Source organism: Chiroxiphia lanceolata, chromosome Z (genome assembly GCF_009829145.1).
Source record: "Chiroxiphia lanceolata isolate bChiLan1 chromosome Z, bChiLan1.pri, whole genome shotgun sequence".
NCBI classification, from domain to species: domain Eukaryota; kingdom Metazoa; phylum Chordata; class Aves; order Passeriformes; family Pipridae; genus Chiroxiphia; species Chiroxiphia lanceolata.
In genome coordinates this window covers 40,908,180-40,971,552 of record NC_045671.1, presented here as the reverse complement: position 1 = coordinate 40,971,552, position 63,373 = coordinate 40,908,180, and the positions used below count along the sequence as shown (strand labels likewise).

Below are 63,373 nucleotides of genomic sequence, written 5' to 3'. Positions count from 1 at the left end.
AGAGCTCCCAGGGCCATTCCAGCAGCACCTCCTCACACGGAAATCCCGCTGCAGTTGCTGTGGGGGAAGGGCTTCTAAAACAGTGGTCATCCTGTAAGATGTGTGGGGCTGCCTGCAGACAGGACTCACCCCACAGGAGCCTGGGTGGCAAGAACATGCTCCCAGGAGGAGGCTACCTCACCTGGTGGCCTTCTATGAGGGACTGGCCTTATCCCAGTAGACAAGGGAAGGGTTGCAAGTGCCACTGATCTGGAATTCTGTGAGGCCTTTGACGCAGTTCCTACAACATCCTTCCCTTCAATGGCAGAGAGATAGATTAGGATAAAGGATTAAAACCGAGTGTGGGTCAGCAGACGTATAAGCATAAATCCTGCTTAAAATAAGGAATCAAAATGTATCCTGAAAAGCAGGACCAGCGCCACGATGAGCCATCTCTCCCCAGCCTGCTAATCATGGAGACATGGACAGAGAAAAGGACTTGGAAGGGTTGCCAGAGGCCAGCAGCCAGGCAGGGACAGCTGCCAGCACCCTGGAAACAGCTTTAGATATATCAATGTCTTCAGGTTTTTTGGGGTTTCTTTGTTTGGTGGGTTGGTTATTTGGTTTTGTGTTGACTGGTTCATTCCAGATGATCTTCATTTTCATTAGGGCTCATTAGCTGCTGATACACTGCTTCAGATAAGTCTAGAATAAACATTTTCATGTATATTTTCCTCAGAACAATCATTTTTATCTTCCTTCTGACAAGAATGTTTAAACATTCTTTTAAAAACATTTAATCTCTCAACTGCTGTGGGAGAGAGCAGGGTTTTTTCTGCCTTAGAAAACAGTTGCTTAAACAGTACTAGGTGACTCATTTCCAAGTTTTATATACACTCACAGCAGAGAAGCCTGTTAGGGTAACCAGTTCTTCGACTTTGTCGTGTTTAAATCCTAAGGTTTTTATTCCAGCATCTTTAAAATTCGCAGTGAATGTGACTGGAGAGCATCTTTTGGCCTTTGTCCTATCATTACATGCCATATTAAAAAGATTAGTAACCTTACTCTTTTGTTGGTTTTTTTTTTCCTTTTGCTGTTGTTTTTTTTTTTCCTTTTGCTGTTGTTTTCTTTGCCTTTGCTTGCAGGACTCTCCAGATGAGATTCCACATAGTCTTTCTACTGGAATCTCATTGCAGCTATACACTCATAATTTCAGGGGGGTCAGTAGCACTTTATCATATTTTTTCTAGTTCATGAACTTCATTAATTGTGACCTCTCTCATTAGTTTTCACACATTTTTATTTTGATTCATAATGATTGTCTTTGTTGTGGTATTTATCTACTCCCCTAATCCAATTCAGTTAATACCACATTCACTTTGCGAAGTGATCAAGCGTTTGAAATCTGCATTCATATTCCGCACACAGAATCACATTGCGTAGTTTATGCTTTACGTTCAATTCAGAGGTAGAAAGGTTGCATGGAAAAAAGAAAAGGCAAGCAAAAACTCTAGGTACCTGAAGAATATTCTTATCATTATTATAGATAGTCAGAAATTGAAAGGAAGAACGCAAATTTAATTCTCAGTGCAGTATCTATGACCAACTGGTAACTATAATCCCCAAGATTTAGTGAAGTGCGTAAATGTGAGCTAAATGTTGATGGACGGGAAGATACTGTTACTGTAAAATGCTAAAAAGTTGCTGTCACTTCATTAAAAAACCACAGAAACAAACAAACGCCCACACTTTTTTTTTTTTTAAATCTTATCTATGGTAATGTACTTTGATTTTTTCTCAATGCCTTCTACCCAGCCAGTGTCCACCACATCCCCACCATGCTATATCTAATCAACTGTAGCAATCAAAGATAAAAGAGTGGACAAGTCTGTCACAAAACTGAGCCTTCGGAAAGAATGATTTCTGTTAGAGACTCCATCAGCTCTTTCTGATTAAATCTCTTTCCTCCATTAATTCCCAGTTCTCATAAATGCTACACAAATTCATCCTTAATTAAGGGCCTTTTGTCATGGTGAATGTGTTTCTTTATACTCTGCTTGACTGAGTTGATTCTGAATTTGGCCTATTCTTTTGTTCTACTTTTTTTCTTAATTTTCTTAGGGGCTGAGGACTCAGGCTGAAGAGTCAAAAGCCATAATAAAAATGAAGGAACAGTCAGCAGAAAATGCTTTTGGTTCCTTAGGAGTTCATTAGGATCCATTGTGGAAAACAGTGTTTTTCACTAAATACATGCTTGGTTTTATATCTGAAAAACAGCGTAAAAAGCAAGATTACTACAAAATCTGTTGTCAAAAACATGGATACTTGTATAAATAAATAGACGACATGAAAGCTGTTGTTCCTTTTATTTCAAAAAATGCTACTACAAATTTATTCCAATTTTATATTAACCCTTGTTGAGTAGAAAATTAAATAAAAGAAATACATGTATGAGTTATATATATAAACAAGACAGAGATCCAATGGCTAGATCTAAAAGGATGAAGTATAAAAATTCTACAGTAACATCTCAATTGCACATTATCATGAAGCAAAGTAATCAGTATTTCAGGAAAGCAGTAAAGAAAGCAGTGATTAGACTTCGGGCAAACAAACATTTGTGCTAATACACAGATATACTACAGGAAAAATTTACAGATGGCAGAAGTCTGCATTATTTAAACACTTAAATCCACTTTGTTTTCCCAGCTCATAGGTTCACGTCCATAGCCTCCCAAAAATTCCTGAAAACACTGAAAGCAACAGAGTTCAGCTGAACTCTGCGTGGAGAGAACCTGTCATTAAGGACTGACCCAACACACAACTCAAAATTATTTCTTATTTAATTTTGTTTATTCAGTCAGCTACTTCTCTAATAGATTTTTTTTTAACTGATCCGGATTCCATTTGCAAACAATTTTTGCGCTCCTCAAACTGTATTGGTTGATCAGTAACGCTGTTATTCTACTGAAAAGGTAAATTTGAAAAAAAAAAAAAAAGTAAAATACTTTAACTAACTTACCATTTAAATTAAAACATTATATGTGCAAGTTTAAAATCTGAAAAGTAAAAAGGACCAGACCCATCCCAGGGACCACCGCCGGCCGAGTCCCTCCCTCAGGGACGAGAAGCCGCCGCCCGGGTCCGGCCGCGCCGAGCAGCGGCCTCAGCCCGGGTCCCGGCGGGGTGAAGGGACTTGCGAGCCGCTGAAGGGACGGTGAGGCTGAGAAGGCCCGGGGCGGCTACGAAGCCGGTGGGGCTGTGAGGGCTGAGAGCGAGCGGCGAGGCTGAGAGAACTGAGGAAGACTAAGGGAGACTGAGCGATGGCGGGAGGTGGTGGAGACTGAGCGGACTGGGGGACTGAGGGGGCTGCGGGCAATGGCGGCACTGCGGGCGCTGAGGGCGATGGGGGCACTGGAGAGCTAAGGGCTGTGGTGGTCGTTCTGGGGGTCTGAGTGCGATAGCTTTGGGGGGGTCTGTGGGCAATGGCTCTGGGGGTCCAAGGGTGATGGCTCTGGGGGTCTGAGGGCAGTGGGGGCCTGGGGGCCTGAGGGTGGTTCTGGGAGTCTGAGGGCAATGGGGCTCTGTGGGCCTGAGGGCAATGAGGGGCACTGGGGGTATGAGGGCAATGGTGGTGATAGGGGCTGACAGCAGTGGCTCTGGGGGTCTGGGCCGATGGGGGTTCTGGGGGTCTGAGGGCAATGGCAGCACGGGCACACTGGTGGCTGGTGGCGACCATGGTGCTGGTGGAGCCCTTGCTGCCATGAGCCTGAGATTAGCAGCTGTTGAAGTTGTGTTTCAGGTATTTGAGTTTGAGGAGATGCTTTCATCATCCTGCTCTGAAATGGCTGCCTTTTTGGAGGTAACTCTACTCCATAGCAATGCTGGGGTCTGGACTGAGAGTTTTTTAGTGCTGTTGCATGCCTGAGAAGTAAAGGCTTCCTTAGTTAAGCTTTTAATGGACAGTGAAGCATTTGCTTGGTAAAGCAAGATTTTGAAAAGAAGAGGGAATCAAAAATATCCCACATTAATGAGCGTGAGACATGTTAGCCTGTATTGGCCAAGTTTTTAGGTGTTCATTTTCATGGGGAAAATACATAGTGCAAGTGTATTTGTGGGGATGAAGTGGAAGCCTTTTAGGTTATAACTTAACCAAATCCGGGCTCTACTTCTTTTGGGTTTGAACACAAAGTAAGAGCTGGACTGCACTTGCTGCTGCTGTGTAAGACCTGCCTTACCTATAGGCACTAACAAAAAGCCATGTTTGTGTATGTGCTGGAGCTGCAGTTTTATTGTCCTCTCAGTATCTCAATGCCTTCAGTAAAGTTTCTAGCTGGGAAATCCTCAGGTGGTGCAAACCAGCCCGTATTGCTCTCAGTGTTCCGAAGATTAGTTCATGTTCCTCTTGGGTATCTCCCTAGAAAGAGATGTGTACTCTGATCAAGTCCCTGCAAAGCTCCAGCCTGGATAAGATTGTTTTGCTCAGGGCAGTGTGGGGAGGAGCAGGTCACTGTGCCAGCACAACAGGGAGTTGGCAGGACTCCTTCCTTAGTGCCCTCTCAGTGTATTGTCTCCTGCTCATTAAACATTGTCAGCTGTGACAGCTTTTGAAGTGCATTTGGGAAGTTTATCTTTTCTATTGTTGAAGGCCCAGACTTTAGGGCCCAGACTTCCTTCTTAGGAATGAGGGATTAAGTGTGTGTCGTGGAGTTGGGATGCAGGTGTTTGAGGCCTCTTGACCTGTGTGATTGGTGAGAAGGCAGATGTTGATCATGGATGTGAAGTGGTTAAAGACCTCGGTTTTATTTTGTGCTGAAGATTAATTCAGGGACTATTAGGCCTTTTGTTTGACAGATTCCCTCTTTTGATTAGAAGTCCCCTTTCTCTTAACTCTTGCCTCTTCCCAGACCTCCCCAGAGTGTTCAGTTCCTGTATTGGCACAGGAGTTTCTTTGCATATTTTTATACAACTTTGCCAAAGTTTCTGTATTTCTATATTTCTGTTTATATGCAGTCCCACTGCCTGCTGTGTATTTATCACTGAGTAAGGGCAGACTCAAGGTGGGGAGTGGGATTTTTTGGAACTACCCATATCTTATTACCAAGTGTGATGCCCTTTTATCTCCTATAAAAGCACACATACCACTTTTCAAAAGCTTCTCTTTTCTTACCTGAAGGAAATGTTACAGGCTCTGAACAGTCATTCTTCTTTATCATACTGATGGCTATTCACAGAAGAGATGAATATTCTAGAACAAGTGATAGTGAGAATATCTTTCTGTCTAAAGGTAATTTCCAGGTGCTTAATTTGGGCCCAGACTTCCTCAGTGGAATAGAAACAAAACATGGTTGTCCAGCTTTTGGGATTTTTTTACCCAACAGATTTTTGCCATGTGATCCTGGAAATACACCAGTTAGGTAGGTAGATGTTTGCCTGCAAAATACATATGGAGGGGCAGCAGAGGACTCCAAAGAGCAAGCAATACATTAGGATTTAATATCTTAACAAGTGGATGGGGTGAGGTAAGATTCCCAGCCAGAAATCTGTGGTTTGTGTGCAGTTTTGCCCTGTGCAGTGGTTTGAGTGAGGTCTATCTTTCTTGACACACATTTTGGTAACAAGGAGGGCACCTGCATTTCTGCTGGCTGGTTTCTTACAGCTCATGTGATAAGCAAGGGCAAAGTTCAGACTGTGAGGACACACAGCCTCATTTGGTATATTCGGTTTTTCTGATTTCATGTTTTGCTTAATAGGTCTTTTTGTAAGAACCTGAGTTTCAGTTTCGCAACCTTAATTCTGAGTTTAAAACACTTGTCATGTAAACCATCTGGGTGATGTTGACCTCGTGTTACACATCCTTTTGGAGTGGAGAAGAAAAGTTATTATTTTGTCCCTAAAGTGATTACAAGAAAATACTGAGTGATCTTTAATTTTGGCTTTTTGTTCTGTTTTTCTTTTAAGGAGAATATTAGTATCTTCTCTGAGTCTTCAGGAAGGGAGTCTGGGAACAAGGCTGCAGCAGAGAGAGCTTCACCTGGCAATGTGAGCTGTGGGAACAGTCCCCCAGAAGCAGAGGACACTGGTAAGAAGACAGTCCTGTTTTTCAGAGATCTCTGAGCCTGACTGTGACAGAAAGGAGAGATCAGAGCAGTTTAGTTACCGTTCACAGTGTCAGTGCGTCCTTGTGCCTTCAGTTCAAATACTGAACTTGTACAGCCTCACAGAGCACTCACCAACACACTTCTCTATATGTGCTTACACTCAGTGCTCTTCTGTGCAAAAGGGTGTGAATTAGAGCAGTGAATAAAACCTGACAGTCTGGGATTTGTCACCAACCCAGATGTCACCACTTTGAGCTGATGTCCATCAATGTTTGCTGCAGAGTGACAGTGCTACAGAGGCAACACTGAGTAATGACATGAGTGCTGGAGCAACGGGGAAAAACCCCACCAAACTGATGAAGTCAGTGCAGAAGTCCAAACTTTCTGTCCCAAATCACTAACTAAATTTAGTACCAGTCTGCTGATACTTATTCTAAGACACATGAGAAAAGAAAGCAGCAGAACACCCGAGGCCAAACAATTCACAAATCCAGTGAGTGGCCAACTAGAGGAAAAACCTAAATGTCCACAAATTAGCAAGCACTTTGGATCCAGTCTAGAGAAAAGCTGGTGCAGCTTGCAGTCCTTGTAAGGAGCTCTTTCCCTCCCAGCTGTTCACCCAAGAGCTGATGGTAGAGTTGGAGAAGTTGTTGCTCACTTCAAATTGCCAAGTGAGAGCCTGCCTTCTGGGCTGTGTTTTATAGTCCCTGATGGAAGTACAACTGCTCCATGTGCTGCCAAGACCCATGTGGACTCAGTATTTCTTTTTTTGCTTCCCAGATATCCACCTGCTGTACCTCTCCAAAAGGGCCGCTCTGCGTGGGAGGAAGCGCCTGAAGCCCAAGTCTGGGCCGGCCCTGTCAGGTGGTGATGGCTGCGGCTCTGTGAGGCCGGGGCACCTTCCTCAGAGCCCCGAGCTCCCTGTGGACACCAAGAGGCTGAAAGAAGCCAACAAGGAGAACCTCGAGGCCGACCTGAAGGTGCCCGAGCACAGCTGCTCCCAGCAGTGCTTGGACACACCCCCGAGCAGGGACCCGCCCTTGGCCAACAGGAACGGTGAGACAGGGCCGTTGGGGGGGGGGGCGGGTCTGACAGGCACGTGGAATTTGGAAACCTTAGAGAGGATGGGTCGGGCATGTGCAGGGACAGCTGGAGCACCCCGTGGGTTGTGTGCAGAGGGGAAAAGATCTGGCAGTGAGGTTTCTGGCAGTGAGGTTTCTGGCAGTTGACTCCTGCCACAGAACTGTGAGTGAGGCAGTTTTTCAAAAGGATTGAATGGACAAGTTATTTGTTGCTGGAAAGCCCCAGAACTTGGGGTTGTTTTTCTTTCTAAGCCTGCTTGAGAGGATCAGAGATTTTAGAGTCCCTGACAGAAGTATAATTGCTGCCAAGGGAATTGTACACATGACCGATATTTACTGAATACTCCTTTTTCTGGATCTGCCTCCAGATGCTTCCAGGACAAGTGAAGCTTCTCTTGGGTTGCTTCCAGGGCATGAGGCTTCCCCAGCTCTTCCAGAGAAAGTAGTTGCCACTCCAAGAATTTAGAGGCTTTCAACTAAGGTCACAGTCCCATCCATGTCCGCAGTCCTGGTTGAAACTTATATATTGTCAGGACTGTTGTAACAATCCGTAATAAGTATTTAAACTGAAATTGATATTTGTGTGTATTAGCAGCACAGTTGTAGCCCTTTGCAATAAAATTTTTAAATTGAACTAGGTGTTGATTTGTGTTATTCACAACAATTAGCAGATGTAAACATTACAATGTTGGAGGATTTGCGGAATGAGTGAGGGGGACTGGGGGAAAATATCCAGGAATGTCCAGCAGATCTCCCAGTTCCAGTAAAGCTGGGGAGTGAAATCACAGATTTTGATAGGCAGCCCAATCCACTGTGTAAGTAATCCTGAAATGCAACGAAAGCTCTCTATGGGAGAGGTAAAAAAGGAAATAACTCCAGAGAAATACTGGCAAATAGATTTCTCTGAGTAACCTAAATACGGGTGTTTGGGTATCTGCTGGTATTAGTGGATACATTTTCAGGACACCGGTTGTGCAAACAGGTCTACACAGAACCTTATGTACTTCTGTAACACCAACAGGGGTGCAAACCTGGTATAAAATCCTCCACACATCACACATATTGAGACTGACAAAAACTTACACTGTTATAGCATGGAACTTCCTTTACCTGCTACTTCAAATCCCCCTGCATTACCCAAACTGAAAGACATTTCCTCAGTGGAAGTGAAATTCATGCCTTACCATCTAGATGTGGTGGTGTTTTACACTTATCCTGCCAGATAAAGGAGTAGCAAATTTGTTCATATTCAACCTTGCAGTTTGACACCAAAAGGAGACAGATTGCACATATATAGATAAGACAAAAAAACTCAGCAGGATATAGAACTGATGTAAAGCTAATTAGAAAGAAACACTTTAAGAGTGAAGGTTGCAGATCACAGGAAAATAGGTTTCTGGTGGGGGAACACTGGCTTTAAAGAGAAGAGAAGCTCTTGGGGTTTGATTTGTTCACTCTTTCAGAGTTGCAAAGAAGATCTGGTGTTCCAGAGCAGAATCTGGAGCCAGAAGTTTGAGAATAGGGTGCGATAAGAGCACCAGAGAATTATCTCCGTTTATAAGAAGCAGCCCTGCAGAGCTTTCTTTGGCTTAAACTGAAAGTGGAAGTCCTGTTTTACTAAAGAGAACTTTGATCTACTGGTGTTTTGGAGGAAGAAAAAATAACAAAGCACCTGATGTCTGTATTGAGATCAAGTGTATCACAGAAAGCTAACAGTGCACCAAGGCAAGAGACCTTCACATAATTTAGGCTGTTATTTTCCTAATAGCAATAATTTCCCAGTACATATTGATTGAAACAACCACCGTCACAGTAAGTCAGATCTTTCCTTGCTCTGGCCTTTCACATATCACTAAGGAAAGGTTAGGCCAATTTATTCCCAACAAGATTTTGAATTCTTCAGAAGTCAAAACTGAATTAAGTCAGTTTATAAATACTGTAATGTCCAGACTTCTAAAACCTTGTATTCTCTTCTATTTGACTGGAGTCCACCTTGTTCCTCTGTCAGAAGAAAAGGGTAGATATGGGACTAATCCTTTCTTTGATATGAAACAGTTTTTAACAATAAAGTGGAAAAAAGGCCTTTGAAAAAAGGTTTACTTACAAAAATGATACTGCTGCAACAAACACCAGGACAAAAAAGCATGGACTGTATTATTATCTGTGTTATTAAGTGTGAAGTAGTCCTATTGAGCCTGTGTTTTCCATACTATGAAAACCCGCAGTACCTTGAGAATCCCTGACTGAATATTGTTATTTAACCTCCTTAACGGTGCAAATTATGGTGGGTTCTAAGAACTCAGTTTAATTACTGCTATGCTTTGATCACTCCTGTGCACATACAACATTCAAAACCCATTAAACAACAGTATTTGGGTTTTTTTGTAGATATTTGGTTTTGAAGGAAAACTTTCTACTAATTTTTTCTCTTTCTGTTAAAACTCACTGTTGTTGGTTGGTATCAAGACCTAGAAAGCTAAAGAATGTTGGAAAGGGTTGCAAAGGTATTTGCCACCCTTTTATCCAACATCAACAACAGAGTGTGGTTTAAATACAGACTTGTAAAACAGCACTGCTGCTGTAATCAAATTACTGTTGATTAGTTAAGTTAGATATACTCTGGAGAAGGTGATTATCTTTAGCCAATGTAGAAAAGGGGGTTTAGTTGGTTTGTTTGTTTGTTTGTTTTCAATAAAACTCAAGAAGGTGAGAAGACCACAGTCTTTCACCCTGCCAAAACTCGTATTTCCTTGGACTTATTCTTTTTAGCAGCTTAGTGAGAAAATTATGAGAATATTTAATATGCTGCTGGATCTCTTAGCGTGTTCCTGCAGGTGCTTGATTGGATTTACCTAAATCTTCCAGTGCATAATTATGGCAATTGTGATGGGATAACCGAGTTGAAAAAGTGAACAATAAACAGAATTTTGTCACTTTATAATAAGAGTGTTTTGGGATGAGGGCACGGGGCTTGTTTTTTTATGGCAAATATGAGAAAGTTTGTAGGTTCTCTATGATCCACAGTAAAAGAGCTATAAGCACAAGGTGGTATCTTGAAATCCAGATAAAGAAAGCTGGTTAGAAAGAGCTCATAACATTCCCCTCCTTTAGCTGACTACTCACAGACACCTTGGACTGTGAGCAGTAGCATCTGTCTACTCACAGAGGCTTTGCTGAAAGCCTCCTCCTGCTGTAATACAAAACAGATATCAAAGAAAGGTGCCTTGATAAAAGAGGCATTTCACTGTTTGCCTTGAACTGACTAAGAAAAGGTGTGAGCTCTTTTGGCTTTTTTTACAGAGATAAAAAAACCAAACCAAAAACTGTTTGTTGAATTCTCTGGAAAATCTGACTTATTGGAGGAAGTAAAATTTTGTGATACTTGTGCTATCAGAATGTGCAAATTTTCTGCTTATCGTTCATTCAGACGCTTGTTAAGCCAATAATGGTCTTATTAATGTCTTAACACAGCTGAGTGAAATAAAATTACTCGGCATTTTGGCTTCAATCTTCAGTGACGTTTTGAATATGAGAATATTCATTTGGAGGAAGAACAGAACGTATTTTCACAGATCCGTTATGTTTTATTGTTCCAACACTCAGATCCTCTCATTTCCTGGGACTGCCAGGAGAGGTGGACGGTGATGTACCGGCTTCCTCCTCCACTCTGGAGCCTGCAGGTCAGCTGCTGGACCTAGAGCTGCTGGAGCTGGAGCTGCTGGACCTGAATCTAGAACTGGCCACAGGGCCATTGTTCACATCCCTAGCAGCAGCAGAGCCCAGCAGTCTCTGTGCCTCCTCACTGCACCGGCCCACGATGACACTGCTGATGCTGTGGATCAGTGGTGCCGCATGCTCATTGAGCAGAGGCTCCATGATCTCCACCAAGACCTCTATATTCGGTCCGTAGAGGCAGAGGCTGTACAGGATGATGCTCTGTACATCCTCCACCAGCCACCACTGGTCCCAGTATATTCCCTCCAGCCTCTGGTGCAGGCAGGGCCACACGCGGTCCAGGAGATGCTGTTGTCGACGGAACAGTCCTGCCCACACCTCGGGCAGGATGCTGTCCGTGGGCTGTGGCCCTGCGGTCCCCTGCCCAGCTGGGGACAGTGTTCCGGGTGGGGGAGGTGGAGTGGGCACAACAGGGCGATGGGGGCTGTTTTCGGGCAGGTGGGAGGGAGCTCTCCCTGCCCAACTGTTGGTCTCCAGTGACTCCTCAGGGGCTCTGATGGCCCTTCCTTCTCGTTCCCTCCCAGCCATGGTGCTGTGGGGGATGAGCAGGCACCGCTGGGCGGGCACCTCAGGCCACTTTTGCGGGGGAGCCGGGGGGAGCCTTTTGTGACACCAGAGCGTTCTGAGTCACCATCACCAGCGAGGTCACAGTGGCTGCACCCGATGATGCTTGAGCTGTCAGCCTTGGTGCTGTGACCACTGCCCCGGTGAGCCTGTTCAGTGCCCGACCGCCCTCTGGGGGAAGAACTTTTTCCTAATATCCAACCTACACCTCTCCTGACACAATTTCAGGCCGTTCCTTCCGGTTTGAGTCCTGTCTCTGGTTCCTACAGAGCAGAGATAAGTGCCTGCCCCTTCTACCGCTTAAAGTGAAGAGTTTGCATTAACGAGAGAGGACAGAAAACAGCCCTGAAGTATTTCAATTTCCTACACTATTTTTAATTCAAATATGCACAACTCCATAGTCAAAGTACTGTGTCTTCAGTATCTACTGATAAGTTTATTTCAATGTAAAAACCTTAGTCCTGAAGAAAGGAAAAGACAAGAAAAAAGCAGCTTCAAATACGATATAAGCAACAGGAACAACAAAAGTAGTTAACAATACTGAAACCTAATGCACAAGTTTGATATGCTACAGTTCAGTAATGACATACATAATCTTAACTTTCAGATAAATAAACTATAGTTCCTTGACGTGTCCTGGCTGACACAGCTGGTGCCAGAACTCCACCTGCTGTTTGTCAAATCCGGTATTAGTCTCTTAATGTGAGGCATCTTATTGTGCAGATACTGGCATCTGTTCTTCAGAGTAGCTGGGGCTAGACTGCAAAGGAAAAATAAGAAAATCTGGGCATGCAAACATGTCCTTTTCTTTAAAACAGCCTTGAGCCAGGCTTAGTGGTTACCACCTCCTACAGACTGTTTTTTTCTTCTCATACTCTGTTAAGACCTTTCTTAAGAAGCATCTTCAAGGAAAGAATAAACAAGCATAAAGCCAATATGAAGAACATTTCACTATTAACAGAAAATGCAAACAGATGTACACCATTAAAAATATGCCGTTTGACTCAAAATTCTGTGAGCCACCACTCTCCTGCTTTGCAAAAATAACCATCAAGCCCCCATATCACCCAAGATCTGCAAGTAAACCTGTCAACTAGCAACAGAATCAGTACCTGCTCCAATACTCCCTTTGGCACATGCCTCACGCTGCCATGCATCCACGAACGGCTCAGACAAGTGCAGTCTGAGGGCTCGACAACTTTTTTTGGCTGGGTTTTGCAAAAAAATCAGTGCCAGCCCACACAGCACCTCAGCAAGTATGCCAGTCACTTAAGAGACTTTACAATAATACTCCTTCACAAAATACACGAGTTCTGATATTGAAGATGTGGAATTTGCGTGCCCATATCAGAACCGTCCGTGCTGAACACCCAACGCACATCAGGGCATCTCTCTGAGGCCATTGTGACCTCGCTGATGACAGGGGCTCTGCAAAGTTCTGGCGTCACAAAGGGGGTCCCCGGCTCCCCAATAAAAGCGGGTGAGCCGCACGCCCCGCACACCACCATGGCCCGCTACCGCCGGCGCTCCCGCAGGAGCCGCAGCCGGAGCCGCAGCCGCCGCCGTTCCCGCCGCCGGGGCGCGCGGAGGAGGCGGCGGGCTGGATCCCGCCGCTCCAGGTACCGCCGGCGCCGCCGGGGCGGCAGGAGGCGCAGACGCCGCTGAGCGGGCACCGCGGACCAGGCCCCGTACGGACACACGGCGGGCCTGACAATAAATTAGCACGGCAAAGGTCACATGGGTGTGCTTGTCTCTGCTTCGCCCCCCTCACAGCGCCTCACGCCTCAGGGCTCCCCTGTGGGTCGCGCTGCTCGGAACCCGCGCCCGCATTCCACGTGTTCCATCTGCTGCTGCTCCTGTGTTTCCTGCTCCGCTGTTCGACAACAGCGCTCCCAAACTCTGTCCCTCCCCGTTTTTCTGTGCCCTGTTCATGTCCATCCCAAAGCTGAATCAAGAAGGAATGTGAATTGCAAGACCCTTTTCAGAGGTCCCCTGCCTGATATTCGTGCTCTATAGGAATATATTTACATCAGTTAATCAAATTAATTTACATCAAATGGTGAATTTTTTTACATAACTATTCCTTATTTGCACAAATTCATCAAGTGATGAATTTCTTACATAAATGATGCTCCTTATTTACATAAATTCATCTTCACAGCTGGCAAAGCTTCAGTCTGTCACCAGCAATTTTCTGCCGTGGACATGATCCTGGGGCTCCCGGGCCGTGGCTGTATCCCCCAGCACGTGGGCCGGTGAGGCGGCCTTTGCTGGGCGGAGGGCAATCCTGCGGGCTGGGGACCCTCCTCTGGGGGGGTGCTGGGACGCCCCGGGCAAGCGGTTCCTGCCCCGTCTGAGAGTGGAGGGGCCGCAGCTGCTGCCCTGGGCAGAGGGACCTGCCCCCTCTGCCTGCTGCTCCTGCTCTGCGGAGTCAGGCACAGCTCGGGGGCAGCTGGGACTGCCAGGAGGGGTAGCCGCCGATGTATCGGCTTCCTCCACCTTGGAGCCTGCGGCGCTGCTGGTGGGAGTCCCCTCCTGGGAGCTGCTGGACTTGAGGCTGCTGGAGCCTCTGGTGCTGCTGGACCTGCATCTAGAGCCGGCCACAGGGCCGTTGTTCTCGTCCCTGGCAGCAGCAGAGCCCAGCAACCCCTGTGCCTCCTCGCTGCACCGGCCCACGATGACACTGCTGACGCTGTGGATCAGTGGCCAACCACCACTGGTCCCAGTATATTCCCTCCAGCCTCTGGTGCAGGCAGGGCCACACGCGGTCCAGGAGATGCTGTTGTCGACGGAATAGTCCTGCCCACACCTCGGGCAGGATGTCGTCCATGGGCTGTGGCCCTGCGGTCCCCTGCCCAGCTGGGGACAGTGTTCCGGGTGGGGGAGGTGGAGTGGGCACAACAGGGCGATGGGGGCTGTTTTCGGGCAGGTGGGAGGGAGCTCTCCCTGCTCAACTCCTGGTCTCCGGTAACTCCTCGGGGGCTCTGATGGCCATCTCTATATAATCATGTCCTTCATGGCCAGGAAACCTGGCAGTCTTTACTGTCCTGCTGCAGAGTGGGCACGCTGGATTTCTCCTTGTCCACCGCGGGATGCAAACCCTGCAGAACTCGTGGTGACAGGGAAGAGCGGCAGCCACGTCATTTTGATGTCCTGGCACATGGGGCAGCCCCACTGTGTCTCCATGGCCATTCTGTGCTCTGCGTGGGGCTGGAGAGAGCTGAGGACCAGGAGCTGCTCCCGCTTGCCGGCACGCTCGGCAGGTGTCAAGGCTTGGACCAGCCTGGCCCAGGCTCTGCTGGTGCCCAAATATGAGCAGCAAGGGACGTGGCATCGCAATTTGACCAGCGATGTCAAAATGGGAGGTTCCCCCCTGCAGGTGCTGGAGCTGGAGCTGCTGGAGCTGGAGCTGGCTCTGGCCACAAGGCCGTTGTTCTCATCCCTGACTGCACCAGAGCTCAGCAGCCTCTGGGCCTCCTCACTGCACTGGCCAACAATGATGTGGGGTTTTTTTCCCACTTGATTTCCAGTAAGCTGACAGTTGACTGAAACTCTGCATTTTCCACCAAAAGTTTTAAAGTCTGCCTGCTGGAGATAAAACCCTGTCAGGCACTTCTTGCAGACTAGTTTACTGAAACACATGGATCCAGCATCAATGATTTCGTTGTGGTTCATCAAACTCTGCCTTTCCATGGAAAGTCTAAAAGCTACATAACCTGGCCTCTGGTTTACTGGAGTTCTGGGTTGAACTATGCGGTCAGCTCCTCTCCATCTCAGCTGCAGAATTTATTTCTTCTAAAGCTGTAGAAGTGGCACGGGCTCAAAATGACATTGAAAAGCTCAACAGAAATGCACAATGAACATTGGATTTCTTATCACAGGAACACACCCAGTAAGGCAGAGTTCAATCTGGGTGTTGTCTTGTTTTAGAGACTGGACTCGCAAATTAGAAATCGGGTTTAGCCTGGAGGCCTCTTTAGAGTGTGCAGCTGCCTCTTGGAAGTGCAGGTGTGCTTGTAGAGACGGGTGCTTTGGGATGGTCTTCCCACATCTACTCTGGACATACGCACGGTGCCCACAAGCCTTGGGATTGCTTTGGAAGTATTTGTGCTTGAATCTATAAACACACGAGCATCCTTCTTCAGGAGCCAGTATGAAAATTCTGAACAGCTGGAGAAAGAGAAGTCTGTACTGTGGTTCAAGACTTGAGGAAATGAAATGGAGAAATGAAGTGTCTTTTCCCCCCTCTCCCATTTCTCGCCCTCCCCCCCCACGTTTTCTGCCCTTTTCTCCGATCACGTTTCTCTCCTCTTTTCAGTCACGTTTCTTGCCCTTCCTTTTCTCCTCATATTTCTTGCCCTTTCCCCCTCACAGTTCAGTCCCTTTTTTCACTCGTTTCCCTCCCCTTTTTCACTCACTTTTCCTGCCTTTCCGCCCCCTCACGTTTCCCACCCTTTCCTCCTCACCTTTCTCACTTTTCCCCCTCATGTTTCCTGCCCTCGTCCCATCATGTTTTCTGCCCTTTTCTCCCCTCACGTTTCTGTGCTTTTTCCAGTCACAGTTTTCACACTTTCCCCCTCATATTTTCTACCTGTTTCCCCTCCCGTTTCTCACATTTCCCCCTCATCTTTCCCCCCCTTTCCCCCTCACATTTCCCTCTTTTTATCCCCTCCCGTTTCTCACACTTTCTCCATCACATTTCCTGCTCTTTCCCCCTCACATTTCCTGCATTTTTTCACCCTCTCGGTGTCTGCTTCTCTTCAGTGGTGTTTGGCCTTCTCTTTATTTTTTTTTCCTGCAATGCCCTACTCAGGTAATGCTTCCTTGAGCAGCAGCCTGAGAAGCCCTAGCCTGTGAGTCTGTCTGTTGCTGAACAGAAGGTCGTGCTGAACCAGAAGAACCTCATTAGGGAAAAACAAACCAGAGTGGACTTCCTGCTGGAATTTTGGTGTTTGGGGTTTTGTTTGTTTGTTTGTTTGCTTTTTCCCCAAACTCTACATAGTCTTCTTGGTGTTCTAAAACAAATAGGTAGCCTTAGGCATACGTATCTCAGAGAAACACCCACTGCACAATGGACTTCAAGTAGATCCCATCTCCTTCTTAAGAATCACCTCACAGTCACTATGACTCCTGTCTGAAAGAAACCTGCCCTGATGGCTCTTTAGGTTAAAGGAACTCCATCAGGACAAGAAGTGCTTTTGGCCCTTTGTTGGCTCCATATAACTTTAAAAGGTGCAAACCACAGAGTTTCTTCCCATTTTCACCTATTTGGACTGACTTGACATCAGGTGAAAGCACTGAGAGCCGAGGTTACAAACTGGCTCGTGGATCTCTGCGTGTAGAGACCAAAGATGCAAAACTGGATCGATCAGCCCGTTGTTCATTACTGTCCATCTAAACAGGGGGCTGAAAGTGGGGGCTCCGCCTGCCCTCTGCTGCTCCGGGGCCAGGGCTGGGGAGGGAGAGACCAGGGATGGCCCTGGGGGGCGCCTCCAGCTCCAGGCACCATCTTGTGTGTGGCTGCAGTCCCGGCTGCCCATCTTGCGCGGTCTCTTGTGCCTCCAGGGATGGGCGCCTGTCTTTTTCTCTCCCACACTGGGATTTGGAAACGGTTCTTTTTTCCTGTGTTACACTGTTTCTTCCTTGTACACGCCCAAGTCGTTGTCTTGCTCATTTTACTCTAAGAATGGAAATAAGAGGGCTCAGATAAGCATCCATCCAAACGTTCTCTGACCACTGCAGCTTCAGCCAGCAGTCACCTGCCTCGGCTTTGCTCCTCCAGCGTTCTCTCTACCACAGCAACACACATCATTCAGCTTTCAAAGCTTTCCACAGGATATCGTCCTCTGCCATCTCCTGTTCATTAGGATCTGGTTCCTGCCTCCAAACACCCCACGAGGCTGGCTTCTCTATGCGAGCACCTAGGCACACACTTCTGTGCTTTCTTTTCATTTGGAGAGGACTGGCCGAACATTACAAGATAAGGATAATTCTCCACGTGTGATTAGTACAGGTTTGTGTATTTTCTGTAGCCTTTTACAACCACAGTTTGGAAGTACATTTTACAAAACTGTACGCACTACAGAGCGTTTCAAAGACAGCTCTTTCAAATTTTCCTTTTCTTTCCTAAATAAAGGCAGATACCTGGTTTACAAAATCACATTTCCTAAGCTGAGTCCAAACTACAGACCTTCTGCTGCTGTCTGTCCATGCCCAGATCAAATCCAGGCTTTCTCTGCATGAGCGTGCCACTGGGAGCTATCATTTCACAGCTGTTCCGTGTCTTTTGTGGAAGGAGTGGGTGATATCAGTCCAGTTCCTAGTCAAGGCTTCCATGTCTCAAAATCTCCTGCCTTAATTAGCACTAACTGGCATCCTTCTTGGAAGCATCAGAAGAAAGGCCAAGCACGAAGAATGAAGTAGTCTCTCTCTCCTGGAGGTGAACCCCCCAGGACACACACAAGGCACCAGGCTTAACGGTATGAGGGCTGAATATGAAGTTTATTCTTATTAGATTAACTAAAGGCTATTCTCATCCTTAAAATACACCAAAAAAATAGCAGAAGTGTGTAGTGGCCAGAAAACAACAGGAAAAGGGAAATGGGAGCAGAGTGCGAGCAGGCTGTGTGCTCAGGAGCTGATCTGCCCTGTCAGGCACCAGCCTAGAACTGGGCCTTGCCCGCAGCCCAAGTGAAATGGCCCTGGGCAGGTGGAAATTCAGAGCTCAGAACCAGGTGATGCCAGCTGAGGAGAATGGGTGGGAGCAAATTTGGGTCACAGGGGGAGCAAAATGCTGTTAATTTTCTTGGAACGGGTGTGGGAAGACGGGCACGTGGCACCACCCTTTGCACACCCCGGGAAAGGGGGACACTGTGGAGATGTGGGGACAGAGCCACTGCATGGACTTGGAGTGGTTTTGGGGGGGTTGGCAACCAAAGTCCTGCTCCTGAGTGGGGTGCAGGGACACGGAGGTCATCAGAGATGCAGGGCACAATGAGGGACATGGGGGACAGGAGGCCATAATGGGCTGGGCTAGATCTGCACGAGAGTGACTGGCAGTGAAGGCATTTCCTTGCTAGCTGCAGTCACTGTACTTCCCACTTTACATCTGCAAGAACAATCACCCTACAGGCTTGGCCCAACATCACTGTGATGATCAGTCAGCCTCCACCCTCTCTGGCTGGAACGTCGGCCGGGGGCAGCAGTCAGCAGTGTTTATGCAGGTTTGTCCGCTTTTTCTGCTGTGAATCCAGGAAGCGATTCGCTTTTTCAGGGCAAGAGCAGAAGCTCTGGCCCAAGCAGACTGATCGGTGAATATCCATCTGTAAGCTTTAATCTCGCTGCACACACAAGTATCCACAGCTAAGGTTAGAGGAAGCAGACAGATACGATATTCACGGGTGACAGTGGGAGCCCTTTCTTCCCCATCACACATGCATTTTGCACATAGGCGTCTTTCGCTGGAAAGGCAAGCTATTTGCAATGGCATAGTTATCCCAAAGTCCATACAACAGTGCACCAAAGCATTAGACCCTTCATTCTTCAGTACCTTCTTACTGATACCGGCTAATTAGGTTCTACTAAATTCCAACCAGGGATCACCCCCATAATATCAGGGGGCTGTTCTTCCTTTGAGTAATAATGGCTCAGCTGTCTCTTGAGGACATATTGCTGACTGAAGGCCAGTCTCTCCCATAGCCCTTGCAGAAGGAGTTTACCTTAGATCCCCAAATTTTCCATGCATGCAAAAAGACCACCAACAAACCAACAAAAAATCCGCAACAGAAACTTTCAGGAGGACCAAGGCACAAAAGCAGATTCTGCTTATCAAACCCAGAGCAATTGCATTAAAATGTCTATGAATCTTTCTTTGGCATTTTCTTAATTATGGCTGTCATTTTTGAGAGATAAATATGCTGCACCTAACAAGCCCAGATTACACAGTGACAGGAGCAATTAGTCATCCATACAGTATTCCAGCAATTGTGTACCATTTTATTCAGATAACTGGGCCCTGGACATTGCAACCGGCTTCTGATTTACGTTTCACCACTTCTTTTCCACATTCTGAGCCAGGAGTGTCCCAGGCGGCCAGGGGAGTGGGGCTGTGCAGGGAGGAGAAAGGCTCCATGTGCCTGCGCAGCGAGGGGAAGGTGCTGCTGCCCATCTGTGAGCGAGGGAGTGGGGCAGGCACAGGGAACTGGGTGCTGTGTCCGTGGTTCGGTCTGCACATGCCATAAGGGTGCAGCTCCTGTGCCTGCACAGGGTGCTTGGAGGAGGGTGAGGAGGGTGCCGCTCTGGGGAGTAAGAGCTCCAAACTGGGGTTGGTTTGTACCCTCAAGGGTGTCGGATCCCTTGCTTTGTTTAAGTTTCTTGATAAATTTTAGCCATATGGGCCAAACTGAAAGTCCATGAGAGGAAAGGAAAGAAAAACTGAAAGCTTTTAGGGCAGGGTTTTTGTTTTTCTGGCGGAAGATGGAGATGATGCATGAAAGCCGTAACGCTCCTTCCAGCAACTTCCAAGGTCTTATAGCATTGAGGGGTACAAGGGTCAGTTAAAACAGGGCTAATTAGGACTAGGATTTTAATCCAGACGATAAGATATAGGTTATTCATGGGTTATAGCTTATTCGTTTTCTGCTTCTTTCCTTGTCGAGGTCTGGTATGACATGTATTTCCACTGCTCAATACCTGAGGGGCTGCAACCCACAGTGGAGCAGAGGTCTTCTTGGTGGCAAATACAGGGGTCAATCCAGTCTTGCCCTTGACTTTTTTGTACAGATTATTTTCTAAAGGTTAACTTCAGAGGGTTACTTCCCTGTACCACTGTCCACTCTGTGGGAGGAGGCTCCACTGGTCCCTTAACCCGGGATGCGTGTGACCACCCTTTTCTGCACTGCAGACTGCTGTCTCAGTTGTTAAGAGCACCTGGAAGGGACCTTCCCATGCCGGTGTTAAGGTTTCATCTTTCTGTGGGAGATGAGCAAAAAGAAGAAGAACAATACCGGAGATGGATCACAGTTTTGAAAGAATCGACAGAGGAAGAAGACCTTATTTAAGACTACGGACTTTACTTACAAACAAGGGACTTTATGAATTAAGTTAGAGTTTAATGTTAAAATAGGGTTGTCATGTTATATTTCATAGTGTTTGTAAAGATTCTACCCCCTCTTATCCCTTTTTACTTGTTAATTCCCTTATAAGGTTGTTACTCCTCCCCTCTTGTCCATATACAATTGTAACCCCTCCCATGATCACCTATTTCATGCAAGCTCCTCCTCCTCTTATCTATTATATTCATAATGTTCCAGAAAGTTCTCCTCCTTCCCCTATATAAGGGGGAAACCATCTTAATAAAGAGTTCACTCCTGTTCCACCTACAACCCTTTGAGTGAATTTCCCCATTTCCCTTAGCTGGGCTGTGTTACCTTTCCAAGATATTACTAGAACCCAGTCTCCTGGCTTTACCTGATGTGTGTCAAAGTCTAGGGGTGAGGTTTGGGGCGACAACCCTTTTCTTCTAAGCTTTGCAAGAGAGAACACAATTGCCTGCAAATAATTTTTGAGAGACAGGTAATTTGTTTCAGGAACTGGCAACCCTTCCTCCCTTCCCAGAGAAGGTAGGCCAAACAGCATTTCATAAGGAGTATCCTTCCGTGGAGCAGTTGTAATTCACAGTAGTGCTAAAGGCAAACATTTAGCCCTAGTTTCAATTATTAATGAATATCTACTTTCAATTATTAATTTAGTAATATGGGGTTTAAGAGTAGCATTCATCCTCTCAACACGTCCTGAACTTTGAGCATGCCAGGAAGTATGAAAACTCCAAGTGATGTCCAGTGCAGCACACACAGCCTGTAAAATTTTTGAAGTGCAGTGAGGCCCTTTATCAGATCACTCTGTATCTGGGAATGATTTGTTCTAATTGAATTTTAGCCACATTTGAGGTTGTAGAGGTTGCAGTAGGAAAAGCCTCTACGCAGTGAGTAAGATGATCAGCTGTAGCCAGGAGGTATTTCCACCTCTGCACCGTGGAGAATTCAGTATAATCTACCTGTATACTTTGAACAGGTGTAGCGGTTAGGTGCCGCGGTCCAGGATTGGCGTTGTGACAACGACAGCAATAAAGGGCTCTTTACAAGGTGGAAGGTCTGAGGCTATCGCAAGTTTATTGAAGGAGGGTGCCTGCTTTTATAGGGTTCAGGGGGAAGGTACTGGAAAGATAGGTGGAGCATGGGATTGACAGGTGAGAGAACAAACCAGGGGACAAGCCAGTGGAGGTAGGAGGGAAACAAACAACCGGGGACCAATAACAAGTCACTCCACACTGCGGCAAATCCTAGCCAGTCAGAGGGAGGAACAGGGGAACAAGGGGTGAACAAGTCTGAACACGTCTGGGCAATAGGAATAAATGGGGTACATCAATGTATGCACGCATTAACAGTTTTATAAACATTCTAAAGTCCTTGAAGTCAACTCAGCAATGTCGTCTCAACTTCCATAAACTTCTCTCCACTTTTGGAACCTTTCCCACTCTGATTTCTCTTTCCTCCACAGTTAGATAGGGTTCTTCCTCCACTAGGGGCTTTTCTCATCACTTTCTTATGTACCCTTGGGCAAACCAAACCTCATTCAGTCACTTGTTTTGCTAGTGTACATACTCCTACCCAGCCATAGGTTCTTAGAAATGGGTCACATAATGCTTGGGTTCCCCAGGGTGTTTCCTGGTATAACTTAATTAATATTTCTCTAGTAATTGCTTTGTTCAGTATTTGCCTTCCATCTGGTAAAAACCACCTGCCTTCCTGGGTTTTCACACCTCCCATTTTTTGTAAGAGTTCTTCTTCTTCCTTCATAAACAATGGAAGTTTTACATTCCCTGTTTTGCTGCTACGTATCAAGGCCAGCATTTTGGTTTCTTCCTCCCTTGCAGCCTCCTTAGCTAGTTTATCAGCCAAATGATTTTCCCTTATTTCCAGAGTCTCTCCTTTCTGATGTCCCATTACAGGGACTACAGAAACAGCCTCAGGTAGATCAAGAGCTTCCAAAACTTCCAGGGCTACCTGCTCATGTACTGATTCTTTCCCTCTAGAGGAAATTAATGCCTGTTCCTTCCATATTTTCCCAAAAGCGTGTACTACTCCAAAAACACACTTAGAATCGGCAGAAATTGTTCGACTCTCTCCTCTAAGTAACTCCAAGGCTCGCTTTAATGCATATAATTCACATGTCTGGGCCAACCAGCTGTTGGGCTCCCCAGTGGCATAACCATTATGATGCTTCCCATTTATACATCGGGATAAGCTGACCTGTCACTACAAATTCTCTTTCCATCAACTAAGGGGGTTTCCTGTAAATCCTCTCTGACTTTAGTTTGGTATTCTAGAATGTCTAGACAGTCATATTCAGGGATTTCTGATTCTGCCCTCCCACACAGGAACTGAGAGGGATTTACGTTCTTATCTGTAGCTAATACTAACTTGTCCTTTTCCATTAAAATGGTCTCATATTTCAGGGCTCTTAAGTCTATCAACCACCTCCCAGACTTCTGACTCAGAACTGTTGTAACTGCACGTGGAGTGGACACAATTAAAGCACCTCCAAAAGTTAATTCTCTGCTTTCTTCCACTAGTAAGGCTGTAGCAGCTACTGCCTGGACACAGGTCAGCCATCCCCACAATACCGGGTCTGATATTTTCAAAAGGTAAGCTATGGGTCTTTTCCGGCCTCCCCATATCTGAGTCACGACTCCGTAAGCCATTCCTTCTTCCATGATGATATACAAGTGGAAGAGTTTCTCCAAGGAGGGGAGTGCCAGAACAAGTGCTTGGATCAATTTCTCCTTTATATCCTCAAACTGTTGCTGCTGATCTCTAGTCCACTCAAGTTTTTCTCCCTCTTCCCGTAATTTTTCATATAGGAACTTAGCATGCTGGGTAAAGTTCTCGATCCATAATCGACAATATCCAAGCAAGCCTAAGAACTTTCTTGTTTCTCGTTTGGTTCTAGGAAGGTGCATGGCAACAATACCAGAAATGCATTCTGGGGTTATCCTCTTTCACCCTTCACTTGTTAAATGCCAGAGATATTTTACTTCTTTTTCCACAAACTGTAATTTAGTGTTAGAGACCCTTAGTCCTTTCCCTCCCAGGAAGTTTAATGACCGGACAGTGGCATCTTGAACTTCTTCTTTTCCCTCCCCTGATACCAATAAATCATCTACATATTTTAGTAACCTAACCCCTGGGGGTGTTCTAAATTCCTCAAGAACTTTTTCTAGGATTTGTCCAAACAAATTTGGAGACTCTGTAAACCCCTGGGGTAAGGAAGTCCAACGTAACTGCTGCTTCCTTCCTGTGATAGGATTTTCTTCTCAAAAGCAAATATATCCCTACTGTTCTCTGCTAAAGGACAGGCCCAGAAGGCATCTTTAAGGTCCACTACACTAAACACACGATTGTGGGGGATTTTACTCAATGGGGTATAAGGATTTGAGACAGCTAGATCACATGGACGAGCTTATTCAAGTTTTTTAAATCTTGAAGTAATCTGTAAGTCTCATCTGACTTTCTGATTGGTAAAATAGGAGTATTGTAGGGAGACATGCAAGGTTCCAACAACTCATCTCTCAAGAATCTTTCGACTGCCTGTTGTAACCATCATAGCTGAAGCTACTTTTTTTCTGGTCCTTTCTTTTCTTGAATACTTAAGCTGCCACTTGCTGACATTCCCCCTCACCCCAGCCCCCTTTTTGCCTCCGGAAGGCTTCGAACAGAAAGGGCACTGGAAGTTCAGCTCTGCACATGCTGAACTGGCAGAAACGTGTCTCACGTGTCACTCTTGGCACAGGTGAAGACAAAGCTTTGGAGTGGTCTGGGTCCCAAGGGATGCACTCACAGCACAGGGTCCCGGTTGTGAGAGGCCCGATCCCCAGCAGAGCACTCCCGAGTGAGGTCCAGGGGGCTCTCCCGAGCCAGGAAAAGCCCGGACGAGCAGAGACGCGGGCCCGGGCACACCCTGAGCGAGTCGCTGCCGGCGCAAAAGGACACCAGGGACCATTGACACCCTCATATGATGGGAGCTTGCTGTGCTTTATTGGCAGAGCCAGGCCCACGTCAGGGCCGCGCTCTGGTTGCTCTGGCTCTATAAGGCCGAGGCCCTGAGCTTGGCTCAGCGGCGCCTGCGCCTCCTGCCGCCCCGGCGGCGCCGGCGGTATCTGGAGCGGCGGGATCCAGCCCGCCGCCTCCTCCGCGCGCCTCGGCGGCGGGAACGGCGGCGGCTGCGGCTCCGGCTGCGGCTCCTGCGGGAGCGCCGGCGGTAGCGGGCCATGGTGGTTCTGGCTGAGGGCTGGGGGCGGCTGCCCAGCTTTTATAGGAGAGCTGCGCAAGACCCCTTTGTGACACCAGCGCTTTCCAGAGCCAGCATCACCAGCGAGGTCATAATGCGGCCCACACCCAGACCCTGCAGAATCCATGGCACCTGAATCCAGAGGATAATTCTTTCAGTCTGAAGGAACATTTCTTTAAAGACATTCCCTGTAGGGGAGGGACAAGAGCCATTTCGGAAAACTTCAGGGAAATGAAGGTCTCTCTTCCCTCTAAGGAAAGAACTAGGACAAATAGATGTTTCTGGCTTGTAATGTGAAATGTTGGGTTGTCCTTAGAGAAAATCAGCATCCTCTCAGAATGCACCCAGCACTAGCCATATGCGATGCGCCTGATCCCAGCCCTACAGCCTGAACTTACCTAGAAAGTATTATCTCCAAACTCTTTCTATTTCACTGTAAGCAGGCCAACCCTCTGAATGTCTTTAAAGAAATGTTCCTTCAGACTGAAAGAATTATCCTCTGGATTCAGGTGCCATGGATTCTGCAGGGTCTGGGTGTGGGCCGCATTATGACCTCGCTGGTGATGCTGGCTCTGGAAAGCGCTGGTGTCACAAAGGGGTCTTGCGCAGCTCTCCTATAAAAGCTGGGCAGCCGCCCCCAGCCCTCAGCCAGAACCACCATGGCCCGCTACCGCCGGCGCTCCCGCAGGAGCCGCAGCCGGAGCCGCAGCCGCCGCCGTTCCCGCCGCCGGGGCGCGCGGAGGAGGCGGCGGGCTGGATCCCGCCGCTCCAGATACCGCCGGCGCCGCCGGGGCGGCAGGAGGCGCAGGCGCCGCTGAGCCAAGCTCAGGGCCTCGGCCTTATAGAGCCAGAGCAACCAGAGCGCGGCCCTGACGTGGGCCTGGCTCTGCCAATAAAGCACAGCAAGCTCCCATCATATGAGGGTGTCAATGGTCCCTGGTGTCCTTTTGCGCCGGCAGCGACTCGCTCAGGGTGTGCCCGGGCCCGCGTCTCTGCTCGTCCGGGCTTTTCCTGGCTCGGGAGAGCCCCCTGGACCTCACTCGGGAGTGCTCTGCTGGGGATCGGGCCTCTCACAACCGGGACCCTGTGCTGTGAGTGCATCCCTTGGGACCCAGACCACTCCAAAGCTTTGTCTTCACCTGTGCCAAGAGTGACACGTGAGACACGTTTCTGCCAGTTCAGCATGTGCAGAGCTGAACTTCCAGTGCCCTTTCTGTTCGAAGCCTTCCGGAGGCAAAAAGGGGGCTGGGGTGAGGGGGAATGTCAGCAAGTGGCAGCTTAAGTATTCAAGAAAAGAAAGGACCAGAAAAAAAGTAGCTTCAGCTATGATGGTTACAACAGGCAGTCGAAAGATTCTTGAGAGATGAGTTGTTGGAACCTTGCATGTCTCCCTACAATACTCCTATTTTACCAATCAGAAAGTCAGATGAGACTTACAGATTACTTCAAGATTTAAAAAACTTGAATAAGCTCGTCCATGTGATCTAGCTGTCTCAAATCCTTATACCCCATTGAGTAAAATCCCCCACAATCGTGTGTTTAGTGTAGTGGACCTTAAAGATGCCTTCTGGGCCTGTCCTTTAGCAGAGAACAGTAGGGATATATTTGCTTTTGAGAAGAAAATCCTATCACAGGAAGGAAGCAGCAGTTACGTTGGACTTCCTTACCCCAGGGGTTTACAGAGTCTCCAAATTTGTTTGGACAAATCCTAGAAAAAGTTCTTGAGGAATTTAGAACACCCCCAGGGGTTAGGTTACTAAAATATGTAGATGATTTATTGGTATCAGGGGAGGGAAAAGAAGAAGTTCAAGATGCCACTGTCCGGTCATTAAACTTCCTGGGAGGGAAAGGACTAAGGGTCTCTAACACTAAATTACAGTTTGTGGAAAAAGAAGTAAAATATCTCTGGCATTTAACAAGTGAAGGGTGAAAGAGGATAACCCCAGAATGCATTTCTGGTATTGTTGCCATGCACCTTCCTAGAACCAAACGAGAAACAAGAAAGTTCTTAGGCTTGCTTGGATATTGTCGATTATGGATCGAGAACTTTACCCAGCATGCTAAGTTCCTATATGAAAAATTACGGGAAGAGGGAGAAAAACTTGAGTGGACTAGAGATCAGCAGCAACAGTTTGAGGATATAAAGGAGAAATTGATCCAAGCACTTGTTCTGGCACTCCCCTCCTTGGAGAAACTCTTCCACTTGTATATCATCATGGAAGAAGGAATGGCTTACGGAGTCGTGACTCAGATATGGGGAGGCCGGAAAAGACCCATAGCTTACCTTTTGAAAATATCAGACCCGGTATTGTGGGGATGGCTGACCTGTGTCCAGGCAGTAGCTGCTACAGCCTTACTAGTGGAAGAAAGCAGAGAATTAACTTTTGGAGGTGCTTTAATTGTGTCCACTCCACGTGCAGTTACAACAGTTCTGAGTCAGAAGTCTGGGAGGTGGTTGATAGACTTAAGAGCCCTGAAATATGAGACCATTTTAATGGAAAAGGACAAGTTAGTATTAGCTACAGATAAGAACGTAAATCCCTCTCAGTTCCTGTGTGGGAGGGCAGAATCAGAAATCCCTGAATATGACTGTCTAGACATTCTAGAATACCAAACTAAAGTCAGAGAGGATTTACAGGAAACCCCCTTAGTTGATGGAAAGAGAATTTGTAGTGACAGGTCAGCTTATCCCGATGTATAAATGGGAAGCATCATAATGGTTATGCCACTGGGGAGCCCAACAGCTGGTTGGCCCAGACATGTGAATTATATGCATTAAAGCGAGCCTTGGAGTTACTTAGAGGAGAGAGTCGAACAATTTCTGCCGATTCTAAGTGTGTTTTTGGAGTAGTACACGCTTTGGGAAAATATGGAAGGAACAGGCATTAATTTCCTCTAGAGGGAAAGAATCAGTACATGAGCAGGTAGCCCTGGAAGTTTTGGAAGCTCTTGATCTACCTGAGGCTGTTTCTGTAGTCCCTGTAATGGGACATCAGAAAGGAGAGACTCTGGAAATAAGGGAAAATCATTTGGCTGATAAACTAGCTAAGGAGGCTGCAAGGGAGGAAGAAACCAAAATGCTGGCCTTGATACGTAGCAGCAAAACAGGGAATGTAAAACTTCCATTGTTTATGAAGGAAGAAGAAGAACTCTTACAAAAAATGGGAGGTGTGAAAACCCAGGAAGGCAGGTGGTTTTTACCAGATGGAAGGCAAATACTGAACAAAGCAATTACTAGAGAAATATTAATTAAGTTATACCAGGAAACACCCTGGGGAACCCAAGCATTATGTGACCCATTTCTAAGAACCTATGGCTGGGTAGGAGTATGTACACTAGCAAAACAAGTGACTGAATGAGGTTTGGTTTGCCCAAGGGTACATAAGAAAGTGATGAGAAAAGCCCCTAGTGGAGGAAGAACCCTATCTAACTGTGGAGGAAAGAGAAATCAGAGTGGGAAAGGTTCCAAAAGTGGAGAGAAGTTTATGGAAGTTGAGACGACATTGCTGAGTTGACTTCAAGGACTTTAGAATGTTTATAAAACTGTTAATGCGTGCATACATTGATGTACCCCATTTATTCCTATTGCCCAGACGTGTTCAGACTTGTTCACCCCTTGTTCCCCTGTTCCTCCCTCTGACTGGCTAGGATTTGCCGCAGTGTGGAGTGACTTGTTATTGGTCCCCGGTTGTTTGTTTCCCTCCTACCTCCACTGGCTTGTCCCCTGGTTTGTTCTCTCACCTGTCAATCCCATGCTCCACCTATCTTTCCAGTACCTTCCCCCTGAACCCTATAAAAGCAGGCACCCTCCTTCAATAAACTTGCGATAGCCTCAGACCTTCCACCTTGTAAAGAGCCCTTTATTGCTGTCGTTGTCACAACGCCAATCCTGGACCGCGGCACCTAACCGCTACACCTGTTCAAAGTATACAGGTAGATTATACTGAATTCTCCACGGTGCAGAGGTGGAAATACCTCCTGGCTACAGCTGATCATCTTACTCACTGCGTAGAGGCTTTTCCTACTGCAACCTCTACAACCTCAAATGTGGCTAAAATTCAATTAGAACAAATCATTCCCAGATACAGAGTGATCTGATAAAGGGCCTCACTGCACTTCAAAAATTTTACAGGCTGTGTGTGCTGCACTGGACATCACTTGGAGTTTTCATACTTCCTGGCATGCTCAAAGTTCAGGACGTGTTGAGAGGATGAATGCTACTCTTAAACCCCATATTACTAAATTAATAATTGAAAGTAGATATTCATTAATAATTGAAACTAGGGCTAAATGTTTGCCTTTAGCACTACTGTGAATTACAACTGCTCCACGGAAGGATACTCCTTATGAAATGCTGTTTGGCCTACCTTCTCTGGGAAGGGAGGAAGGGTTGCCAGTTCCTGAAACAAATTACCTGTCTCTCAAAAATTATTTGCAGGCAATTGTGTTCTCTCTTGCAAAGCTTAGAAGAAAAGGGTTGTCGCCCCAAACCTCACCCCTAGACTTTGACACACATCAGGTAAAGCCAGGAGACTGGGTTCTAGTAATATCTTGGAAAGGTAACACAGCCCAGCTAAGGGAAATGGGGAAATTCACTCAAAGGGTTGTAGGTGGAACAGGAGTGAACTCTTTATTAAGATGGTTTCCCCCTTATATAGGGGAAGGAGGAGAACTTTCTGGAACATTATGAATATAATAGATAAGAGGAGGAGGAGCTTGCATGAAATAGGTGATCATGGGAGGGGTTACAATTGTATATGGACAAGAGGGGAGGAGTAACAACCTTATAAGGGAATTAACAAGTAAAAAGGGATAAGAGGGGGTAGAATCTTTACAAACACTATGAAATATAACATGACAACCCTATTTTAACATTAAACTCTAACTTAATTCATAAAGTCCCTTGTTTGTAAGTAAAGTCCGTAGTCTTAAATAAGGTCTTCTTCCTCTGTCGATTCTTTCAAAACTGTGATCCATCTCCGGTATTGTTCTTCTTCTTTTTGCTCATCTCCCACAGAAAGATGAAACCTTAACACCGGCATGGGAAGGTCCCTTCCAGGTGCTCTTAACAACTGAGACAGCAGTCTGCAGTGCAGAAAAGGGTGGTCACACGCATCCCGGGTTAAGGGACCAGTGGAGCCTCCTCCCACAGAGTGGACAGTGGTACAGGGAAGTAACCCTCTGAAGTTAACCTTTAGAAAATAATCTGTACAAAAAAGTCAAGGGCAAGACTGGATTGACCCCTGTATTTGCCACCAAGAAGACCTCTGCTCCACTGTGGGTTGCAGCCCCTCAGGTATTGAGCAGTGGAAATACATGTCATACCAGACCTCGACAAGGAAAGAAGCAGAAAACGAATAAGCTATAACCCATGAATAACCTATATCTTATCGTCTGGATTAAAATCCTAGTCCTAATTAGCCCTGTTTTAACTGACCCTTGTACCCCTCAATGCTATAAGACCTTGGAAGTTGCTGGAAGGAGCGTTACGGCTTTCATGCATCATCTCCATCTTCCGCCAGAAAAACAAAAACCCTGCCCTAAAAGCTTTCAGTTTTTCTTTCCTTTCCTCTCATGGACTTTCAGTTTGGCCCATATGGCTAAAATTTATCAAGAAACTTAAACAAAGCAAGGGATCCGACACCCTTGAGGGTACAAACCAACCCCAGTTTGGAGCTCTTACTCCCCAGAGCGGCACCCTCCTCACCCTCCTCCAAGCACCCTGTGCAGGCACAGGAGCTGCACCCTTATGGCATGTGCAGACCGAACCACGGACACAGCACCCAGTTCCCTGTGCCTGCCCCACTCCCTCGCTCACAGATGGGCAGCAGCACCTTCCCCTCGCTGCGCAGGCACATGGAGCCTTTCTCCTCCCTGCACAGCCCCACTCCCCTGGCCGCCTGGGACACTCCTGGCTCAGAATGTGGAAAAGAAGTGGTGAAACGTAAATCAGAAGCCGGTTGCAATGTCCAGGGCCCAGTTATCTGAATAAAATGGTACACAATTGCTGGAATACTGTATGGATGACTAATTGCTCCTGTCACTGTGTAATCTGGGCTTGTTAGGTGCAGCATATTTATCTCTCAAAAATGACAGCCATAATTAAGAAAATGCCAAAGAAAGATTCATAGACATTTTAATGCAATTGCTCTGGGTTTGATAAGCAGAATCTGCTTTTGTGCCTTGGTCCTCCTGAAAGTTTCTGTTGCGGATTTTTTGTTGGTTTGTTGGTGGTCTTTTTGCATGCATGGAAAATTTGGGGATCTAAGGTAAACTCCTTCTGCAAGGGCTATGGGAGAGACTGGCCTTCAGTCAGCAATATGTCCTCAAGAGACAGCTGAGCCATTATTACTCAAAGGAAGAACAGCCCCCTGATATTATGGGGGTGATCCCTGGTTGGAATTTAGTAGAACCTAATTAGCCGGTATCAGTAAGAAGGTACTGAAGAATGAAGGGTCTAATGCTTTGGTGCACTGTTGTATGGACTTTGGGATAACTATGCCATTGCAAATAGCTTGCCTTTCCAGCGAAAGACGCCTATGTGCAAAATGCATGTGTGATGGGGAAGAAAGGGCTCCCACTGTCACCCGTGAATATCGTATCTGTCTGCTTCCTCTAACCTTAGCTGTGGATACTTGTGTGTGCAGCGAGATTAAAGCTTACAGATGGATATTCACCGATCAGTCTGCTTGGGCCAGAGCTTCTGCTCTTGCCCTGAAAAAGCGAATCGCTTCCTGGATTCACAGCAGAAAAAGCGGACAAACCTGCATAAACACTGCTGACTGCTGCCCCCGGCCGACGTTCCAGCCAGAGAGGGTGGAGGCTGACTGATCATCACAGTGATGTTGGGCCAAGCCTGTAGGGTGATTGTTCTTGCAGATGTAAAGTGGGAAGTACAGTGACTGCAGCTAGCAAGGAAATGCCTTCACTGCCAGTCACTCTCGTGCAGATCTAGCCCAGCCCATTATGGCCTCCTGTCCCCCATGTCCCTCATTGTGCCCTGCATCTCTGATGACCTCCGTGTCCCTGCACCCCACTCAGGAGCAGGACTTTGGTTGCCAACCCCCCCAAAACCACTCCAAGTCCATGCAGTGGCTCTGTCCCCACATCTCCACAGTGTCCCCCTTTCCCGGGGTGTGCAAAGGGTGGTGCCACGTGCCCGTCTTCCCACACCCGTTCCAAGAAAATTAACAGCATTTTGCTCCCCCTGTGACCCAAATTTGCTCCCACCCATTCTCCTCAGCTGGCATCACCTGGTTCTGAGCTCTGAATTTCCACCTGCCCAGGGCCATTTCACTTGGGCTGCGGGCAAGGCCCAGTTCTAGGCTGGTGCCTGACAGGGCAGATCAGCTCCTGAGCACACAGCCTGCTCGCACTCTGCTCCCATTTCCCTTTTCCTGTTGTTTTCTGGCCACTACACACTTCTGCTATTTTTTTGGTGTATTTTAAGGATGAGAATAGCCTTTAGTTAATCTAATAAGAATAAACTTCATATTCAGCCCTCATACCGTTAAGCCTGGTGCCTTGTGTGTGTCCTGGGGGGTTCACCTCCAGGAGAGAGAGACTACTTCATTCTTCGTGCTTGGCCTTTCTTCTGATGCTTCCAAGAAGGATGCCAGTTAGTGCTAATTAAGGCAGGAGATTTTGAGACATGGAAGCCTTGACTAGGAACTGGACTGATATCACCCACTCCTTCCACAAAAGACACGGAACAGCTGTGAAATGATAGCTCCCAGTGGCACGCTCATGCAGAGAAAGCCTGGATTTGATCTGGGCATGGACAGACAGCAGCAGAAGGTCTGTAGTTTGGACTCAGCTTAGGAAATGTGATTTTGTAAACCAGGTATCTGCCTTTATTTAGGAAAGAAAAGGAAAATTTGAAAGAGCTGTCTTTGAAACGCTCTGTAGTGCGTACAGTTTTGTAAAATGTACTTCCAAACTGTGGTTGTAAAAGGCTACAGAAAATACACAAACCTGTACTAATCACACGTGGAGAATTATCCTTATCTTGTAATGTTCGGCCAGTCCTCTCCAAATGAAAAGAAAGCACAGAAGTGTGTGCCTAGGTGCTCGCATAGAGAAGCCAGCCTCGTGGGGTGTTTGGAGGCAGGAACCAGATCCTAATGAACAGGAGATGGCAGAGGACGATATCCTGTGGAAAGCTTTGAAAGCTGAATGATGTGTGTTGCTGTGGTAGAGAGAACGCTGGAGGAGCAAAGCCGAGGCAGGTGACTGCTGGCTGAAGCTGCAGTGGTCAGAGAACGTTTGGATGGATGCTTATCTGAGCCCTCTTATTTCCATTCTTAGAGTAAAATGAGCAAGACAACGACTTGGGCGTGTACAAGGAAGAAACAGTGTAACACAGGAAAAAAGAACCGTTTCCAAATCCCAGTGTGGGAGAGAAAAAGACAGGCGCCCATCCCTGGAGGCACAAGAGACCGCGCAAGATGGGCAGCCGGGACTGCAGCCACACACAAGATGGTGCCTGGAGCTGGAGGCGCCCCCCAGGGCCATCCCTGGTCTCTCCCTCCCCAGCCCTGGCCCCGGAGCAGCAGAGGGCAGGCGGAGCCCCCACTTTCAGCCCCCTGTTTAGATGGACAGTAATGAACAACGGGCTGATCGATCCAGTTTTGCATCTTTGGTCTCTACACGCAGAGATCCACGAGCCAGTTTGTAACCTCGGCTCTCAGTGCTTTCACCTGATGTCAAGTCAGTCCAAATAGGTGAAAATGGGAAGAAACTCTGTGGTTTGCACCTTTTAAAGTTATATGGAGCCAACAAAGGGCCAAAAGCACTTCTTGTCCTGATGGAGTTCCTTTAACCTAAAGAGCCATCAGGGCAGGTTTCTTTCAGACAGGAGTCATAGTGACTGTGAGGTGATTCTTAAGAAGGAGATGGGATCTACTTGAAGTCCATTGTGCAGTGGGTGTTTCTCTGAGATACGTATGCCTAAGGCTACCTATTTGTTTTAGAACACCAAGAAGACTATGTAGAGTTTGGGGAAAAAGCAAACAAACAAACAAACAAAACCCCAAACACCAAAATTCCAGCAGGAAGTCCACTCTGGTTTGTTTTTCCCTAATGAGGTTCTTCTGGTTCAGCACGACCTTCTGTTCAGCAACAGACAGACTCACAGGCTAGGGCTTCTCAGGCTGCTGCTCAAGGAAGCATTACCTGAGTAGGGCATTGCAGGAAAAAAAAATAAAGAGAAGGCCAAACACCACTGAAGAGAAGCAGACACCGAGAGGGTGAAAAAATGCAGGAAATGTGAGGGGGAAAGAGCAGGAAATGTGATGGAGAAAGTGTGAGAAACGGGAGGGGATAAAAAGAGGGAAATGTGAGGGGGAAAGGGGGGGAAAGATGAGGGGGAAATGTGAGAAACGGGAGGGGAAACAGGTAGAAAATATGAGGGGGAAAGTGTGAAAACTGTGACTGGAAAAAGCACAGAAACGTGAGGGGAGAAAAGGGCAGAAAACATGATGGGACGAGGGCAGGAAACATGAGGGGGAAAAGTGAGAAAGGTGAGGAGGAAAGGGTGGGAAACGTGAGGGGGCGGAAAGGCAGGAAAAGTGAGTGAAAAAGGGGAGGGAAACGAGTGAAAAAAGGGACTGAACTGTGAGGGGGAAAGGGCAAGAAATATGAGGAGAAAAGGAAGGGCAAGAAACGTGACTGAAAAGAGGAGAGAAACGTGATCGGAGAAAAGGGCAGAAAACGTGGGGGGGGAGGGCGAGAAATGGGAGAGGGGGGAAAAGACACTTCATTTCTCCATTTCATTTCCTCAAGTCTTGAACCACAGTACAGACTTCTCTTTCTCCAGCTGTTCAGAATTTTCATACTGGCTCCTGAAGAAGGATGCTCGTGTGTTTATAGATTCAAGCACAAATACTTCCAAAGCAATCCCAAGGCTTGTGGGCACCGTGCGTATGTCCAGAGTAGATGTGGGAAGACCATCCCAAAGCACCCGTCTCTACAAGCACACCTGCACTTCCAAGAGGCAGCTGCACACTCTAAAGAGGCCTCCAGGCTAAACCCGATTTCTAATTTGCGAGTCCAGTCTCTAAAACAAGACAACACCCAGATTGAACTCTGCCTTACTGGGTGTGTTCCTGTGATAAGAAATCCAATGTTCATTGTGCATTTCTGTTGAGCTTTTCAATGTCATTTTGAGCCCGTGCCACTTCTACAGCTTTAGAAGAAATAAATTCTGCAGCTGAGATGGAGAGGAGCTGACCGCATAGTTCAACCCAGAACTCCAGTAAACCAGAGGCCAGGTTATGTAGCTTTTAGACTTTCCATGGAAAGGCAGAGTTTGATGAACCACAACGAAATCATTGATGCTGGATCCATGTGTTTCAGTAAACTAGTCTGCAAGAAGTGCCTGACAGGGTTTTATCTCCAGCAGGCAGACTTTAAAACTTTTGGTGGAAAATGCAGAGTTTCAGTCAACTGTCAGCTTACTGGAAATCAAGTGGGAAAAAAACCCCACATCATTGTTGGCCAGTGCAGTGAGGAGGCCCAGAGGCTGCTGAGCTCTGGTGCAGTCAGGGATGAGAACAACGGCCTTGTGGCCAGAGCCAGCTCCAGCTCCAGCAGCTCCAGCTCCAGCACCTGCAGGGGGGAACCTCCCATTTTGACATCGCTGGTCAAATTGCGATGCCACGTCCCTTGCTGCTCATATTTGGGCACCAGCAGAGCCTGGGCCAGGCTGGTCCAAGCCTTGACACCTGCCGAGCGTGCCGGCAAGCGGGAGCAGCTCCTGGTCCTCAGCTCTCTCCAGCCCCACGCAGAGCACAGAATGGCCATGGAGACACAGTGGGGCTGCCCCATGTGCCAGGACATCAAAATGACGTGGCTGCCGCTCTTCCCTGTCACCACGAGTTCTGCAGGGTTTGCATCCCGCGGTGGACAAGGAGAAATCCAGCGTGCCCACTCTGCAGCAGGACAGTAAAGACTGCCAGGTTTCCTGGCCATGAAGGACATGATTATATAGAGATGGCCATCAGAGCCCCCGAGGAGTTACCGGAGACCAGGAGTTGAGCAGGGAGAGCTCCCTCCCACCTGCCCGAAAACAGCCCCCATCGCCCTGTTGTGCCCACTCCACCTCCCCCACCCGGAACACTGTCCCCAGCTGGGCAGGGGACCGCAGGGCCACAGCCCATGGACGACATCCTGCCCGAGGTGTGGGCAGGACTATTCCGTCGACAACAGCATCTCCTGGACCGCGTGTGGCCCTGCCTGCACCAGAGGCTGGAGGGAATATACTGGGACCAGTGGTGGTTGGCCACTGATCCACAGCGTCAGCAGTGTCATCGTGGGCCGGTGCAGCGAGGAGGCACAGGGGTTGCTGGGCTCTGCTGCTGCCAGGGACGAGAACAACGGCCCTGTGGCCGGCTCTAGATGCAGGTCCAGCAGCACCAGAGGCTCCAGCAGCCTCAAGTCCAGCAGCTCCCAGGAGGGGACTCCCACCAGCAGCGCCGCAGGCTCCAAGGTGGAGGAAGCCGATACATCGGCGGCTACCCCTCCTGGCAGTCCCAGCTGCCCCCGAGCTGTGCCTGACTCCGCAGAGCAGGAGCAGCAGGCAGAGGGGGCAGGTCCCTCTGCCCAGGGCAGCAGCTGCGGCCCCTCCACTCTCAGACGGGGCAGGAACCGCTTGCCCGGGGCGTCCCAGCACCCCCCCAGAGGAGGGTCCCCAGCCCGCAGGATTGCCCTCCGCCCAGCAAAGGCCGCCTCACCGGCCCACGTGCTGGGGGATACAGCCACGGCCCGGGAGCCCCAGGATCATGTCCACGGCAGAAAATTGCTGGTGACAGACTGAAGCTTTGCCAGCTGTGAAGATGAATTTATGTAAATAAGGAGCATCATTTATGTAAGAAATTCATCACTTGATGAATTTGTGCAAATAAGGAATAGTTATGTAAAAAAATTCACCATTTGATGTAAATTAATTTGATTAACTGATGTAAATATATTCCTATAGAGCACGAATATCAGGCAGGGGACCTCTGAAAAGGGTCTTGCAATTCACATTCCTTCTTGATTCAGCTTTGGGATGGACATGAACAGGGCACAGAAAAACGGGGAGGGACAGAGTTTGGGAGCGCTGTTGTCGAACAGCGGAGCAGGAAACACAGGAGCAGCAGCAGATGGAACACGTGGAATGCGGGCGCGGGTTCCGAGCAGCGCGACCCACAGGGGAGCCCTGAGGCGTGAGGCGCTGTGAGGGGGGCGAAGCAGAGACAAGCACACCCATGTGACCTTTGCCGTGCTAATTTATTGTCAGGCCCGCCGTGTGTCCGTACGGGGCCTGGTCCGCGGTGCCCGCTCAGCGGCGTCTGCGCCTCCTGCCGCCCCGGCGGCGCCGGCGGTACCTGGAGCGGCGGGATCCAGCCCGCCGCCTCCTCCGCGCGCCCCGGCGGCGGGAACGGCGGCGGCTGCGGCTCCGGCTGCGGCTCCTGCGGGAGCGCCGGCGGTAGCGGGCCATGGTGGTGTGCGGGGCGTGCGGCTCACCCGCTTTTATTGGGGAGCCGGGGACCCCCTTTGTGACGCCAGAACTTTGCAGAGCCCCTGTCATCAGCGAGGTCACAATGGCCTCAGAGAGATGCCCTGATGTGCGTTGGGTGTTCAGCACGGACGGTTCTGATATGGGCACGCAAATTCCACATCTTCAATATCAGAACTCGTGTATTTTGTGAAGGAGTATTATTGTAAAGTCTCTTAAGTGACTGGCATACTTGCTGAGGTGCTGTGTGGGCTGGCACTGATTTTTTTGCAAAACCCAGCCAAAAAAAGTTGTCGAGCCCTCAGACTGCACTTGTCTGAGCCGTTCGTGGATGCATGGCAGCGTGAGGCATGTGCCAAAGGGAGTATTGGAGCAGGTACTGATTCTGTTGCTAGTTGACAGGTTTACTTGCAGATCTTGGGTGATATGGGGGCTTGATGGTTATTTTTGCAAAGCAGGAGAGTGGTGGCTCACAGAATTTTGAGTCAAACGGCATATTTTTAATGGTGTACATCTGTTTGCATTTTCTGTTAATAGTGAAATGTTCTTCATATTGGCTTTATGCTTGTTTATTCTTTCCTTGAAGATGCTTCTTAAGAAAGGTCTTAACAGAGTATGAGAAGAAAAAAACAGTCTGTAGGAGGTGGTAACCACTAAGCCTGGCTCAAGGCTGTTTTAAAGAAAAGGACATGTTTGCATGCCCAGATTTTCTTATTTTTCCTTTGCAGTCTAGCCCCAGCTACTCTGAAGAACAGATGCCAGTATCTGCACAATAAGATGCCTCACATTAAGAGACTAATACCGGATTTGACAAACAGCAGGTGGAGTTCTGGCACCAGCTGTGTCAGCCAGGACACGTCAAGGAACTATAGTTTATTTATCTGAAAGTTAAGATTATGTATGTCATTACTGAACTGTAGCATATCAAACTTGTGCATTAGGTTTCAGTATTGTTAACTACTTTTGTTGTTCCTGTTGCTTATATCGTATTTGAAGCTGCTTTTTTCTTGTCTTTTCCTTTCTTCAGGACTAAGGTTTTTACATTGAAATAAACTTATCAGTAGATACTGAAGACACAGTACTTTGACTATGGAGTTGTGCATATTTGAATTAAAAATAGTGTAGGAAATTGAAATACTTCAGGGCTGTTTTCTGTCCTCTCTCGTTAATGCAAACTCTTCACTTTAAGCGGTAGAAGGGGCAGGCACTTATCTCTGCTCTGTAGGAACCAGAGACAGGACTCAAACCGGAAGGAACGGCCTGAAATTGTGTCAGGAGAGGTGTAGGTTGGATATTAGGAAAAAGTTCTTCCCCCAGAGGGCGGTCGGGCACTGAACAGGCTCACCGGGGCAGTGGTCACAGCACCAAGGCTGACAGAGCTCAAGCAGCGTTTGGCTGATACTCCGGGGCACACGGTGTGACTCTTGGGGATGGTCCTGTGCAGGGCTGAGGGTTGGACTCGACCCTTGTGGGTCCCTTCCAACTCGGTATATTCCGTGATTCTATCAAAATAGTAAGAACAAACCCGAATCTGCGGGCCACGAAGAGCGAAAGCCCTGAGCCACCTCCTCCCGCCCCCATTCCCACCCCGTGCCCCGCTCAGCTTCCCGCGCAGCCGCAGCGACCCCGCGGGCGCCATGGAGGACGCGCTGAGGCGGGAGCTCGGCACGGTGCTGCTGCGGCCCACCGGGCACACCGGCGGCGGCTGCATCAGCCAGGGCCAGAGCTACGACACGGACCGCGGCCGGGTGTTCGTCAAGAGCAACCCCCAGGAGGAGGTGTGGTGGGGTGGGGAGCGGGGGCGAGGGAGGTGGGCAGGCAGCGCTGTCGGAAGTAGCATTCCTGGCTCGAGTCAGCACTAGTGTGGCAGCAGGACCGAGGCAGTGACTGTTCCTGTGTTGGGCACTGCTGGGGCCACACCTCGAGTGCTGGGTGCAGTTCTGGGCCCCTCAGGACAAGAAAGACATTGAAGGGCTGGAGCGTGACCAGGAAGGGAACTGAGCTGGGGAAAGGTCTGGAGCACCAGGAGCGGCTGAGGGAGCTGGGTTGGCTCAGCCCGGAGAAAAGGAGGCTCGGGGGGGACCTTCTCGCTCTCTGCAACTCCCTGACAGGAGGGTGGAGCCATTGCGGGGTCGGACTCTGTTCTTAGGGAACAAGGTTAGGAAAAGGGGAAACGGCGTCAAGCTGTGCCAACGGAGGTTCAGGCTGGCCGTCAGGAGGAATTTCATCATGGAAAGGGTTGTTGAGCATTGGAAGGGGCTGCCCAGGGAGGTGCTGGAGTCCCCATCCCTGGAGGTGTTTGAGAAACGATGATGTGGCATCAGTGCTCTGGGTTGGTTGACAAAGTGACGATGGGTCAAAGGTTAGACTCAATGATCTTGGAGGTGTTTTCCAACCTGAATGATTTCTGCGGTGGGATTGTGTTGTAGTATCAGTATTGTTTGTCCAGGGCATGCAGTACTATGACATGTTGTTGTCATTTGGGGGGGGGGGCGACAGTGGTGTAACTGTGTCTGCGAGTGCTGTAATAGTGTCTAAGGCAAACTGGCAGGTGTAAAATTGTCTGCATCTTTTTTGGTTTTAAGTAAACCACTAATTAATTCCCTACATGTGAGAAGGAGCTCTTCTCAGTAAGTGATATTTTGCCACAATTCCTCGAGATTTTCTACTTTCAATACCTGGAACTGCCTGCTGTTGAAGGTAGATGTCAGCATTTGATAGACGTAAGTACAATGCAGCATAGCTCTACAGCAGGAAAAGCAGAGCTCGGGTGGAATTTCCTTTAAAGATACCTTATAATTGTGTCTGTCAAGTAAAAAGTTTCAATGGCAGAACAGAAGTCAGAACTTGTGTTTGCCTTTCATAGCAAACAAATGTGCTGGAAGCATGTATGCCACTATATTTATTCCAAATTTTTCTATGCTTTCTGTTCATATTCGGGAGCTAGATGGATGCACAGAGTTGGTAACATGGGATATTATAGGAAGGTTATCCAGCTTTACAGAAAAGAGTTTGAATTGGTAGCATCAGTTGTTTGAAATACAAATAGATAGTTTGAATGGGCCCTTCCTATGCCTTTGATAATTGTGTATTTAATTAGCTAAATACACAGCAGCCAGCTAGCTGCAAGATCAGGCTTGGGGAAAAAAAAGATCTCAGTATATTTTCTATCCAGCTGTTTCCTTTTCAGTGCTTTTGCCTGTGTGTGGATCCTGAGTGCTGATGAAAGTGAACTTTGCTCAAGTCTATTGTAAATGCTGTGCTGTATGTACAGCAGCAGCTGTGCATCAGCAGTTTTTACTCTATTTTAGCAGCAGGCTTTAACCTAGTATGATGCTTTAGACAGAGATACAGTATTAACTGATTTCCTCTGAACAGAGCTAAAATCATGGCTCAGTAGCTCAGCAGTTCTTCACTTGTGAGTCAAAAAGAGGGCTACAGAGATGGTCAGAGAGATGGAGCACCTCTCCTACGAGGAAAGGCTGAGAGAACTGGGATTGTCCAGCCTGGAAAAGAGAAGGCTGGGGGGAGACCTGATTGTGGCCTTCCAGTACCTGAAGGAGCAGACAAGAACGATGTCTTTTTTACAAGAGCATGCAGTGACAGGACAAGGGGGAACGGGTTCAAACTGACAAAAAATAGGTTGAGATGGGATGTTGGGAAGAAATTCTTCTCTGTGAGGGTGGTGAGGCACTGGCACAAGTTGCCCAGAGAAGCTGTGGCTGCCCCATCCCTGGAAATGTTCAAGGCCAGATTGTATGCATCTTAGAGCAACGTGGTCCAGTGGAAGGCGTCCCTGCCCGTGGCAGGGACTGAAACAAGATGAAATTTAAGGTCCATTCAGACCCAAACTGTTCTGTCATTCTATGATGTCCTGTAGGCTTTAGAATTTTTATTTGATGTCTGTTGCAAATTGTCCTTTAGCAGTGTTTCATGTATCAGTACTAAAGGGGTAGCATTGTGTTTTATTTGTTGTGGCTTCTGTTTTATTTATTATAGTTCCTGCTTTTATTTTCAACCACGTTTGTTAGATTTCCCACATGCTCTTTTTCTGCAATGTCTGCCTGACTCTTCTAAAGTAGAAGCATTTAACTTTTACAGCCTTGATTGGTTTTGTGAAGTGCTGTTTTGTGAAAGTGCCTGGTTTACCAGTGACTGATTTTCATGGAGACTGATGCTTTTCTCTAATGTCTGGCAGGCCAGAAGAATGTTTGAGGGAGAAATGGCAAGTTTGGAAGCCCTCCTGAAAACGCAGGCAATAAAAGTGCCTAAACCCATCAAAGTTATAGACCTGCCTGGGGGCAGCACTGCGTTTGTGATGGAACATTTGGAAATGAGGGGCTTAAACAGGTAAAACGCAGTGTTATCTTTGCCTCCTTTAACCAGAAATTTTGGTTGTTATGACAGTTATGTCACTTGTTTTCAGAGGGGAAACTTGTTTAAATTTTTACAGAGCAAGTCAGGAGACATACAGAAAGTTATACAGCAGAGAACTGTATAAAATACCTCATAACGCCTCACCTAGAAAATTTGCCATACATCAAGAAATGAGTCTGAGTTTTGGTTAATTTTGGATTTGTTTGTTTAGGTAATTAGTGATAAAAGTAAGCTTCCTTTTTATAGTAGGGAAAATGACCTGATAACCTGTTCTGTGTACTTGCCTTTGATATAAGAGCCAGTGCTTTGTTGCTTGTCATGAGTATGCAGAAGCACTTCCCCAAATGAATTAATTTCAATATTTTTAGAACTCTTACTTTCATTTTGATAGTTTCAAACTTTCGACCCTTCTCTGTGACAAGCACTTAATATGTTGAATCCATGTGTCTGATTTCATTAGGGAGGTAGTCATGACCAGTTTCTCACCTCGTTCTCAGAACTTCTGCAGCCAGTTTAAAGTCATCCCTCATTCTGCTCCCTGGGAGTTTCTAATTCATGAAGAGCCCTCAGTGAGCCCCCAGAGAAAGGGCAAAGATCTTGTTTTGGATTGCAAACTCTTCCTTTGTCGTGCAGATATCTGGGGATAGTTACCTGTGCTAACAGGAACAAAATGAAGAAATAAATTTACCTTAAGTGACAGCACCTTGAGAACAGGGAAAGTAGAGAAACATCAAAGACAGGAAAAGGAATGTACTTTTATTAATGTGAGAGGCAACTGACTGTAAGAGTTGTTTGTAATTACTGCAAGACTTTTTTGCAATGTGTAGAGGATGAGCTCTTATTAAAAGTAGATAATAAACAAGGCCTACTTGACTGCCACATCTTCTAGACCTTTTAGAGAAAAGAAGCCAGAGACAAAAATACAGAGAAGAGAGCCTTGTTTGGCTCTATTTCCCAAAGACTTTTTGTCATTAAAAAAAAAAGGCATAACATGTTGTGCTTTCTCACAGATATCTTACTGGAAGTTCTTCTGGAAGTGATATCGCACAGAAATTAGAATTGATAGTTCCTCATTTTTTTTAACAGTCATGTCAGAAACAACCACATAAGTACATTTTGTCTGTGTGCAATATTGATAGAAAGAGAAGGCATTTTTAACTGGAATCTTGTAAAAAATTATTTTGTTAGAGATGCAGACTTCTTTTACTTACTTGATAAATCTTTTGGAGTAATTCCTTGGTTATCAAGATGTGGATTCGTTCATGTGTCAGTGTTGCTAAGAATATTTTTGTTTCATAGACATTCAGCTCTTCTTGGAACACAACTGGCTGATCTTCACCTTCATAACAGGCAACTTGCAGAGAAGCTGAAGAAGGAAGAGAGCACAGTTGGTACAGTACTTTTGCAAATTTAACCTAGTTAATAATAATCTACAGAAGAGTTGAAATAGCTTTCGCCGCTTCAGGACAAGTTTGTCTCCTTCCACTAAAGATAGTATGAGTTGGATGAAGCACCCAGGTAGGGGGGGCTTCTTTTTGCTTTTGTTTGCTCTATTTGGATCTCTGTGAGCAAAACACACACTCAATTTGGCACTCTCAGGAATCCAAACCACAGTTTCTAGGAGGACATGACATCAGAGGAGATACAGTACCTCAAAATATGATTATGAAAAGTAGAATATGGCTGCTTTACATTGAGCTTTAAACTTAAAAAACAACAGCAGCAACCACTGTAAAAAAAAGAGCAGTTTTTTTTTTATTCTCAGTAGAAGCAGCATTGTACTTTTACATAGTTTTTAAGGTTCATTTGCATTGTGGCTGCTTAATATTTCGTCATTAGTGTTGAATTTTTGTTTTTGGTTTGAAAGGTAAGGGACAAGGGCAAACGGAAGTCCAGTTTGTGGATCAGTTTGGCTTTCACACAGTTACCTGCTGTGGCTATCTTCCACAGGTAGGTTGTACATCATCAGAAGTTTATAATTTTATCTTTTCTTAAGTTTATCTTTTTTTCTCTTCAATGACACAAAGGGTCAAAATTATCATAATAAATGATTTTTTGTGGAGCAGTGAAACGAAAAAACATTTTCCAGTCTTCTAAGGAAAGTAGTGCTTTGGACAGCACTTCTTGCTGCACTGGACATTCGTAGCTCTTCCATTTCTTGGGTTTTAATCACTAAAGAAAACTTTACTCCCCTAATTTAATGTTTTAAGATAACGTCCAGTTAAATGGTAGCATTTACTGTTGTAGTTGGTATCAGCACAAAGGCTATATAATCCTTAAAATGTTTGTTTGAAAATGAAGAAAATAAGCCTTTCATGTGGTGTAGAACTGACATGTCAGTCCTGTCCTTCAGGTGAATGACTGGCAGAGTGACTGGGTGACCTTCTTTGCCAAACAAAGAATCCAGCCCCAGATGGACATGATCGAAAAGAATTCAGGAGACAGGGAAGCAAGAGAACTTTGGGCACAACTTCAGGTAGGAGCAATCCTCTCAGTTCTCGTTATAGTGATAGCTGGGTATCAGTTATTCAGATTTTATTTTCTTAAAACAAAGTTGCTGTTTTTTGGTTTGGCCCCGGTTCTGTTGGTAAGAAACTCCAGTTTTTAGATGTTAAGAGGCCCTTTATTTTAAAGTGTAAGGGCTTTTGCTACATCACCCTATGCTAGTATTCCAAAGTGAATTCCAGAGTGACAGATAACACCTGGCCTTACTGTTTGGGAAATACTAGATGGAGTTCATATTTCTCATTCCCTGTAACATGTTCATGATGAGAAATGTACTTAAGCACATTGTCTGTTCATTTACTGTTTGCATCTAATTAAGTGACTGCAGTATTAGCTCCCTGGGTACAACTTTGTGGAATTCCTCAGAGTTGGTGAGAAATCCATGAGCCTTCTAATGATGAAGTGGTGATGGTGGTTGTTCTTAAACCTGGTCAATATTCCAGCACCAAATACCATTTTAAATATTTAATTTTTTTCTAAAAAAGGTTTGGATGACTATTCTTCTGCTGCTGACTTTATGAAAAATAGTAATCCTCTGGATTTGCTCAGCGTCTTTGTTTACTTGTCCTATGCTGTTTATGCAGATAAAACTCTACAATCATTCACTTTAAAATGTATTTATATGTCTTGTTTTTTCCTTCTGCAGCTGAAAATACCCAGTTTGTTCTGTGATGTAGAAATTATTCCTGCTCTCCTGCATGGAGATCTGTGGGGAGGAAACGTAGCTGAGGATGATTCTGGTCCAATTATCTTTGATCCAGCTTCTTTCTACGGCCATTCAGAGTACGAGCTTGCAATAGCTGGGATGTTTGGTGGCTTCAGCAGTTCTTTTTATTCTGCTTATCACAGTAAAATTCCCAAAGCTGCAGGGTTTGAGAAACGCCTGAAGCTTTATCAACTGTTTCACTATATGAACCATTGGAACCATTTTGGTTCAGGATACAGAGGGTCTTCTTTAAACATTATGAGAAACCTTGTAAAGTGACTTGCTACTTAGGCCAAATACCTCCCAGGTTGTTTGGAAAACCCCACACTTGTCGGTGCAGCTACAGGAGTAGTAATGTTCAAAAAATCCTGTGAGACCCCTCACCTTGTTGTTCAGCTGAAGATCTACAATCAGTGAGTCCTGCTGAATAACAAGTGTAACAGACATCCCTTTGTAGGATAGTTGGGAGTAACTTTAGGAGGGAAATATCTACGGACAGAGTTTATTCATCTGCAGAGTGAATAAAGGTCTCAGTGTCCAAAAAGCATTGTGTGCTTGAGACTATGCAAGGCAGTAGAAATGAACACTGAGGAAATGACTAGAAGAAGTGCTCATTGCTTTTTGCTGTGTCTTCCCCCCTTTAGGATAGATTGCTCAGACCCTTTCAGCTTTTCATGTCCAGTTGTGTGCATGAGAGCAATATTAACAACACAGTCTGAAAGTCAACGGGATAAAAAATTTAATGGGAACTGTGAGAAGGGATTTGGACTTGCTGTTCATTTTCACAGAATGTGAAAATGGATAAGGTTGGAAGGGATCACTGAATGTCACCTGGTCCAAGCTCCCTGCTTAGGCAGGAGCCCATAGAACATGTTAATCAGGATTGTGTCCAGAGGTCTTGGAAGACCTCCAGTGGTTTGCTAAAGCGATTCTATTGGATGGATACTGTTCTGTGATAAAGTGGTTTGAAATTTTCGTGCCTCCTGGAATCTGTGTAGGCTATTCTGTGCTTTCTGGTCAATCGGCTTTTATCCACAGCAGTTTTGTTTTCACCAGTTTTGGATTGTGCTTCTTCCAATAGTGTGCATTCTTAAAGGTCTTTTCAGGTAAGACACTTTGCATGTACACCCTCATGTCCTGTGAGGGTGTATTCTCTCACTACTGCAAACAGAAGATGTAATTTTTGACTGTTGTAATTTCCCAAGGAACAATGCCATCTGGCCATGGTAGAGGCCTCACATATATTTTCTGTAGCTTTAGAGTACAGATGCCATAAGCTGACATTTTCCTTCAGTCTCTGTGGAGACAAAGCTTTGTCTAAAAGACAAAGCTGAGCAAAGAGAAGTGTCTGTGTTGGCAGTTCACCAGAAACAAACTCTACATGTATTGGGAGCAAGGACACTGAGTGTGCTGCCCTAAGAAAGGAGTAGGAAAAGGGATGGAGCGGCACAGAGGTGTTGTGGTCATGCCCTGTTTAAAACAATGCAGCTAATGGGAACTGAGCCAGAGGAATGGCCAAACCAGTGACCAAAAGCTGAACTTCTGTTTCGTTGACTTGAAAATACGTATTATTTTTAACACCCTGCATGTGCTAATGAAGTAAAACCTGTACATGCTTTACATGTATTGAGTATAGTCACTCAAACTGCACCTTATCATGAGATGACATCAACTGGAACGTTGTCTTTTCCCCACCTCAAAGAAAAAATTACAAATAAATCTTAAGAGGGGAAGGAAGTCAGAGGAGGCTCCCCCTTTGTATCCTGGAATGGCCAATGGGCTGTACCCCTCTGCTCCCTCTTATTTCGTGGAAATACCATTGCTTATTTATTGGGAATGCCATTGCTTTTGCGTTCTCATATCAGTATATTTATCAATGACAATTTATGTACCTTATTCTGTCACAAAGATCGCTAAATCACACTTACCTGGGATCGTGAATGTGCCCAATGTTGATGCTGTGTTATTTGTGCATCTGTGATAATGAGAGTTCTAATGCAGACTCAGAGTGAACAAGACATTGTTTACTCTACATTATCTGTGAGGGTCTCCTAGGGACTCAAATAGATTAAGAAGGGGATGATCAGCCACCTCTAAGCCCACTACATCTGTGGGTAACCCAGAAAACAGTGGGATCTTCATTTCCTAAATTTTTACATGCCAGTCCCCACTAAGTGCACGTTGTAGCTCTTGTGATAAGGGACCTGAAACCAAAGGAAGTTAATGTGTAACTCAAAGACCAGCAGTTCACCAGTGTCAGGAGTTCTTGACAGTAGTTCCGCAGACTATTGCTTTTACCTGCAAGATATTAATACTAAAATTTTCCTCTTTCTGATGTAGGCTGGTAGTGTACTTCTGTGCAAGCTTACCAGGTAGGTGAGAGAGAGATGCATGATTCCTAATGTGCATTTTGAGTGTTGGGGAATGACTGTAATTAACTAAAACTGGTTTTCACTGGATACTGGCATATTACTGAGCATTTCTTAGTTGCTGGTTTTGCAGTTATTTACGCAATTTGAAAGCAGGTTTGGAGAAGACTCTCACTTGATACAATTTTCCTAAATTCTACTACTTTTCAGACTGTCCGTTTGATTTTTGCTGCAAAATGTTTTAAAGCCCTGCTTGATAGAATAGGTTTTACTTCTACCTTGTTGCTTAAATAAAAAGTTTCCCAGTTGATTATTGTTGTCTCTGTTTTCTGAATTAAAACCTGATGTGTTGCATTCATTCTTGAGGAGTGTATTGGGTCTGGCTGAGATGGAGTTAATTTTTCCATAGCAGCCCTTCCAGTGCTGTGCTTTGCACTGGGAGCTGGAAGGGTGTTGGTAACACCTTTGTTACCACTGGTAACACCAGTGTTTTGGCTACTGCTGAGCAGGGCTGGCACAGCATCAGCACTGTGTCTCAGTATTCCTCCCCCACAACCAAGGGGACACAACCAGGCCAGCTGACCCAAATTAACCACAGGTGGGGAATGCAGCCCTCCACAGCTTCTCTCACATTTTGTCTGGTAGAGGAATTTGAGGAGGACACAGAAAAGCCGCCTGAGCCACAGTGCTGGGCTTGCCTTCCTCAAATGCCTTGAGGATGAGACATCCCAGCATCTGTCTGAGCTTAGGGATCTGCCCCCTGCACTGGGAGGGGACCCCAGGTTGTCTCCAAGATGTTAGCACTCCAAAACAGCCCTATAGCTGATGGGTAGTAGGATCCTGGGGTGCCCCTATCTCAGCAGAGGACACACAGGATTTTGGGGACTCCCCCAGCCTGGAGACTGTCCTCTGCCAGCTGGAGAGAGCACAAGCCCATGTGTTTGGCTCAGACCTTCCCCAGGTGCCCAGAGCAGCCCCTCTTCCTGACCGTCTCCTTGTCACCGAGGACATTCCCATCTCCGCAAGGAGAGCCACAGGTGAGTGGGCCTGAAGGATGCTCAGGCGACTCTGTCCATCTACCAGCACCCAGATGGACTAATCCATTTATCAAGGTGTCTTTCAGTTTGCCGGGATTTTGGCTCTACCAGCATGGTGGGAGTGGCACTTGCTGTCCCAGAGCTTTTTCTGTTTCAGAAAACTTAAGACTCACTTAGGCTCACTGGGTTCCTCCTCCACCAACACCATTTCAGGCATCGTTATACTTCAGTTCTTTGGCCACCAGGTAAAACTGAATGTACTCCCAAAATACCTAAATGGAATTGGTACATGTGTATATACACACAGCTATGTAGTTATGCAGAATAAAACCCCGTATTAAAGCAGATGTGACTACCTGTCCAGAAAAAACACCCAACCTCAGAAATTACTGTTTCCACCTCAAGGGGTGTTTCTGTAGCAGTAAAGTGTGGGGAATGTGTTTTAGGGATGCTGGATGAGGCATCCTGGGAGATGTAGTCCCTAAAATATACTCTAATACAAATGGACAGTGGCAAGTCCCGTGGGGTTGGCTAAGAGAATCGTGTCATTTTGAAATGCATGTAAAAGGTGCTGTTCACTTCCAGTAAACGGATTTGGTTGCTGGGAATCCAACCAACTGGGTCATGTGGTTTATTATATTAATAAAACCATATGGTGCCCTGAATGTGGGGCATTTTCTGTAACAGGGATAATCAGACTACCTTGCAGCAAAGATGATCGCGGTAGCATTCACACTAGCTTGTTCTAAAGCTCAGGAATGCATCCCGAAAAAAAAGCCAGACGCCGATAAAAGCGTTGAGACTTCAGCGCAGAACGCGGCTGGAGGACGCAATACTGAACAGAGCTTGAAAAAATTGAAAGGTCACGCACGAAGAGAAGTGAGGTGGAGAACAAAAGCCGAGAAGCAACGGGAAACAAAACTGGCGAAAGCCAAAAGCTGTAGAGACCGAAAGCACCAAAAGCCAAAGTGGTGAAAATTGAAAGTGGCAAGAACTGAAAGCAGCGAGAAAACGCAGGCGAGAGGAAAGCAGCAAAGAGAAAAGGTAAAGAAAGCATGGGGAATTTGGTTTCCCAGGACACAGAAGGGGATGCAGAAGCCATGTGTCTCTTGCTAAGACAATATCCCAGTGAGATCACACGTGCAGAAATAACAGAACTCTTGCAATGGATAAAAATCATTGCACCAGGACTGCTGCTCGTAGGAGATTTAAATATAAACACCTGGCAAAAAATTGGCAGGACCATGAAAAAAAGGTCTATGTTAGGCGATACAGAAGCCTTTAGATGCCTTCCTGCCTGGATGCAAGTCATGAATGCTCTGCAGATCGCTCAAAGAAAGTAGAACCCCCCCAGAGACTCAAATACACATTTTCCTGCACCCCCCATGAATGCTGCTAGGTGTAGCCATTCCCCAGACACTGGGAACAGACATGGGGGTGGGGGAGAACCGCATGCTACCCGGGAGGACCTAACAATGGACTTGGGTTGGGTTTCACGTGGGCAGGAGCGGGGAGGTGCGATATAAGCTATGGCAAGGGTCCTGATTTTGATGCGCGTGTGAGCTGCAGAGAAAGGGCAGGAATTTTAAATCGTGAATCCAGTATACAGGTGCAGTTTGTAGGTTCCCACCGTGACGTGGGGAGGGGAATCCAGACAACTCACCCCCTCTTGTCGCTGATGACTCGTGGCTATGTGCTGAAAGAAATGTGACCTGGGCACAGCCATCTTGCGCGCGAAATGGACTGGAACTTGAGCTATCTCTTTCAACCCCGCAGCCGTCTTGTCCTGACCATGTGATGGGGGGGTGGTGGCTTCCCTTCACGGCAGCCATCCTTTGGCATACCGCTGCCAGAAGCCAAGTGTTTCAGAACCATAGATAGTGAGGCATCAGAGGATACTGAGGAGGAATCAACGGTGATTCCTCCAGGTGAGGGCGAGCGTACAGGTGCGGGGGTGTCAGTTAACTGATGGGAAAAATGCCACGAGGAGGCAATGGGGACGGGAGACTGGAAAGTTATTAGTGCATGCCCAGTTATATACTGGCTGTGCCAAAACCCTCAGTTCCAAAGCTTGCCCTGTGAGGTGACCAAGGAATTGAAGCAAATTGTTAAAGAAAGTGGTATTTCCTTGTCTCAAATGTTGTCATATTTGGAGACATTGAGTACCACCTATGTATTTATACCTCATGATTGGAAGACACTGTTGAAGATGGTTTTAACTACAACTTGATACAGCGTCTACTTAACAGGCTATCGGGAGAATTGCGCAGTGCATGCAAGTGACCCAGGTGGTTCACAAACAGGCATGACTTGCAATCATTTGGCAGGAGAGAGGGCTTACAACGGTAGCTGATTCCCAGGCAGGCTACCCCTGGGAGATATATGAGGTGATAGCAAAAATGGCTTCAAGGGCGATGATTAAGCTCCCTAGCACGGACAGAGATAGCAACTTGTCCTTCAAAAAGGTCCTTCAGGGATCAACTGAATCTTTCTCCCAGTTCCTCGATGGGCTACAGGCGGCTTTAAGCAGGCAAATAGAACATGAAGATGCTAGGGAGGTAGTTTTTAGGCAGCTTGCTTATGGAAATTTGAACCTGGATTGTAAGTGAGCCTTGCAGACTATCCCTAAAAGGGAAACCTGCATAATAGCCGAAATGGTCCAAGCGTGTCAGAGTGTTGGATCGATTGAGCATCACACAGCCTCTCTAGCAACAGCCTGAAGTGCCCAGCTGAGATTACAGGACAGGGCAAGAGGGAGAAGCAGCTGCTACTGATGTGGCGCTGCTGATCATTTTTATAAGGACTGCCCAAAGAAACCCCCCTCGGCAGTATGCCAAAAAGGTCACCATGAGAAGCGGGGATCTTAATGAAGGTTGAAGTTGAGTCAACCTGAGGAGAAACCCTTCCTATCAGGGAAACTGCAGACAGGGTGCGAAGCCGCATGCTCCGCTTCAGCAAATAAATACGGCCCAAGAAAACAGGTTAGTGATTTGCTCACCGCCACCTCAGGCAGCACTGGGTTGGACCTGGCCTCCAGAGAGCCAGTAGCTTTAACATCTACCGCTGTACTCTTGATCCCCACAGGGATTTGGGGACCCCTAGGCCCAGGAGTCCCTGCCCTTCTAATCGGACAATCGTCAACTGCCAGGATGTGTTTGTTTGTCTTACCCGGAGTGATTGATTCTCACAGCGAGATACAAATCGTGGCATGGACCCCAGTGCCTCCCTGTTACATACCCGAGGGACAACGACTTGCCCAGCTAATCCCCTTTTACAGCATGTGGGGAAGGGGGAAAGGCACTCAGGGGCTTTTGGGAGCACAGGCAAGCCTCAAATATTCTGGGCAAAAAACATTTCTGCGGCACAACCACTAATGACTTGTCAGATAGACAGATGCAGATTCAAAGGCTTGGTGGACTGTATTAGAGAGGGTTCAAACCATACTGAATCTTGAAACCAAGCTTAACAAAAACCAATATTTATTACTAAGAGATGGCCAACAAAATGAACAAACCCAAAAGGGAGGAAGGAGGAGAGAAATAAGCCCCTAGCATGACCTCCCTAGTTACCCAGCTGTTGCCCATAAAGTTATCTTACCGACCTAGCATGCCTAGAATTACCCATAGCAGAAGCTGCATCCTTGGAGAGTCAGTAAGTTCACAAACTGGCAGGCGGCCCTGCCAAAGGCAACATTGTCCTTGTTGTGAAGTTTACTCTCTTCCAAGAAAGCACTATCTACTTTTATACAATTAACTGAGTGACCACAACCTCCCAGGTGTGGCCAGCACCGCCCAGCCCGAGGCCCTCAGTCTCACCTCCCGGTTATGTGAGTGCATCTCTTCTGCGCATGCATGAGAACTTTGGAAATCCCCTAACGCACACGCGGTATGCTTTGGGGTCTTTCTTATTTGAGTCTGGGGGCGCTACTTCATCCACCTCCTTCTCAAATTCTCCTTCAAGCGACCTTGGAGGACAATTAGCCAATCACAGAACACCGATTAAAACAGTTAATACAAGAAGCTCTCTTCAAGGACAACTTTCCCGTTTATCAGTGCTTGTTTTCCCATAACTTGGCAGGAAAGAGTAAAACTTTCACAGGTGGTGGGGCCAAACACAGACCAAAAGTATCAGCGTAATTAACCCCTGATACAGTGTACACAGGAGCAGATGTTACAATTGTTAAGGACACTGACTGGCCAGCTGACTGGCCCACTGTTTTTCCTGCTTCGACTATCCAGGGGGTTGGAGGCATGCAGAGGCCTAGGCAGAGTGCACAAATATGCACGGTGTTGGGGCCAGAGGGGCAGGTTGCCAAGATAGCTCCCATTGTTGCTCCTATTCCATGCTGTGGTGGGGGAAACAGTTTTCCCCCTGCAGTTATAAAATGGTAAAACCCCAGGGGGTGGTGACCCTTGAAGTTTTGAAGTTTTACCCAATGAGCGCTTCTGCAAAATATAAACATATCACAACCAGAATGGAAGAGAAGGTTGTTGTAGTTTGGTGTTAGAAGAGGTAGCCATGTTGTGAAAGCCACGAGGAAGAAGGGGCAAGAGCCCCTCTGGGGGGCCACGGCCCCCCAGCCCCCGGCTGGGGTCATAGAAACTCAGAAACAGTGTTAAACTGAACTGAGCTCTGTGACTGAGAGGCTAGAAGTTTTTCTCCCCTCCATCGTGAGCAGCAGAAGCGGCGGCAACGTCCAGAGGTTGTGGCTAAGAGCCAAGAGATAACTGAAGGAACAGCAAACAGCATGCAGCCAAGGAAGACTCAGAGTTCCTCGAGCCGAGATAGAAAGCCAGCAGCAGAGGGAGCAAAGTTGAGCTCTACACAGAGTTTTGGGGGTAAGAACTGAACCAGACCCCCCAAAACCCTTTTGAGACCCCTCTTAAGTTGGGGTGGTGGACTCCTACTGGATGGAAGTCCTAAAATGCAACATGCAGCACCGGAGAGAGAGGAGGTGAGAAGCTCAAAGCATCCTGGAAAGCTGGACCGGGATGGAGAATGAATGCAGAGGGGGTTGACCTTGGTGCCCCCGCCCCCCCTCACCACTGCTGCCAAGCTGGCAGCCTGAGACAGAGCACGGGAGCTCTGGTAGAACTCTTGAGGCAAAGGCTTTCAACTGAAAGCTGCCCAAGATGTTCTGACTCAGGGGTGAATCCCCTGAGGGAGGGACTTTCACGAAGATGCCCCTGCACTTCGTGATATGCCCGTGGTGAAGCGAGTTTTGTCCCTGCTGGCAGTCCACGGGTGAGACCTTCGCTTGGAGTTGAAGGAGAGCTGAGAGGGGTGAAAAGAGACCCCCTTGTGTGTATTGAAAAGAGATCCAGCTACAACAATCCAGTTACAGTTGCTGCATGAGAAGAAGATAAGCTGCTGCCCTAGAGCGAATGCTGCTCTGGAAGTGAAAAGGATCTTTCCTTCTTCCCTCCTGGACTTTTATTTGGAGGGGAGAAGAGATTTGATCCATTGTAAATACTTATGTCATGGTAGAGATAGCTAAGATTGTATATAATGTATTGTAGTATTTATTTGTACAGTCACTGTAATATATTCCCTTTTCCCCATTTTGAGTCTCGTGTTTTGTCTGGGGAAAAAAAAAAATCTCACATTAGGTTGAGATGTGGGAGGGGGTTTAGACTAGGGAATTAGATTTTGGGGATCTCAAACCATGACACATGCACCTTGTGGGGAAGAGATGTGCTCGACCAATTTCGCACTGTTATGCAAATTGCAACTAGTGATGCTCAAAATTTTCAGTGAGGGCCATTGACCAGCCGTTCCAAGGACAAATTAAGCTGACATGGAAAACTCATGACCCTATATGGGTGAATCAGTGGCTCATGAAAAGGGAATGGCTTGCTCACCTGAGAGACCTAGTCCAAGTGCAACTAGATGCAGGACACATAGTGCCAACCTCCAGTCTGTGTAACAATCTGGTGTTCTGCATACCAAAGAAAAGTGGCAAGTGGAGGGTGCTCCATGACCTAAGAGCAGTTAACTCAGTCATAGAACCCATGGGGGCATTACAACCAGGACTTCCCTCACCTGCTATGCTTCCAGCAGGATGGCCTTTAGTGGTAATTGATTTAAAGGTAATTGATTTAAATTGGTTTTTTGCCATTTTTCTACACCCTGACAATGTGCCACAACTTGCTTTCTCCATCCCCGCTCTAAACCATGCACAGTCCATGCAGAGGTACCTCTGGGTTGTTTTGTCTCAGGTGATGAGAAATAGCCCCACGGTTTGTCAGACTGTTGTGGTAAAGGCTATCTACCCTGTCAGAAAGCTTCACCCCTCAGCAATCATTTACCATTACATGGACGACACCTTGGTCACCACGGCCAAAGAGACTAAGTTACAAACTGTTATAACTGCTCTGACTAATGCTGTCCAAGAAGCAGGGTTGCAGGTCGCTCCAGAGAAGATCTAACGATCTCAACCCTGGACCTACCTTGGATGGAGGATCACACAGCAGGAGATCTCAGCCCAGCCACTGACAATTAAGGTAAAAGACACTTTAACCTTAAATGACTTACAGAAACTTTTGGGAGCCATCAACTGGTTAAGGCCTATCTTAGGCTTGACCACAGAGGAACTGTACCCCCTCTTTAAGCTTCTGAAAGGTGATCCAGACTTGACATCTAGTCGGTCTCAGACCACAGAGGCAAAGCAAGCGTTAAAGACATGTTCTCAGGCAATTGATAGCAGACAAGGCAGAAGGAGAAATCCTGAGCTTCACACCTGCCTTGCATTTGTTCCTAGCAGGTTCCAGCCATTTGCAGTTTTGTTTCAGTGAGACCAGGCTGAATCAGATCCACTGAGAGTCCTGGAGTGACTGTTTCTGCCCCACTCACCACCAAAGATTGTGTGGACAATTAATGAAATGTTTGTCAAGCTTGTCATTAAAGGCAGGGAATGTCTACAGGAATTGGGCAGACAAGATCCAGCGACCATCTACATCCCAGTGACAAAGGACAACCTCGACTGGTTACTGACTGAAGACGCTGGATTCCAGGCAGCCTTGACAGGCTATGACAGCAACATTTCCACTCACTATCCTAAGCACAGACTTTGGGCAGAAATGGGTAACCTACCCTTGAAAGCCACAAGCAGATGCCAACACCAGCCAGTAAAAGGCCTCATGGTTTTTACTGATGCATCAGGATGGTCCAAAAAGACTGCATTGATGTGAGTAAACCCTGCCACAGGACAGTGGGAAAAGGAAGTACAGACCATAAGCCATGGTTCGGTACAGGTCCTAGAACTTGCAGCTATTCGCGTTGCCTTTGAACTGTTTTCAGATCAACCAATTAACACCGTTACTGATTCATGTTATGCAGCAGGTTTGGTTTCACGTCTTGAGGCTTCCTTCCTTTGAAATGTTGCTAATCCACACCTACTTGCTGAAATACACACTGTATAGCTTCTTGTTAACCACAGAAGGTTTGATTTCTACGTAATGCATGTTAGATCACGCACAGAAATGCCGGGGCCTATAGCAGAAGGGAACCAAAGAGCTGATGCAGCAGCTGTGTTCACTGCAGTGCTTAGGACACTGGAACAAGCTAAATTGTCTCATTTCTTTTTCCACCAGAAAACACGTTCTCTGAAGAGACAATTTCAAATCACCCTTAATCAGGCTCGAGACACAGTCATGTCATGTCCAAACTGCCAACAAATTACTCTAGTGCCATCCCAGAAAGGAGTTAACCCCAGGAGACTAATAGCTAATGAGGTGTGGCAGACAGATATCACACACATACCAGAGTTTGGTCGGCTAAAATATGTTCATGTTACAGTCAACACACACTCCAGATACATAACTGCCACCACACACACTGGGGAAAAGGCAAAAGATGTCATAAGGCACTGGCTTAACTGCTTTGCAACAGTAGGCACCCCAAAAAAGATCAAAACTGACAATGACCCAGCATACATTTCAGCGAAGATCAAAACTTTCCTAACAGACTGGGGAATATCTCATTCCACAGGCATACCACACTAACCCACGGGACAGGCCGTGGTAGAGAGAACACACTGTACCCTAAAAGACATGCTAAAAAGACAAAGAAAGGGGGAGTCCATCTGTAGCCCACAGGAACGTCTGTGGAAAACAACATATGTCATAAATTTTTTAAATTGTGACAGTGCAGAGAAAAGTGGGTATGAGAGACAAGACAGAGCTCAGGCATTTTCCTCTCCCAAACCACTGGTCATGATAAAAGACTTAATATCAGGGCAATGGATGGGACTGGTGGACCTTGTGACTTGGGGAAGGGGGTATGCATGTATAGCTACAGGTAAAGAAATAAAACGGATTCCCTCCAGGTGTGTCAAATCCTACATAGGTATACCTTCACAGCAGCAGCAAGAACCAGAGTGATAATTGAAGACACACAACTGATATTTACTACTGAAAATGACCAATGTGGCAAAAATACAGAATCTTATTAAAAGCCTTAAGTGTGCATGTGAAGAAAGAGAGTGGCAGCCACCTGTATGAATGTGTGTGAGTGAATGTAAGAAAATTATGTGAGTGTACAAGCACTTTAAACGCTAAACCTTAAAAAGGTAACATTACCTCAGCCACATGGTCACATTAGAAGAATTCAGTTCATGACGTTTACCCCCAGTAAACCCTATTGTTGAAATAAAGTTGAATTTTCCCTGTTCTACACAAACTCTTAGACAAATAAAGGTTGATGTTTCTTGTTTCTCCCAGTTCTATAAGTACCACCCAGTTTTATAAAAAACCCTCAGAAAAATAAAGTTGATGCTTCTACCAATTACATGCAAACCCTTAGAAACATAAAAATCAATGTTCTACCCAGTTATGCTAAAACCCTCAAGTTAACAAAGTTGTTGTTCATCCTAGTTACACACAAACACTTAAGAAAATAAATGTTCAAGTTTGTATCAAGCAAATTCAAAAGGTTAGAGATAAAAGTTCAAATAAGTAGGTTTGTTGAAGAACCAAGGTAAAGCAGTGAGCTGGGTCACTCTGATACAGTGGTAATTGTTAAAGGGTTTACAAGGTTAAAAATGTACTGTTCTATTATTTGCACTGTTCTATGATTTGTCTGAATAATAAAGTTGGGGGAGATGTGGGGAATGTGTTTTAAGGATGCTAGATGAAGCATTCTGGGAGATGTAGTCCCCAAAATATACTCTAATACACATGGGCAGTGGCCAGTCCCATGGGATTGGCTAAGAGAATCACATGTTGTTTTGAAGTGCATATAAAAGGTGCTGTTTGCTTCCAGTAAACAGATTTGGTTGTTGGGAATCCAACTAACCGGGTCGTGTGGTTTATTTATTATATTAATAAAACCACAGTAAAGTGCCACAATTCTCATCTAAAGAAGACCAAAGGGAGGAATGTGAGATTTCAGCGGTTCTTCCAGTCTTTTTTATGTCTTTTATATTATCCCCTATTTTACCAGCCACCTATCTTCTTAATTTCTTTGGTTTCCAATTCAAGAGAACAGTTCCATTTCTTACATTTTCTAATTGATTGTGATTGTGATCTTTTAGTTGTCACAATGATCTTTTCATTTGCTCTATTAGAAAAGTGGCTTTATTTTTATTAGAGGTCAGCTAAATACCATGTTTTCTATTTCTTACATTTTACAGCATTCAGAATTAGATTATTCTTTTTACTCTGTGTTCATTCAGATTCTCCCTGTTGCATAAGAAAGTAAATATTTCTTTTGTTTTATGTTTTACATTTCCTGAGATGTCAGGTGCAGCTTCTTATTCTACATACCAGTGCTAGCTCTTACCATGAACTTTCAGAGATGTTTTTTTATGGGCACGCTGTATTATTCAACAATTCCACAGCTGAAAAATATTGTTACCTTTAAGGAATTTCTGTCTGCTTATAAGAATTTGTATACTGGTTACTAATTGAAAATAGTTACTAACTGAAAATGTATTCGTGTTTCAAATGCAGTGTGGACATAAATGTATTTTTTCTGTATTACTCCATGTGGTGGGGGGAAGCAGTTTTTCCCCCTGAAGTTATAAAATGGTAGAACCCCAGAGGGTGGTGACCCTTGAGGTTTTTACCCAATGACCCCTCCTAGAAGGGAGGTGTGAAGTGCAGTAGCACTGCAGAGAGGAGCTGAAAAGCTCAGGCGTCCTGGAAAGCTGGACCAGGACAGCCAAAGGAATGCAGAGGGGGTGACTTTGGCCCCCCCTTGCCGCTGCTGCCAAGCTAAGCTAGCAGCCTGAGATCAGAGCACAGGAGCTCTGATAGAACTCTTGAGGCAAAGGCCTTCAACTGAAAGCTGCCCAAGATATTCTGACTCAGGGGTAAATCCCCTGAGGAAGGGACCTTCATGGGAGTCTTACATCCCATGATATGACGTGGTGAAGGGAGTTTTGTCCCTGCTACGCAGCCCACGGAAGAAAAGACCCTTGCTTGGAGATGATGGGCCACAAGGGCTTGGATACCCCTCGTGTGTACTGGCAGAGATCCAGCTGCCACTGCTGCATGGAAGAGAGAGAGATAGACTGCTACTCTGAAGAGAAAGCTGCTCTGAAAGTGAAAAGGATCTTTCCTTCTTCCCTTCTGGACTTTTATTTGGAGGGGAGAAGAGATTTGATCCATTGTAAATACTTATGTCATGTTAGAGATAGTTAAGATTGTATATAATGTATTGTAGTATTTATTTTGTACAGTCATTGTAATATATATTCCCTTTCCTCCATTTTGAGTCTCGTGTGGTGTCTGGAAAACCCATCTCACATTGGGTTGAGATGTGGGAGGGGGTTTGGACTAGGGAATTGGATTTTGGGGCTCTCAAACCATGACACTCCATGATTCATCAGAAACTGAAATTTTGATAAATGTTGATAAATGTTGATAATGTTGATAAAATGTTGATAAAAAGAGTAGGTTTTGATCCACTGTATTTGTGAGCTTTTTATGTCCCCTTCTATGCATATAGTCTCATAAATTAATATTTCACTGCTGTTCAACCCAAAGGCAACTGAGTTCTGGATACTGTGAGTTGGTAAGGGAGTGGCAGCAACAGAGGTAGCAAAATCAGCACTTAAATGGGTTCTCAGATCCAAAAGACTGATCTTTGGCCTTTGACCCATGCAAAAATATATATTTATGTCAGGCTAAACTAGACCAGTTTAGTGCAAAGAAGATACTAAATGTGGTGGTTTGAACCACCACAGAAATCCAAAATCCAATTTCCAGGCTTCCCCCACCCCTTCCCACAATTTTATCTCAACACGGTGTCTGTTTCAGGCAGACACCTCTATGGAGGGGCAAGGGAAGTATATACATTTATTACTATACAAATAAATATTGTACAAGCTAAAAGCAACTATATATATAATATTACACACTTCTATCAATCCCTTTAAGCTTCTCCCTTAATTCAGTCCAGGAAAAGCCCTTCAGGTTGATAGGTAACCAGTCTTTCTCTCATGGGAGTGTTCAGGGAAAAGGGTTACTCTCCCCACCAACCTCCAGCTGTTTGCTGAAGTCTTTTCTTCCTTACAAAGTCCAGGAAGATAGCTTTGAGTCCATCCTCCTTGGTTCCGTGTCAGTCTCTGTTGTGTGATTCTCTCTCTCATACCTCGGTTCTGTGCTGCTGTAGTTCAGTTTAGCTTATCACATATACATGTCTTGGAATCTTCATTCCTCCTCTGAGTTTTCAGCTGTCCTCCGTTTAAATCACTGCAAGGACATCCTCCAGGCCTTTCTCTGGTCCATCTCCAATTTTACCTGGTGTTATCTCCCTGCCACCGGGCTGCATTCCGTCCACTTGGCTCAGCTCCAATGCTGAGCCTCTCCTCCACTTTACAGTGAGAGGGAAAAGAAGAAGCCCCCTCCGCAGTCTAGCTGCAAATGGGGGGGGGGGGGGAAAGAGGGTTTGGCTTCTCTCTCCCACTTACCTTCAGGTGCTGTGAGTCTCTTCCCTCACAAGAGACACTCACTCCAATGCTGCCTCCAACCCTGGCTTAGGCCAGAGTTGTGGGGCCACAGGGCCCACCTTCCCCCCGGAGGAGAAAGAAGGGGGCCCTGCCACCCCTAGCCTTCTCACACCCAGACACAGCAGCAGACAGACAGACCGATTGCCAACAACTCCCGCAGTTGTGTATATATGATTTTTCATAGGAGCGAACAAGACGAGTGTTGATTGGCTCTTCAGGGGAAATTACCCTGGCATCCAGTTACCTCTAGACCCCTTGGCTCCCGTGGGGGGGGCAATTTTCAAACCATGACACTAAATCAAAATGGGAAAAAACCCTCCCATTGCAAAAATCAATCCAAGTTAAGAACAGTAATTAGGATCAGTTGCCTGCTGGGTCAGTCTTCTGGACTACCAACAGTGCAAGTATAATTTTAGTAGTCATAAAATATAAGATTGTATAATTATAACTTTTGTGTTTTGTCTTAGCCAGGACATGCAACTAATATTTGAAGTACTTTTTGAAAACATCTGTATAGAACCTTTCAGTCCTATATAACTTTTAATTAAAACCCTAAAAAAAAACCCTGAAACTCTGAAAAACAGTAAATGGAATTCTAAATTTCAAAATAAAGTCATACTGTATTTCTAATTCACACACATTAATTGTTTAATCAACTTTGCACCCTTAAAAATATGAAATGTATATGAAACAAAACAACAGTTTCATTAATTGAACTGGTAAATTCCTTTTTCTTCCAAGAAAATACTGGAAAGTATGGATTAGTGAGTCTAGAAAAGAGAATGCTGTAGAAAGAATAGCACTGAAAAGTGCTGACTAGATTTAAGATATCAGAGGAGAGAAGGATAAATTTTTTTTGCTGATTTTCCATTTGAAAAGGACTAGAAGGTTTAACTTCAAGAAGAAAAACATAAGCTATGTGTCAGAAAAGGAAAACTCTTAGATGGTGTGAAGGTTTAGCAGATAAATATATTCTATTCCAGACTATATAATTTAGTAAGCTTGAGGTTTTCAAGAATTTAGCTGTGTGCCAACATTGACTGAGGCAAATGAATGGACACTTCTATTTTTCTGTGTTTCAGCAAGAAAGTGGTGACAGGAATGCTAAAGCCTTGTATGAAAGGTAGGTTTTATGTGGAACTGACTATCTCAGTGTAAGCCTCATGTGCCCAGCAGATTTTATTTCCACATAACTGAAATTTAGTTCAACCACAACTGGCTTCTTCAAAATCAAACTGTAAGTGCCTTGTCTCTGTAAGGATTGAGCTGACTTCAGGCAACACCCACACTCTCTCAACAGTAAAATCTGCCCGAGGTCTTTGGAGAAGACCTGTAGGGCATAGGCAGGCTCATTGGACGACATGGACAGAGAATTCAAATGGTGTTTCTGCTCATAGTGTGCTTTCAAGATGTTGGTCACAACTCTTTGTTTCAGTCCTTTTTGGGAGCACAGCTAACAGAGTGGAGATGACACATAGTCAATGTTGTTTGGAGATTGTTGAGCTATATTATTTCAATGTTATACTCAGAGATTAATAATTTATTTTATTAATAAAATGTCCCAGAAGATAATAGAGTTTACGCAGCACATCTTCAGATTTCTTCTCAAGAAAATTATGACTATTAATTTGTTTTCTGCATTGTTTTGTGATTATACTCATTAATACTGACAGTTTTTGAAAACATAGTTGCTAATTGGTGAGGAAAAGTATGATATGCTATAATTTAATTAAGAATTTCATAGATTATCAACTGTGGAAATGTTTGTCTTCTGCTCATAACTACATAACTTTTCTGTTTTCATAAATTCCCAGTATATCAGTACTGTATAAAGTGTTAATGGCCACATAACATTTTTTTCCTATTTTTTTTTAATTGGGTATATTTGTCATTGGAAAATACAAATTTCTGCATTTAATATCCCAGCAGGGAATAAACTTAAATTAGGCAAAAGATCTCATCTGAAAGTTGGTTCCTGTCCAAAGAAAGCTGTAATGTACTTTGGCAGGGTGAGGAATTTGGGAAGAAGGGGAAGACAGTAGATTAAAAAGAACCATAAATTCTTCGTATTCATTGTGATGCTTTCTGGTGCTGGAGAAGCACACTTGTTGCTGAGAGCAATCCTCATCCCAGCTATGTTCTAATCCCATGGCTGCTTTTAGGGATTCCTGGCATAATCTGTGAAGTCACAGTGACAATTAAAGCTTTGTTTCCCTTAACAGAATATTATGATTAATATACCACAGAATTTATTATTGGAATGGCACACAACTTCAACAGGCAGGGCTATTGTGAAGTCTAGACTATTTTCCCACATGAATTTTTTGCCTTACCAGGTTGAAGACCTCATAAGCACACAATCCATTTATTCATTTTGCTTATCTCCTTTCTTCATCTCAAAAGTTGATTAGTTCAGATTTGGGAGGGCAGGGTTTCCCTGCTGCTCTTGGGAAGAAAGCATCTTCCCTTGGTGCACGTGGTTTAGCCACATTTGTAGAACTTCAATGATCAACTGGATATTTTTAATTCCCAGTTCTTTGGAAGATTAAAGATTAACAAAGAAGTATAGGAAGGCTCAAGATTTTGCAGGCTGTTGGAGGATAGAAAACACATGATATGATCAGAATGTTAGCTTACTTGGGTTTTTTTCCTTTTTATTGTCTCTCTGATTTTTTTTTTCCTGTTAATCAATCTAGAAATAACTTTGGACCTGCTTTAGTTTGAGTTTGCTCAGAATACATAAGTCTGCCTATTGACAAAGAGCAGCCTTGAAAATGTCTTAACAGGAATAAGCTAAAAAGGTTAAGAATGAAGCTTACTGAAACATATTCTCCAGTATCTTTGAATGATCTTTATTCCCATGGATTTCAGGCTACCAGATCCAAATTTATTACCATCAAGATAATGAAGAAAGAAGGAACCATCACACAAGCCATCCTGATTGTGGTTCAGCCCATCTCTGGGAGAAGAGTGGATGCACTCTGGGCACCATCTGCATGGAAAGAAGAGCCAAGCAGAAGGTATAAAGCTCTTCAAATATTCGATGTCTCTAGATGGTTAGGAGAATAGGAGTTGCAATACAGTCCAGCTCGTAAGTGAAGTTATATTCCATCCTGGAA

General features: G+C 45.9%; 3 protein-coding genes across 4 annotated transcripts; 2 read left to right on the top strand and 1 right to left on the bottom strand.

Moving 5' to 3' along the window:
- Positions 1-16,806: 16,806 nt before the first annotated feature.
- LOC116781090 (translation initiation factor IF-2-like) lies at positions 16,807-24,935 on the bottom strand. The gene is made up of 2 exons (XM_032676689.1): positions 23,971-24,935; positions 16,807-17,141 (listed from the first exon to the last, which is right to left on the bottom strand). The coding sequence occupies exon 1, from the start codon at positions 24,933-24,935 to the stop codon at positions 24,168-24,170; it is 768 nt and encodes a 255-aa protein (XP_032532580.1). The 3' UTR covers positions 16,807-17,141; positions 23,971-24,167.
- Positions 24,936-25,307: 372 nt separating this feature from the next.
- On the top strand, positions 25,308-33,410 carry LOC116781072 (formin-like protein 14). The gene is made up of 2 exons (XM_032676657.1): positions 25,308-26,287; positions 33,116-33,410. Exon 1 carries the CDS (start codon positions 25,323-25,325, stop codon positions 26,088-26,090), a length of 768 nt encoding a protein of 255 aa, XP_032532548.1. The 5' UTR covers positions 25,308-25,322; the 3' UTR covers positions 26,091-26,287; positions 33,116-33,410.
- A 4,039-nt stretch (positions 33,411-37,449) lies between these two features.
- LOC116780805 (ketosamine-3-kinase-like) lies at positions 37,450-47,575 on the top strand. Of its 2 annotated transcripts, none has more exons than XM_032676145.1 (6): positions 37,450-37,683; positions 41,506-41,657; positions 42,984-43,075; positions 43,552-43,634; positions 44,038-44,160; positions 44,836-47,575. In XM_032676145.1, the coding sequence occupies exons 1-6, from the start codon at positions 37,639-37,641 to the stop codon at positions 45,172-45,174; spliced, it is 834 nt and encodes a 277-aa protein (XP_032532036.1). In that variant the 5' UTR covers positions 37,450-37,638; the 3' UTR covers positions 45,175-47,575. The 2 variants fall into 2 exon arrangements, with proteins under 2 accessions (XP_032532036.1, XP_032532035.1); XM_032676144.1 differs by lacking the exon at positions 37,450-37,683 and adding an exon at positions 38,916-39,085 and having other exon boundaries at positions 44,836-47,574.
- The last annotated feature ends 15,798 nt before the right edge of the window (positions 47,576-63,373 follow it).

Bases quoted from the DNA above. Each gene is read 5' to 3' on its own strand.
- LOC116781090 (XM_032676689.1), bottom strand. From the start codon at position 24,935: ATGGATTCTGCAGGGTCTGGGTGTGGGCCGCATTATGACCTCGCTGGT.
- LOC116781072 (XM_032676657.1), top strand. From the start codon at position 25,323: ATGGATTCTGCAGGGTCTGGGTGTGGGCCGCATTATGACCTCGCTGGT.
- LOC116780805 (XM_032676144.1), top strand. From the start codon at position 38,945: ATGGAGGACGCGCTGAGGCGGGAGCTCGGCACGGTGCTGCTGCGGCCC. The intron at 41,658-42,983 runs GTAAAACGCAGT...TTTGTTTCATAG, and splicing joins GAAATGAGGGGCTTAAACAG to ACATTCAGCTCTTCTTGGAA. The intron at 43,076-43,551 runs GTACAGTACTTT...TTGGTTTGAAAG, and splicing joins GAAGGAAGAGAGCACAGTTG to GTAAGGGACAAGGGCAAACG.